This window comes from Periophthalmus magnuspinnatus, chromosome 20 (genome assembly GCF_009829125.3).
Source record: "Periophthalmus magnuspinnatus isolate fPerMag1 chromosome 20, fPerMag1.2.pri, whole genome shotgun sequence".
In the NCBI taxonomy this organism is placed as follows: domain Eukaryota; kingdom Metazoa; phylum Chordata; class Actinopteri; order Gobiiformes; family Gobiidae; genus Periophthalmus; species Periophthalmus magnuspinnatus.
The window spans coordinates 20,881,985-20,953,722 of record NC_047145.1 but is presented as its reverse complement, the minus strand read 5'-3'; the positions used below and the strand labels follow the sequence as shown (position 1 = coordinate 20,953,722).

At 40.8% G+C, this 71,738-nt stretch overlaps 3 protein-coding genes across 7 annotated transcripts; 1 reads left to right on the top strand and 2 right to left on the bottom strand.

Annotated features, from left to right (window-relative positions):
* Nucleotides 1–35,901: 35,901 nt before the first annotated feature.
* Nucleotides 35,902–47,738, bottom strand: tfap2a (transcription factor AP-2 alpha). 4 transcript variants are annotated; one of them, XM_033986017.2, is made up of 7 exons: nt 44,088–44,661; nt 43,315–43,734; nt 42,378–42,429; nt 40,931–41,153; nt 40,056–40,174; nt 38,484–38,625; nt 35,902–37,842 (listed from the first exon to the last, which is right to left on the bottom strand). In XM_033986017.2, exons 1-7 carry the CDS (start codon nt 44,112–44,114, stop codon nt 37,554–37,556), a joined length of 1,272 nt encoding a protein of 423 aa, XP_033841908.1. In that variant the 5' UTR covers nt 44,115–44,661; the 3' UTR covers nt 35,902–37,553. The 4 variants fall into 4 exon arrangements, with proteins under 4 accessions (XP_033841908.1, XP_055086203.1, XP_033841907.1 ...); XM_055230228.1 differs by lacking the exon at nt 44,088–44,661 and adding an exon at nt 47,558–47,738 and having other exon boundaries at nt 36,388–37,842; XM_033986016.2 differs by lacking the exon at nt 44,088–44,661 and adding an exon at nt 45,787–46,037 and having other exon boundaries at nt 36,388–37,842.
* A 1,487-nt stretch (nt 47,739–49,225) lies between these two features.
* On the top strand, nt 49,226–51,763 carry tmem14ca (transmembrane protein 14Ca). 2 transcript variants are annotated; one of them, XM_033985926.2, is made up of 5 exons: nt 49,226–49,294; nt 49,719–49,803; nt 51,272–51,373; nt 51,454–51,541; nt 51,615–51,763. In XM_033985926.2, the coding sequence occupies exons 2-5, from the start codon at nt 49,728–49,730 to the stop codon at nt 51,673–51,675; spliced, it is 327 nt and encodes a 108-aa protein (XP_033841817.1). In that variant the 5' UTR covers nt 49,226–49,294; nt 49,719–49,727; the 3' UTR covers nt 51,676–51,763. The 2 variants fall into 2 exon arrangements, with proteins under 2 accessions (XP_033841817.1, XP_033841816.1); XM_033985925.2 differs by lacking the exon at nt 49,226–49,294 and adding an exon at nt 49,459–49,650.
* Nucleotides 51,764–52,198: 435 nt separating this feature from the next.
* mak (male germ cell-associated kinase) lies at nt 52,199–70,624 on the bottom strand. The gene is made up of 15 exons (XM_055230233.1): nt 70,488–70,624; nt 67,916–67,970; nt 67,711–67,832; nt 66,263–66,345; nt 64,819–64,951; nt 63,432–63,603; nt 62,934–63,101; nt 60,502–60,735; nt 60,235–60,428; nt 59,342–59,481; nt 59,110–59,250; nt 56,813–56,893; nt 54,172–54,291; nt 53,837–53,929; nt 52,199–52,390 (listed from the first exon to the last, which is right to left on the bottom strand). Exons 1-15 carry the CDS (start codon nt 70,589–70,591, stop codon nt 52,230–52,232), a joined length of 2,001 nt encoding a protein of 666 aa, XP_055086208.1. The 5' UTR covers nt 70,592–70,624; the 3' UTR covers nt 52,199–52,229.
* Nucleotides 70,625–71,738: the final 1,114 nt, after the last annotated feature.

Here is a 71,738-nt window from a genome sequence, read left to right as displayed (position 1 = left end):
AAAGAACTGCTGATATAAACATATTTTTATTTGGTCTCGACAAAAATATTCCTCCTTCTCGTACTTTTTACTCTTTAATTGCATTTTAAACAGGTACTTTAATACCTAGTTTTTTTGATGTGATACTTTTACTTGAGTATTTCTTTGCTCCCGTATCTGTATTTTTACTTAAATGACAAAATTGAGCACTGCTTGTGTTAAGTCACGTGTATTTGTGTTAAGTTGATAAGTCGCACTTTGAGTTTTTAGTTTGAAAAGGCAGAAGGCTTATTATTAACACCTTCATTGTTTTAATAGAGAAAATTTTACAAAAAAATTAAAAAAAATTGTAGCTGTTTTTATTAGTATTTTTATTTATTTTATTTTGTTTTATTTTGTTTTATTTTATTTATTTGTATTTATTTTTTCCTCAAACTATGAAGATGTTAAAATAAACTTAATAGACTGAATACAAGCAGCTTATTTAAGTCAAAGTGCAGATACTGGAGCAAGAAAATACTGAAGTAAAAGTAAAAGTATCACATGAAAAATCTACTAAAGTAAAAGTGTTAAAGCACCTGTTTAAAAATTTACTTAAAGAGTAAAAAGTTAAAGTATTTCACGCTTCAAATATTTGATTTTGAACGTGTTAAAGATAAACCCTCAGCTTTTTCAAACTGTACATAACGAAAAGTACTTTTACTTTTCTGTCCCGTAGTGGAGTAGAAAGTACAGACACCTGCGCTCTGACTTAGGTGCAGTACTTTACTCCTTGTACTTCATTATGTTCCTCAAATTAATACAAAAATCTACTGAAGTAATAGTATCTGTTTATCTAATAGTACCTGTTTAAAAATGTACTTAAAGAGTAAAAAGTTAAAGTATTTCACGCTTCAAATGTTTGATTTTGATAAAGATTTGAGCAGAATTTTGTTCAATAGAAACTGTTTTTATTTGTATATTTTTGTATGAACATGTTAAGAATAAACCCTGAGCCTTTTCCAACTTTAAATAACGAAAAGTACTTTTACTTTTCTGTCCCGTAGTGGAGTAGAAAGTACAGACACCTGCGCTCAAATGTAGTATCTGCTTTAAAATGTACTTACTACTCCTTGTACTTCATTATTTTCCAGAATTTAATACAAAATTGAGTGTTATTCGTCATTTTCTCCTTCTTTGTGATATAATTCTGGACTCTACAACTATTTACGGACTTAAATCTTCGAGGTATGTGCGAATTCGTTGCGCGCTGTGTAAATCCGACCTACAGGTGTGAAAGTAGCGTCCCGGGGATCCACGTGAGCAGGCCTACATAATGCATTACTCAACACTATAGTGAAGTGCTTGGACTTCCTCTGTTTGCATTGTATTATGTGCCTCTCATTTAGTATTTATATCATTGTGTGCTCTGGCTTTGTGCAGCCACTTCATAATACTCTGCTTCTTTCCAATTAATCACAAAAGATTTGAGTTTCGCCTGCAGCGTTTTCAGGGCTTACAACAAGCACTCATACATCAAACACAACTTCTCCTTTATTTCTACCCCTCTTTTTTACATCCTCTGCTTCACGTTTTCTGCTTTATAAGCCTGTGAGCCCTTGATCTCTCTTTATCACTCTTTCTTTGTCCTGGAGTTACTGGAGTGTACCACTCCCAGCACTCCGTATTTTTACAGATTTTGACCCATGTTGTGGCCACCTTTCTGTATGCCTCCAAACCATCTCTCCATCCCTTTTCTCCTCCCTCCCTCCGTCCTGTCCCCCTCTCTCTCTCTCTCTCCTCATGGTAGCGACTGGGCAGGCCGGGCCCCGGGGCAGGAGAACCAGCCAGTGCCCAGTTCTGTGTCATGTGACTTGATATTTATAACTCAGGCCTCTTTTGAAAAACCACTTTGCTTTTTTATTCATACCTCCCCCTTCCAGTTCGCTGTGCGCTTTGAACAAACTCACATTAATAACTGTAATATTTAACCGTTTCTGCGTCTCGTAATGGTAACGGTACAGTAAAAAAAAAGCTGCTTGTGTGTTTAAACGTGAACATTTTAGTGTCATGCAGTCGCTATTTCCCGTGTAAAGCAGTGACGAGTCTGCAGAACTTTTAGATGCCACATTTAGAGCAGTAATTCAGATATATTTTTGGCAGAGCTCCGGTTTACTCATAGAACTGTTGAGTGGGTAGTGTTTTGGTGCGTGTTAGTTTAGCGTGTGTTTGTGTGTTTGTGTGTTGTAGGATGACTCAACTGGGGTTCTGTCATCGCTTTTATTGTGAATGGGTTCCTAAAAATCAGAGAGATAGAGATAAACAAGCAGATTTCATTATTTTATCACGCAAAAAGTTTGTAAAACCTATAAATAAATTGCATCAAATAGCAAAAAAGCGAAGTTTAAATCTGTCAACTGGACAAATGGACGTTGTAGGAGTGAAGACGTTTCACTGCTCATTCGTCAGTTCTGGTCCAAAAAGAACAATAGGAGGGCCATTAAAGGTTGAGTAGGGTCTTTGTGTAATTCCACAGACATTGAGGTCTGCAAAAGATGAAGTTTAAATCTGTAAACTGGACAAATCATTGTAGGAGTGAAGACGTTTCACTGCTCATTCTTCAGTTCTAGTCTGAAAAGAACAATAGGAGGGCCATTAAAGTTTGAGTAGGGTCTTTGTGTAATTCCACAGTCATTGAGGTCTGCAAAAGATGAAGTTTAAATCTGTAAACTGGACAAATTGTTGTAGGAGTGAAGACGTTTCACTGCTCATTCTTCAGTTCTGGTCTAAAAAGAACAATAGGAGGGCCATTAAAGGTTGAGTAGGGTCTTTGTGTAATTCCTCTGTCATTGAGGTCTGCAAAAGATGAAGTTTAAATCTGTAAACTGGACAAATTGTTGTAAGAGTGAAGACGTTTTGCTGCTCACCCAAGCCGCTTCTTCAGTTCTGGTCCAAAAAGAACAAAAAGGAGGGCCATTAAAGGTTGAGTAGGGTCTTTGTGCAATTCCTTAGTCATCGAGGTCTGCAAAAGATGAAATTTAAATCTGTCAAATGGAAAAAATTGTTGTAGGAGTGAAGATGTTTTGCTGCTCATCCAAGCCGCTTCTTCAGTTTTACATATACATCAATTTTTTTTATTTTTTTTTTATTTTATTCATTTTGAGCACACACATCAGGCTCACGCAAAGCACATCTAATTTTTTTTGTTTTTTTTCATACAAGCTCAAAAAGGAGTGGAAAGAATAAAACGTATTAAGTCCCACCGCTATCTTTCATTTGAACATAAATTAAACGCTTTGTTTAAACTTCCTATTCAGTTGAAGAAAGAAAAAAGGAAAACAATACAAATATACACGGATATACACAAATATACATAAATATTACATATACATATTCAATTAATATCCACGTAACTTTATTGGCAATAGAACGCAATAGGTTATGTACTAGCATAGACTGTTTATATAAATGGACATAGCTAACCTGCTAGCTGCTGCGTTCCAAATGGGAAGTTAGCATGTACGCTCTTCTGGCTTATCATTCTGGCTCCAAGTCACTTTCTATTGAAAAACTGTGTCTCCTCTCTCTGTACCTGCTGCTGTCAGACTCGTCATTTTGGTCTTAAATGTTCGTATTAACCCGCTCTATATGATCCTGGTGTTTTTATTTCGCTATTTTGTCCGGAAATCAAGATATGAACATTAATAACAGACAAATCAGAAGTCACTCCCGCTAGCGTTAACAACTGGTGTGATTGACAGTGTTGCTAGGCGTCCGCTCCCTGCTAAACCAGCGGTGCGAGCGGGAAGGGGCGTTACTTTCAAAAGCCTCGCTCTTGATTGGCTCTTTGGTTGCTATGATACTCACGGTCGGAATTCCAAATATGGAAATGTGCTCCAAATTCGCCGCTATAACTGCTAGCCTCGATTAGCTTCATTTGACTGGAGCTAAACGCTGTGAGTGACGTCGCATTCCCTTGGTCCAGTTCTTTCTCCAGTCTACGTTTACTATTCAGTGGTAGAGGAGCCAAATAAATGCAACTTTTTATGATAATTTAACATTTATTGAAAAAGTTACACAAGCAGAAACGGTCAAACCAACTAAATATAGCTTAATATAACCCATGTTTTGGAATTTACAAATTTCTCCAGACTTGTTTGCGCCAAAAAAAATAAAACTATTGTGGAGAATAACTTTTGCAGTAACTTCTCCGGGCAAATACCTCTGAGGATTCCCTTGTACTATGTGGTATTTAGAGTAAGATGTGTTGTTGTTGATGGGGGGAGAAGTTTAAATGCACATATGGTCTGGTGTTGAGGAGGAAGACCATTGTGCGGACGGGAGATCGATGAAGGGGTCAGGACGTGTCAGCAGAGGTAACGCTCGGACAAGTACGAGATTGTTTTCTCTGTCTCTATTCGGACGTCTGCTGCCAAGCGGTCTGTGCTTACGGTCTGAGAGGGCAAGCTGTTAGAGAAGCCTCGCTCTCACGATATAGAGGGGGAATTGTACTAGGAAATGATAGAGAGATGATTAAAAGACAAATATTGAACGATAAAACATAAATGTGCAAATGTTTGGCTTGTTCAGTGAGCGCGATGTCAAAATGCACGGCCAGAGTTAGTATCAAATGCCTCAGCAAAAAGATAATTATAACCTTGAGGTGCTAATCAATACATATTTCACAATTTTGGCAATATGCGAATCGCTATGGCAACCCCTGACCTACGCCAGACCGATCATTCGCTAAATCAATTTCATCCTAATTGCGTGTTGTAAGTAAGCTGCTAATTTTGTTTCGCTGACGGAAGTCTAAACACATTTTTAAATAGAATCAGCTGTTTATTAGGTTAATTACTTTGGTTAATTACTTATTTTGGTGTGTTTAATTTGAAAATGTGGCTGGAATAAAACTCCAAATATGACCGGAATGTGCGCTGTTAAAATTATGATCGGATTTGAAAAGAAACGTGGAACTTACGTGCGGTTAAAGTGAGAACATTTGCCTTCGTTTTACCCATAGACTGTAAAACGAAGAGTCAATCCAGAGCGAGGCTGTTGAAGGTAATGCCAAACTTGTTGCTAACGCTAACGGGAATGACCTCAGCACCTGATTTGTTTGTTATTAATGTTCATATCTTGAGTCATGGACACAAAAGCGAAATAAAAACACCAGGATCTATTCAGTGGTCCCTCGTTTATCGCGGGGGTCACGTTCTAAAAATAACCCGCGAAGTATCAGCGTCATTTTTTACAGTTATTCTGTATGTTTTTGTCTGTAAAACCCCTCACCACACACTTTATACACTTTTCTCACACAGGCGTTAACATTTTCTCACATTTCTCTCTCGTTTAAACTCTCTCAAAGTTCAAACCTTCGTCGGCGTCTTTGTCGGTGCAGAACGTTTCGTCGACATTGTGGGTTTTGTCGGGGAGAAAACAAATCGCAAACGTACAGCACTTCAGAGTCACACTGAGATCCAACGTTTATGTAAATTTGTCTGAACACATTCTGTACTGGACAGGAGACACGGCACGGAGGAGACTGATGGACAATGGTCTACAGTCCAACAGCCAATCAGGACGCACAACACAATGGTCTACAGTCCAACAGCCAATCAGGACGCAGAACAGAACGCACGTGTAGACGATGTAAAAAAGCATGTAAAATTGTAACGCCAAAGTTGTTGCTAACGCTAGCGGGAGCATCCTCAGGGAAAGAAGGCGCCTCATTTGTCTGTTATTAATGTTCACATCTTGATTTACGGACAGAATAGCGAAATAAATTAATGTTTTAATGTTTTAAGACCAAAATGATGAGTCTGACAGCAGCAGTTACGCAGAGAAGGACAGTTTTCTAATTTAAAGTTTTCCATTGATCCAGAAGCGCGTCCATGCTCACTTCCTATTTGCAACGTGGCGGCTAGCTCATTAGCTACGTCCATTTATATCTACAATCTATGGTTTTATCACAACTGTTCATCCTCGCTGTGCCGGCCCATTAATAGCCCATTAGCTGTTATTTTGTTATATTGGCCCCAACTGATAAGTGTGGGAACGAAGCATGTGGTTTTCCAATCTCGGACAATGCGTCGCTTTGTCCGGCTCACCTCCTCCTGCCTCCGTCCTGGTGCAGCTACATAGGGTCACCATTGTATTTAATATAGTTACAGTGGTCCTAAGACGTCTGACTTTCTAAAGCTGCGGTATCGATGTCAATACAAAAGGCCATGAATTCTAATTTGCCATAACCAAGTAAGAAGTGTCTCGCTGAACTGGGGCCAAAAAAATGCCCACCACGGCTATATCAGGCGATGAAATGGAATTAGCATTTGAAAAACGTAGCTGCATGGTGAATTTCGGATGTATTTAAAAAGAAAATTCTGTCTTTAGGGCAAATCAGTGACATGGCTAATGGGTTATACAAAGCGCTGGCACCAAACCAAGGTAATAATTCACTGGGGTTTTTTATGACCCTGGTCCTCACATGGCCCGTGTCATGCTTTTTAGGGTCAGGGCAGGGGGCAGCACGGAGGGGAGTCGAAAGGCCCTGTCAGTTACGCGGTTCACTGTTATAAAACTCAACGTGCTTCTATAGCTGGATGTCGAGACTATTGTTTGAATTAATGTAAGAACGGAGAATGAAATAAAACCGAAAATACAGAATACAATTTCAAAAGGCTGCAACCTGTTTTAATAATGAAAGAACTTTAGCCTTAACCGAGTAGTGAAGCGTCGAGGGCTGAAAGTAAAGTTAAGATGTAATTATTTAGAGTATTTGTCTGGAATATTGTCTACTCTCTCATTTTCGTGTTGTTTTTTTGCGAGTTTATTTCCTAACCGCACTGATGTCTCGCACGTGTGGCATTTGCAGCGTCCCCAGAGCGAGCCGTGGTCCCCTGGTCGCCTCATTCCCCCTGCAAAGGCTCTCCCCGAGGGTGTCACCGGCGGAGCGTGTGGAGCGTGTGGCGGCGGTATCTCCCCAGTGCAGGTGTGGGACTGTGACAGCTCAGTCCACAGGTAATAGTCAGGTGGAGCACCCATGGGACGACCCGCATCCAGGGGGGGACCCAAGGGAGCAGGCGAGCGCACACCAGGGGCGCACCGGGGTGGATAGGTCACACGGCGAGGGGCTTTATCGTTAAGGTGAGTGGTCCCCCATGACGTTTGCCTTATACATAAATAAAGATTTGCTTATTTGAGTTGTCCGAGTCCTAAGTGGCTAAAGACGCCGAGCAACATCTGCCAACGAACGGTAAAAGAGGTCAGGGTGTGACAAGTGTGTGATAAATGACTCCACGAGGCTCCATCTCCCACAAGCACTTGGGCTCGAGCTCTGGAGGCGAAATGTTCATGAATATTTGTGCGTGACCTGCTCTGTTGCGCATTGGGTAAAACATATATAAGAAACACGGCAATGTTTAAAATGCAAGAATCGATTTTTAATATAAGCAAAGTCCTGGGATTGGACAGGGGCCTTTTTTTAGTGGAGTTTGCATGTTCTATCTGTGTCAGTGTTCCATTTTCCCCATAGACTGTATAAAGAAGTAGATTAAGTAAGTTTGACGTCACCCACAGCGTTCAGCTCCAGTCAAATGCAGCTAATCGAGGCTAGCAGTTATACCGGCAAATTTGGAGCCGATTTCCATATTTGTAATTGCGACCGCGAGTATCATAGCAACCAAAGAGCCAATCCGGAGCGAGGCTGTGGAAGGTAACACCAGTTCCTGCCTGCATCGCTGTTTTAGCAGAGAGCAACGCTGTCAATCAAACCTGTTGCTAACGCTAACGGGAGCAAAGAAGAAGGCGCCGATTTGTCTGTGATTAAAGTTCATATCTTGATTTTACGGACAGAATAGCGAAATTAAAACACCAGGATCATGAAGAGCGGGTTAATACGAACATTTAAGACCAAAATGATGAGTCTGACAGCATTTTAAAAACAAAGTAAAAGCCAAAACGGAAGAAGCGGCTTGGATGAGAAGTGAAACATCTTTACTCCTACAACTATTTGTCCAGTTGACAGATTTTACTTTTGGCTTTTACTCTGGATCGGACCCGGACGACTGAGGGATTACACAGATATTTTAAAAACAGAATGACACGGCTCACTGCAGCAGTCACTTCCTGTTTGGAATGGCGCAGCTAGCAGGTTAGCTACGTCCATTTGAATTTGAATATACAGTCTATGGTTTTCCTCCACCTCTAAAATATCCTGGTCAGGTTGAACCACATCTCAACTAACCGCCTGATCTGATCTACATAACTGTGCATAACTGGATAATCAAAAAAAAAATAACTCCAAACTTAAATAGAGATGCGCGCTTGTGAAGTAAACATGATTTTTTTTCGCATTTTCAAGTCCCAGCAGCAAATAAAAGCCATCATTCTTCTTGGTAAAATGCAAAAAAAAAAGTTGCATTACCCTTGTCAAACCTGCTCCTATAGTGATTACACAGATAGTTCCTATGGTGCATACAGGTGGTGGTTTGATAGCCACAGTCATGCTTTATAGCAGGTGTTTGCAGGCTCCTCAAAGCTCTCATGTGCCCCAACACGCTTCCACTAAACTGACAGTAAGTGTGCATTCAAAGCACGGATCAAAGTGGATTTGCACGCATGTTCCTCAAGACTTTTTTCTTCCTAGACAGGCATATTTGGTGTGGATGTTGAAGGGAGAGGGAGGGGAAGGAGCTATTATGTTGTCTGTTCCTGTAGCCGACCACAAAATTTGAGTCAGACAGTTTACGCGGTCATGGAAACATTCCTTCTCATGTGTCACAAGATTTCTAAAGCTCCGCAATCCCCCGAACGGTATTAAGAAAACTCTCCAACAAGACAAGACTAACAAGCCTCCCCGTGCACAGATTGTTGGCCTTTATCACCCTCTTTAGTTTTTATGAAGGGAGGCCTATCTTTGGACCATCATTTGACATCATGTACACATTCCTCCTACCAGATGCTCCCTTGTGATATGCTGTGTGCGTTCCCCCCCTCGCTATGTGGCTCAATGGGCTGCTTTCTTCTCTGGCACCGTCAACACACAAACATATAGACCATGTCAGCCACAGAGACTATTCAGCTGATGGAGAGCGCTGGCTGAGGGGGAAACGGCATCCACATGATAGCGGGTCCGGCCTCTTGTAGAAACCACCTTTTTGGTCCTGGAGGGGGGAAACAGACAATGCTTTGTGGAGGGTATGGTGGGAGTGTACCCGTCTATTAAAGCCACTGACGCCCAGCTGCTTAAGCGCGTCAGCTCCACTATTCATCATTGTTCTGTGCGTGCCTGCTTTAGTCACATCTCCTTCCTCGATAGGAGACGGGCGATGATCAATGGATGAGGGTCTGGGGCACCCCACAGGTCTCCGTACTGGGGCCACTCATCTTGTGACGGATCGCTTGTCGTTCTCCTCCCTCTCCACGCCCCTGGTCTGGAGGAGTTCTCTCCCCTCAATTAAACCCACACAGCAGGACAGGGGCCGCTGCTGGTGTGGGTCAAAAAGTAACCTCTTCAGTTTATTGGCCTGTGGTCAGAGGAGGATGGGGAGGATTGAAGTGGTTCCAGATAATTACCGGGAATACAATGGGAAGGTGTTTTGAAATGTTTGGGTTCAAAAAGGTGAATCTATCCTAATAAATGCACAAGAAAACATTTAAAAATACACTTTATATCACTAATGGACATATAAAAGATACGTCGATACAGTGGTTCCTCGTTTACGTTCTAAAAATAACCCGCATCAGGCGAAATCCGCGAAGTATCAGCTTTATTTTTTACAATTATTCTCTATGTTTTTGGCTGTAAAACCCCTCACCACACACTTTATACACTTTTCTCACACAGGCATTAACATTTTCTCACATTTCTCTCTCGTTTAAACTCTCTCAAAGTTCAAACCTTCGTAGGCGTCTTTGTCGGTGCAGAACGTTTCATCGACATTGTGGGTTTTGTCGGGGAGAAAACAAATTGCAAACGTACAGCACTTCAGAGTCACACTGCGATCCAACAGAACAAAATTGTACTAAAAAAAAATCCACGAAACTGCGAGACCGCGAAAGGTGAGGGACAACTGTACACTACTCCCATTGAACATTATGGTACAAATCACTTTTATGAACTCATGTCATCACACTGCTCAGCGAAAACACACTACAGATAGACTTATTTTATTCACCCATTTTTTATTTTATCCAATTATGGCTCAAACTGTCATTGTTATCATTATCATTATGTCATTATGTCTCAAATAAAGTAAAACAAAAATGGTAAAATGGTAAATTGTCACATTTTTATACAGCGCTTTTTTCCACCTTTTGCATCACTCAAAGCTCTTTACGTCAAGGAAAAAACTCACATATTCATACAACGGTGTACGCAGACACTGGAGGTGAAGTGGGTTAAGTGTCTTTCCCAAGGACAAAACGACAGTATTCATCTGTGGGAGCTGGAATCGCACCGCCAACCCTCGGATCAGCGGACAAAAGCTCTACAAACTGAGCTTCTGAAGGTGAATATCGTCAAGAAATGAAGCAAAAGTAACTCATTTATTCACTACGACTCGAGTTGCACGTAATCCAGCCACAGAAGTTGACATTTCGCCCATCTTTGACTCAGTCCCAACCCTGGATAAACGTTTAAAACCAGTTTTCATTGTGTTTCAACGTAAACTAAACGACCGCAGAGCGAAGTTGTGCTGACCTCATAATAAAAACGCGCCGAGGAGGAAGCCTGAAATCGTCCTGCGCTGCAACGGAAACAAAACAATTCTTATATATTTTCCCCCGTCTACATTTTACGACAGCATTTAAAAAGCTAATGTCTGTCATCTCATCTGTTTGGTGCAATTAAATGCAGGTTTTAGCGGCGATGCGAGAAGGCCAAGTCTAAAGTGTCCGTCACGAGTGCAGGTGCGTATATAGGAGACATGCTCAGTTAGATAGTGCGGTCATAAAGGTAGTATTAATGGTTTATGTACCCCACTGCAGCATTGTTAATGGCAAATGGCATTTACTTGGTGCTGGCGAGGAAGCCCATTCAATCCACTGTATGGTTTATCTATCATGTCAAGCGCTCAATAAAAAGCCCTCAGTAATATCAAAGCAGACTCGCCACAAAGGCTGTACCCCTGGGCTAGGTTTAAACCTTTTCTTGTGTTTTCTGTGAAACAAAATGAATAGTTTATATTTTCAAAATCCGTCTGAAATTAATCAAATTTAATTCCTCGCCGTGGCTAAGTGCGTGCACGTGGACACAGAGAGACAAGGCAACAAAGCCACGAGCACACGGTGAAGCAAACCCTATTAAAATAATTTAAGGGTTCATTTCAAATCTTCTGTTCTGTGAAATAGCTCATGTCTGGACCAATGAGTGATTAAAATATTAACACATTTGCATCTGTAATTAGTCTAGAGGCTTAGGATCACTACGAAACATGACCCGTTCTTTTATGGGTTTCCAGGTGTCTGATATGTGCTGCAGATAAAGTCAAAGAATTTACACAACCTGGTGATTTTAGGCGTAATTATAAACTGTTCAACGTGTTTGTGTGATCTCGCAGTCGTCCAGATATGATAAGAAAAGAAACATTCAAATCTGTCAACAGGATAAAATACTTTCTCAGTTCTCATCTGTAATAATAAAAGCAAAATATAAGCGTTTAATGCCATATCTGTGTACCGTATTGTCCGAACTACAAGTCGCACTTTTATTTCTTTTCAAAGTTGGGCCATTTGTGCGACTTATACTCAGATGCGACTTATATTCCACATATAAGTCGCATCTGACCGCGTTTTTTTCTTCATTATTATGCATTTTTTGATTTATAGTCCAGAAAATACGATAATCCCTCAGTCGTCCAGGTCTGATTCATAAGAAAATCCAAAGTTTTAATGCCGTACTATTAGACATAGCATCAAAAAACTCAAAAAATGTTATGTTCAGTGACAGAATTTAACTTTGTTTTACTATATAACTGTTCAACATGTTTCAGAAATATGAAAAATGAATTGTTAAAGCCATATCTGTGTACCGTATTTTCCGAACTACAAGTTACACTTTTTTTTCTTTTCATAGTTTGGCAGAGGGTGTGACTTATATTCCACACATAAGTCGCATCTGACCACGTTTTTTTTTTCATTATTATGCATTTTTTTTACTTATAATACAGAAAATATGGCAATTCCTCAGTCATCCAGGTCTGATCCATAGTAAAACCCAACGTTTTAATGCCATACTATGAGATTTAGCATCAAAAAACTCAAAAAACGTTATGTTCAGTGACAGAATTCAAATTTCTTTTACTATATAACCATTCAGCATGTTTTAGAAATATCAAAAACTGATTGTTGCCATAGCGATTAATCATTTAAAACAAAATTATGTATCTGACAGCTGAATTATGTATCTGACAGCTGAAACCCACAAATAGCTCTCCTTAGTTTGCAAGAGAACTGTTCTTTTTAATAAGTTTAACCAAAGAATTTCACGTTTTTGATTTATAAATGTAAAAAATGCAAATGTAAAAGGCACAAACAAAATCCCAATGGATCAGATACAAAAAAAATCATCGTCCATTTCGCAGGTCTAGCAAAGTTTAGCTAAAATTGACTTCCCATCGACGCAACGTAATCATCCGCGAGCTCGTGTCCGAAGCCTAAACACGTGACACACATTTATTTTCATATTTATCGCTTTCTCGTTAAAACCTCCAGATTTCCCCTTGGTTTTGTTTGCTGCCTTCATCACCTCGGAGTGTCATCAGCGCGAACGTGTACGCGGCACCTCGCTAGCTACGCAGGAATGCTTAAATAGACGCGGGTGGGGATAATGATGATGGAGGTTATCATAGAGTAATTACTGAGCATGGCGGATTCCACGGTTAAGACAGGGAGATTGAGAGCAGAGAAGAAGAACAAGAAGAAGAAGAAGAAGCAGGGGGAATATGGGCCATAGGGGGGCGGGGGGGACGTACCTCCAAATGTGTCGCTTGATTGAAGTGCGTAAGGTTCTGAGCTAATTACATCCAGAACCGCAGCTACGAACAGATGCCTCACTTGTGCATCAGTAACTGCTTATAACTTACTTCTTTAGGGCTGCCTGCCATGCAACGAAATAGCATGACTTAGAGCACAAGCGCCTCAGGGTGATTCCCCGGCTCTTTGTCTTGTCATCCTGGATCTTTTAAATCTATTCACCGCTTCAAAACAACACAAGGAGACAGCAGGCCGAGCGAAAGAGAAAAAAGAAATAGGAATGAGGAAAAAAAAGATACAAACATTCACAGTTTGCAGACAGTATTATGTTTGCCGTGCGGGTTGTCTGCCTTCAAAATGCTGGATTTTGTCGAGGTACAGAAGTGATGGGAGCTTTGTTTTTAAGGCTAGATGTATGTTTGATGGAAGGCGGCTCGACTCGGAGTTTTAAGATAAATATGAAACGGTGACATATTACCCTGTCAAGTCTGCGCTGTATTTTATCGCTCTGTTTGTGCGATAAACAATGCCATTCCCGCGCGTCAGATGTTTCCAAATTTGCGTTAGCGTTTTAGCGCAGGTTCCGGAGAATGACATCTTGACACGTTATTATCCTTACTGATCATGGGGAACGGATCACAGACGGGCGCGCTGCTTTGAAAATAAAACAGTGGATTCGGCTGCGTTCCATAGATTCAACCGTATTTTGATTCTTTTTTCAGACCATGGTTTAGTTTGTTTTCATCTCTGACGGTTTCAGCTGCTCGCTAGCGCCGCATTTTATTTTTTGGCGTGTCCGGTCAGCTGATTTAAACAGGTTTTGACGCTGTTTTTCCAGCGATGGAGGCGGGACGACGGCGCCATCTGCGGTCTGACTTTTTCCCCCAGGTGTGCGAGAGTAGAAAGGCCCCCTCGTCCCGGTTTATCGTCACGTTAAAGCTTCATTACGTGACCGCTCTGAGGAGGAACGCTAGCGAGCAGGTACGAAAACAAATAAACGTTGGTCAGAATTAACAAAAGACCACGTGAACCTCGTTTGGCCCATAGATCAAACCTGTCCTGAAGTATTATATCATTAGGACACGCTAAAGGTTAAAGCATCAATGGGAATCATGAAAAGATGGATTATATATTTGCAGTTACAAAAAAATTCCAAGCAAAAAAATGAAAAACTGTAGGCTATCGCAGTTGCTAGACGTGTCACGATAACACGTTTTGCAGCTCGACGCATCGCTGCAGATAAATATCACAATAAACGATAATATTGGAACTACTTTATGCCACTAATTAAGGTGGAAATAATGTAAAATAATCACAGTGAACCATTTTAAATCGACTGTTTTGTTAAAAGACACGAGCTGCAGCAAATAAATACAGAATGTACCAATAATTAGCTAGAAAAGGGGTTTATTCACACTTTAACATCTCAAATCTCAATACCCCAAATCGTCCACTTTTGCAAAGAAAAAGTCCCAAAATGTATAGTTCCAGCTTTAATATACTGAACAATAGTGATTATAGTGACAGGTTTAGCCAGTTATAATGTGTTTTTGGTGGGATTTTAGTAAATAAACAGCAGAATGTACCAATAATTAGCGAGAAAAGGGGTTTATTGACACTTCTACAGCTCAAATCTTATTGTATTACAACAAAAATACACCAAATCTTCCACTTTTGCAAAGAAAAAGTCCCAGAATATATAGTTCCACCTTAAATAAACCATTTTAAATCGACTGTTTCATTAAAAGACATGAGCTGCAGAAAATACGCAGCAGAATGTACCAATAATTAGTCAGAAAAGGGGTTTATTCACACTTCCACAGCTCAAATCTTAATATATTACAACAAAAACACCACAAAATCTCCACTTTTGCAAAGAAAAAGTCCTAAAATACATAGTTCCAGCTTGAATATACTGAACAATAGTGATTATAGTGACAGGTTTAGCTGGTTATGATGTGTTTTTGGTGGGATTTTAGCAAATAAACAGCAGAATGTACCGATAATTAGCTAGAAAAGGGGTTTATTCACATTTTACAACAAAAACACCCAAAAATCTCTAACTTTTACAAAGAAAAAGTCCCAAAATACATTGTTCCGGCTTGAATATACTGAACAATACTGATTATAGTGACAGGTTTCGCCGGTTATGACGTGTTTTTGGGGGATATTTTAGTTCGTGGCCGTGCGCACGCCGCGCTCCAAACCCTGCAGGTACTGGACTCTATGATAATACACAGAGCTACTATTTCCCCCCTGAATTCTCCAAACGCAATGTAAAAATCTGTTTTGCAATTGATGCTTATCCCGGAGAATAATTAGACAGTTGTGCATTTTTCATGAGATTAATTCATGCCTTCCTAATGTTCATTTTGTATTCTCGCACTGCATATATTCACCGCCAGATTAACATATTTGAAATATGTATGATCTTTAAGGAATCGGCCATATGCTGGAAGACGCGTGTGTACACTGAGTTTAACCATGTGAAAACCCAATACAAATGGCCTTGTTTGTTTGGTAGAATTTACTGTTGTGTGTTTAGAAGCGCCTCCTCTCTCGTACAGACATGTCGGCTCTTGTTAATCATCGGCTCTGCAAATTCATGGGAGCATCTTGTGCCAAACTCACAGATGAGCACACACATAATAAAGCAGGAATGTAATGCCGTGTGCGCCGTCAGCTCTCCGCGAAAACGCCGAAGTTCATTAACCTTTACAAGCTCGCACAATCATGGAAGCCCTCTGTCATCCCTGTATCTCCGTAAGCCATAAACGACTACAGCCTGGCACATAAACATCCACTTTACATGATTTTCTGAAAGTCTTGTGTGGGCACGGATTGGTGGAAGCCGGGCTAACTTTTCCATGACATCAGCGGATTGGCATTAGCAGTCTCCGCCGCGCCGGTCTTGCCCTCTCCCCTCGCCACCCAAACACAAGGCGCGGCGAGTATGTTGGCGTTTGTGTTTTTTTTTTTATAAGGAGTCCGGCGGGCGCGTTGCCAGATCTGCTGCTTTACGTCGGGTCCCAGGGCTAATTCATCACATCCACGAGCTTTCCATCGCAATCTAGCCGTCGTGTAAACAAGCGGCGAATGAAAAGTGTAGCGTTCATAGTTTAAACATCATCAATTGAGTTTAGTAATCAGCCGAGGACATTTACACAGCTCCATATTAGTAATGAATCCAGGATGTACAGTCAAATGCAACAAGATTTGGATTTTAATTAACAGTCTATTAAGGGTATGAAATAAAAAGGCCTTATACGTGAAGCACTAAACTGTCATAGAGCCTAATTATACTCACAGCAGCTGGAGGAGACTTTCTCACAGTTTGGAGAGTCTTTAAAAGGCTCAGTGTGAGCTGAAAAAAATGTGATCCAAGGTGTCTGCTTTCTCCTCCAGGGCAAAGAGGTAGAGGAACGGAGGGAGGGGAGGAGAGGGAGGGAGGGGGAGAGGGGGAGAGGTAGAGGAGAGGGGGAGAGGGAGGGAGGAGAGGTAGAGGGGAGAGGTAGAGGAACAGAGGGAGGAAGAGAGAGGGAGAGGAAGGGAAGAGGGAGGTAGAGGAATGGAGGGAGGGAGAAGAACAGAGGGAGGGAAGGAGCGGGAGGAGAGGAAGGGAAGAGGGAGGTAGAAGAATGGAGGGAGGGAGGGGGAGGAGAGTGAGAGTGAGGGGAAGAGGGAGGGAGGAAGAGGTAGGAAGAAGGAGGAGGGAGAGGAAGAGGCAGGAAGAGAGAGGGAGGGAGAAGGAGGGAAGAGAGAAAGTGGGAAAAAGAGGGTGAAGGAGGGAAGAGAGGGGGAGAGAGAAGGAAGGAAGAGAGAGGGGAGAAGGAGGGAAAAGAGAGGGGGAGGGAGCGAGAGAGGGGGGGAGAGAGGGAGACAAAAAGGGAGGTAGAAAGGAGCAATAGAGAATGTTGGGGTGGAAAGAGAGGGACAAGAGTGCAGGAGGGAAGAGAGAGAGGAGGGGAGATGTAAAGAGAGGGAGAGAGAAGGAAAGAGAGAGCGGAAGGGAGGAGAAAGAGAGAGAGGGAGGAGAGATAGAAAGAGAAAGGAGGGAAGGGAAGATAAGAGAGAGGGAGAGAGACAGACAGAGAGAGAAAGAGAGAGAGGTGCCATAATTTAATGGCTTAAAATGACAGTTGAGTTTTTGGACTTGTTGGAGCAGAGACACACACACACACACCCACACACCCCCACACACCCCCCCTCACACACACACACACACACACACACACACAATCACAGGGTTTTAGAACATAAAGAACATCAAATCAAATATCTTTTAACAAACCAGGCCAGAAATTAAACAAAAATAAAACAAAACACAACCAAGTTTATCCAAAAACTGAGACAGAACTAAACATGGATTAAATCAGGATTAAATCGACAATGAACCGGACTAAATAAACTCCAAATGAAAACCAGGAAAACCTCCGAACGCAAAGAGTATTTCCAAAAGACAGGATTTAATCAGCTGAAGTCGGCCTATTACATGGGTAAATCAGACAGAACTAAACCGTGCTCTACTGGCAACTACGCGCACACGGGAATTTGAAAAGAAAATAACTTTATCGCACATTTCCGTGAACAAAATTAGCAAATCGGGCTTGAGATTTCAAAATAAAAGACTAAAACTCATGCATACCACTTCTCGTACCTGCACCTCTGTTTGAGAACCGCATAAACGTGTCCACCTCCACCACATCTGCACCTCCACCTCCTCCTCCTCCTCCTCCTCTCAATCGCTCTGATCTAATATCCCGTCTCCTTTCCCCTTCTTCCTTTACCTTTTCCTGAAATTGATTTGTGCTTGTTTGGTTTGGCAGTAATAAGATCAACAGTGGGATCATGTTTCAATGGCATACCACTTTGAACCCCAGGCAAATCATTTGTCCAAACTTAATAATGGAAATACTTAGGATGTATTGGGAGATGTAAACAGTAGTTGTAATAAAACAGCGCCGGAAGCTAAGGGGAGGGCTCCTTTAAGTTGCAGAGCCTTTCCACTTAGGGCCGTGCACACCTCGGGCTCAACGCTGTGAATAAAACGTTATCCCCGTTTAGCCTCGGCGCGAAAAAGTCACCCAATAAAAGCCACTTAGCAACAGAGCGCGGTCCGGGAGAGCGCTACTTCTTGTTGCTAACACGGCGGCGTTTGACCAGTAATGGCGGAGCTGCGGAGAGAGCAGGAAACAGAGCACGGTTCACCACACGCGTGATTAGATTATAAGCCACCAGCGCACAGATAGGCATTGTTAAACTCTCGCTTTGAACTTTGGGACACGGCGCTGCTATGCAAATTCAGACGGTCCCATCTGTTTACAATGGGACTTCTGCATTATGTTGGACACAGAAGTTACTGACTGCTTCAAACTAATTATGTTGATGTCTCTGTTTAATATATCGCGCTGGTATTTGGGCGTTTAATCTGGCGTTTCTAAATTCTCGTCAACATAACATCACAGATTGGTGAGTTTTATGAGGAGTAAAGGAGTAAGTGTGGGTTTATGTTTGGTTTAGACTCAAAGATACATGGAAAAGGTGTAAAAAAAAATTATAAATATACATAAATACTGGAAAAAAAAAGAAAGATCCTTGATGTAAAGCGTTTTTAGTGACTTGAAGATGGAAAACTGTTGTATAAAAATGTGACCGTTTGCTATTTCCTATTTATTGTGTAAGAAATGGTGTGTTTCTCTTTTGTGTGTGACTTATATTTTTTTCTGTTTTTCAATAAAAATAAAGATGTATTTTCTGACCGTTGTGGCACAACTACACAACGATGTGTGTGTGTAAACTGATCGCAAAGTTTTATTGTTTTATGGCTGTAAAAGTCGAAAATGTAGTAGTAGTAGTAGTAGTAGTAGTAGTAGTAGTGGTAGTAGTACTGTACTTACACATTTTAGGTATCTGTATTTAGTTAGGACTTAAGTAGATTTTTTCATGTGGTAGTTTTACTTTTACTGGAGTATTTTTTGCTCCGGTATCTGTACTTTTACTTAAGCAACACAATTTGAGTACTTCTTCCTCCACTGAGTAGTAGTAGCAGTAATTGCTGTAGCAGTAGTAGTAGTAGTAGTAGTAGTAATAGTACAATAGTTGTGGTAGTAGTAGTAGCAATATTAGTAGTTGTAGTAGCAGCAGAATTAGTAGTAGTAGCAGCAGCAGCAGTAGTAGTAGAAGTAGTAGTTGTAGTAATAGTAGTAAACAGTAGCAGTAGTAGCAGTGGTAATTATATACAGTACTACTCTATTACTCTCCCTGAACACATTCATTACTCTCTCAGAAGTGTCCGTGTGGAGTGATCGTCTCAGAGTGTGCTCCATGTGGAGTGATCGTCGCAGAGTGTGCTCCATGTGGAGTGATCGTCGCAGAGTGTGCTCCATGTGGAGTGATCATCTCAGAGTGTGCTCCATGTGGAGTGATCATCTCAGAGTGTGCTCCATGTGGAGTGATCTTCGTAGTGTGCTCCATGTGAAGTGATCTTCGCAGAGTGCTCCTGGAGCACTCTGTTTACCCGTCATGCTCTCACACCTTGTCTGCATTGGCCTCTTACATTCCTCACTCTATTAGATTAGTTTCAGTGGGTCCAGGATGGCAGAGTCTGCAGCCTCCAACTGAAAACGGATCCATACAGGAAACTCCTCACATCCTCCCTCCACTTTCCCAGGGATAACACCACCTTCACTAATCGGGCCATCTCAGGTGCCCAAACGAGACGTACATGTGAACAGGCCCAGAGTGAGTGAATGAAACTGGAGACGCACGTCAGAAACTGCACACGTTTTACCAGGAGATTATGTTAATGTTTTTTACTCCATCAAATTATTTCCTAAATGGTAAAGTTTTTTATAAAGTGGTTTTCCACTTTTACATCAAGGAACCCCCCCCCACACACACACACACACACCGCTCAACCAATGATGTTTATGATGAAAGAGGGATTCAAACCGCCAACCTTCACATCAGTGGACAAACGCTCTACCAACTGAGCCACTGTCGTAAAACTTAAAGTCCCTATTTTACGCATGTTTTAATCCATGTTATAATGTTGTTACCTCTTCAAAAACAGAACTGGAGTTGTGTTTTGTTTCATTCACACACGTTTGAGTAACTTCTCCAAAGCTCAAAACGCTCTGTTCCACCTTGTGATGTCATGAAGTGGTAGTTTTCAAGTTAACAGCTTCTTTTACCTTTAGTTCAGTGGAGAATGGCAATAATTCCAGCGCTGAAATGATCCAAATGATTCTATAAATGAAGGTGTGTGGAGTTTAAAAACACATTTGAGCACTTCCTGTTTTACCACATGATGACATCACAAGGTGGAATGGAGTGTTTGCAGTTTGAGACAAGAACACAGCCTAAATCTGCCGTGTTTGTGCGTTAAACATGTGAGAATGAAACAAAAAAAAAACACAACTCCAGGTCTGTTTGTGACGAGGAAACAATATTAGCACAGAACAGCGTTAAAGCGATTTGTATTTTTATGTTTTATTTGCAGCGGGGACTGTCCATGTTGAAGTAATTTGAAGTAAATACTACTTTTTCACATCATCGCAACATCTAGAATCCCCCGTAGTTTACCCGAGCTGATGGAGTTTCCTGTGTAACTGTCAGACACAGATGTGTTGACCTGGTTTATGGTTAATATCTCTGTAATTACTGGGCCTCGTTGTTTTATCCGCATAAAAACACATGAGAAAAACTGTTTCACAATCGCTTCAGAACACGCTGCCAGAATCCGACACCAGTGATATAATTATTTGTCAGTTGAAAGGACGTCGTTCCCATAAGATCGCGCAGTTTGTGGAGCCAATCCCTGAGAAATAATGACACGGTTCAACATGTGCGGATCCGACGCTCTGGTGTTTCCTTCATAAACAGAGAATCTCCCGTTTGATTTGATTATGTCATCGGTAATTATGACATCATCGAGTTCAATAGCACCTAAAGGCAGCCGAAAGTGCGTTTTAATAACATAACATCAAAGAAACGACCTATTTAAAATCTAATTAATGTATTTTTTTGAACTATAAGTTGCGCTTTTTTCATAGTTTGGCCAGGGGCGCGACTTATACATGAAATATATGGGGTTTTTTTTTGTTATTACGTATTTTTTTGGCTAGTGCAACTTATACTCAGATGCGACTTATACGTGAAATATATGATTTTTCTTCGTTATTATAGATTTTCTGGCTGGTGCGACTTATACTATATGTGAAATATATGTTTTTTTCTTCGTTATTACGCATTTTTTGGCTAGTGCGACTTATACTCAGATGCGACTTATACGTGAAATATATGATTTTTCTTCGTTATTATAGATTTTTTGGCTGGTGCGACTTATACTATACGTGAAATATATGTTTTTTCTTCGTTATTACGCATTTTTTGGCTGGTACGACTTATACTCCGGAAAATACTGTAATTAAAATAAAGACGACATGATTATTTTTGTACGTAGAATACTTCATCGAGACACAAACCTCTCTGTTGTGTCGTCTGCTGAAGTTTTCCTTTTATTTGTGTAGTGTTTAACATGTTTTCAGTGACGTCCGCCTGCAGCTTCCTGTCCACTCTCTGACCCTAACCCAGTAACCTCTGACCTCTGACCTCTAACCCACCTGCAGCTTCCTGTCCACTGCCTCATCTTTAAATATTTACTCATTTTAGCGTCTCTGCAAAAACCTCACGGAGATAAAACTAGACCATAGACTGCGTAAAGAAGTGGATTAAGGGAGTGCGACGTCACCCACGGCGTTCAGCTTCAGTCAAATGAAGCTAATCGAGGCTAGCAGTTATAGCGGCTAATTTGGAGCTGAGTTTCATGTTTGTAATTCTGAGTGCGAGTATCATAGCAACCAAAGAGCCAATCCGGAGCGAGGCTGTTAACGGTAACGCCCCTTCCTGCTCACACCGCTGGTTTAGCAGGGAGCGGGCTCTTAGCAACGCTGTCAATCAAACCTGTTGCTAACGCTAGCGGGAGTGACCTCGGGGAAAGAAGGCGCCTGATTTGTTTGTTATTAATGTTCATATCTTGATTTACAGACACAATAGTGAAATAAAAAACCCCAGGATCATGTAGAGCGGGTTAATACGAACATTTAAGACCAAAATGACGAGTCGAGGGGCCACAGTTTTTCAGTAGAAAGTGAATTGGAGCCAGAGTCGAAGCCGTTAGCGCGTCCGTGATCACTTCCTATTTAGAACACGGCGGTTAGCAGGTTAGCCATGTCCAGGTTTAAGACTAACTGTGTGAAAATGTGACGTTAAAGTAGCGGAGACAGGACGCCCTCATGACTGGACCACACTGCGTTAAAACAAACGCGCCTAATACGGTCCAAAGGAAACGCTCCGAGTTTGGAATGTAGCAGAAATCGGGATCTGAACGTGGAGAATGAGCCAAGAACATCACCGACGCGTTTCATCGTTTGTCAATACGCTGTCTCTGCTCAGACAAAGAAATCATTCCATCTCTCGTCACACATCCAGCTAATTTCATTTAGTCCTGTCTAAATCTAATTCCTTATCAGCTTTAGCTACGCCACTGGTAATGAGCACGTCTGACACACGTGAAACACAAACACAACAGCGAATACCGACGCACAACTTTGTATATTGTTATAAATTGATTAGGACAATTACGCCTGTGTGTTTATGTGTGGTTTGGGGCGATCATGTGATGCAGTGAGGAGGGGGGTCCGGTGCAGGGGGGTCCGGTTCAGGGGGGTTCGGTGCAGGGGGGTTCGGTGCAGGGCTTGTGCCAGTGTGAGGGCGGGCTCGTAAAACACCTGGGTTTGGGAGCCGGGCCTGAAAGCAGCAGTTGTTAATAGCGAGTCGTAAATCGCTCACGCCATTGTTCTGTCACCAACTGCATTTTTAAAGGGGAGGCGCAGGGAAAAGTTTGCTCACTGGTTTGCTTCTGTTGTCGTTGTTTTATACGTAAAAGAAACGGCTAAGACACAACGCCGGTGAAGCTGTACTCTGATGTGTTTAAAGAGGTCATTGGACGCTATTTTCTGAGCTGTGTTATAATGTTGTTTCCTCATAACAAAACTCACACCTGGAATTTCCACTAAAGGTGAAAAAGAGCTGTTAACGTGAAAACTACTGCTTCATGACATCACAAGGTGGAACAGAGCGTTTTGAGCTTTGGAGACAAGTTTACGTAATATAGGACCTTCAAAACTCCAAAACTCCTCCAAAAACCCTCCAAATCTTTGTTATCCTTCTTGCATAATTGTCATTTTTCAATTTTTATTTTTTATTTTTTTTATTTTTATGTTTTTTTGTTTGTTTGTTTGGTTGGTTGTTTTTTGTTTTGCTGTAAAGAGCTTTCTGATTGGTTGAAGGTGGAGCCAATGACATCCATACATACAGAGTCGGGATAATAGAGACAGAAAACTTGATTTGGGTAAACAATTACTACAAGGCAATGTCATGTTTTGTTAGCCTCCTAGTATAAACACAACTGAAAAATAACTTTAAAAAAAAATAAAATAATAACTGCCTATGTCAATAAGATGACTGTGCCATTCTTTGAAATTTATTTATTTATTTATTTTTATTTTATTTTATTTTATTTTATTATTTTTTATTATTATGATTTTATTTATTTTTATTTATTTACTTTTTTTTGTGCTGTTAAAATCTTTCTGATTGGCTGAGGGTGGAGCCAATGACACCCACACATACAAAGTCTTGAGAATAGAGACAGAAAACATGAGTTGGGTAAACAATCACGTACTACAAGACAAAAACATTCATTTACATGTCTATTTGTTAGCCTCCTAGTATCAACACAACTGGAAAATAACAAAAAAAACAAAACAAAAACCCAAAAACCTTCCTGTCAATAAGATGACTGGGCCATTTTTATTTATTTTTTATTTTATTTTTTTATGTATGTATGTATTTATTTATTTATTTTATTTTATTCTATTTTATTTATTTCTGTAAAATAAAAAATAAATATACATGTGTCAGTAAGATGACTTGGACATTTTTTATTAAATACATTTTTTTGCTTTGGCTGTAAAAATCTTTCTGATTGGCCGAGGGCAGAGCCAATGACACTTCCAGACAGAGCAGAGTCTGGAGATTAGACGCAGAAAACCGAAGTTGGGCAAATAATGACTTTAAATGTTAGACTTTTTTTGTGAAATATAAAAGTTTGGGATGGACCGATACACAATTCCTACAAGACGAGACAAGACGTGATATTATGTCCACGAGAACGAGACGGGACAAGATTCTCACGTCATTTATAATAGATAGTCTGTCGTCCAGTTAAAACAAACTTTGAACCTCGATATATCGCTACAGAGAAGTATTGCGATAAACGATAATATTGAAACTAATTTAGGCTATGAATTATGATTTAAATAATGCAAGATAATCCCAATAAACCATTTAAAAGACAAGTAAACAGCAGAATGCAGCAATAATTAGCCAGAAAAGTGACGTAAATTCTTTAAAATCTCTCACTTTTGCAAAGAAAAAGTCCTCATGATAAATACTAACCCCCAAAATACAAATTACAAATGTCAAACAAACTTCAAACTGGAATTTCTGCTCTAACTGGTGAGATAAATACTTTTACTTTTTAGATACAACACGTGAAAGTATTTGAATATTTGTATTACTGCGCTAGGAAAGGTAACTTGGGAGAATTATATGTTTTCCTTGTTTCTTGTGAACATCACGGACCAGGACCATCTCAATGACAACCCAAAATATCCACGAACAAAAGACAGGAGTCGGGAGATTGTTGCTGAAGAACAAAAAAAGGGTAGAGGCTGCAGACAAGTCCAGACGAGACAGAGGCCGACCCCAGCCCCTCCTCAGCCCCTCCTCGGCCCCCCTCAGGCCCCTCGTCCCACTCCCCCCTGAGCCCTCCTCACATGAGCCTGAATACTGTAACAAACCGCACAAAGGTGAATCCGACGGTCCCATCACTCACCTGCAGGGGCGCTGTTCTCTGTGTGACCTTTTGCGGTGGTCACGTGATCTACTTTGCTATTTCCTATTCATTTTCTTTTATAAATTTACATTTTTCAGTACATTTATTCAAGCTGGGACTGTTTTTGTTTGGGAGATGAGACTTTTTTTTTCCTATTAACAACCATTTTTCCATATTTCATCTTTATCTTCAATCTTTATTTCTACGTCAGACTTAAAATACAGAACAATACAAACAAAAACTAACTGCACAGGTCCATTTAAAACATTAAAACATTCAAAACAGGAGCAGATGTGAGTGTAAAAGTTTATCTCCACATTATTAAAGTGCATTAGTGGCACCAAAGTATCCAGTTTTGCTTGTCCTTGAAATGTTTTCCATTTTTTAAGTAAAATAACCTTTGTATTTCAATTTTTTATACAATTATGAGATGTATAAAAGTTCAACAAACAGGTGAGATACTGAGTTTATGAAATAGTCCCTTATAAATACACTTTAAAAACACATTTATACAGTGTTTTTCTTCTGGCAAATAGCGATGGCCGACCTACTTTTTTATTCTCGAGACTTACCTGAGCTGATTATGTTGTTACTTAATACATCAGTGACAATATGGCGTCTCAGGTAAGTCACAAAAAGTGCAATAGAGTAATAGCCTTAAGAACAAAACTTATACAATGAACAAATGAAAGGGTTAGTGTTATAGTTCGGGTATTAGTTAAGTAGTTTGTGTTTTCAGCCAAATTTACATAAACGTTGGATCTCAGTGTGACTCTGAAGTGCTGTACGTCTGCGATTTGTTTTCTCCCCGACAAAACCCACAATGTCGACGAAACGTTCCGCACCGACAAAGACGCCTACGAAGGTTTGAACTTTGAGAGAGTTTAAACGAGAGAGAAATGTGAGAAAATGTTAACGCCTGTGTGAGAAAAGTGTATAAAGTGTGTGGTGAGGAGTTTTACAGACAAAAACATAGAGAATAATCATAAAAAATAAAGCTGAGAGTTTGCGGATTTCGATTATCGCGGGTTATTTTTAGAACGTGACCCCCGCGATAAACGAGGGAACACTGTAGTTATAAAATAATATAAGTTTTCATTTAAAATCACAACATTCCGCATTAGAAAACTGCGGTGTCCAATAGGAGCTGACGTCGCCGTGTAGCTGTCGGCGCCCCCTATGGACAGCAGCACATCACAAAACTGTATCAAAATAACTACGCAAATAAAAGTGGAGAAGGAAGTGCGTACGTCACAGCGGGCGTGGACAGGTGGAGGTGAAAACGGGGATTTATCGGCAAAATGGCGTCTCGAAAATAAGCGATTAAAGATTACGCAAACATGAATCACTCTAAATGCAAGTTTGAGAGCGTAAACGAGAAGGAAACAACTAGAACATGGTTAAAAACTCTGAAAAGTCCATTTTGCAGAACAGGTTTGATTTAATTAAGTCTTTATTCTTGCTTTATTAAGGCTAATCACGGTGTAGTTGAGCACAATTATGAACAACAAAATTGGCATTTTTTTGTTCGTTTTCATCGTTTTTTGAGTGTAAAAACCAGGTCTGTGGCTTCATTTTAAAGTCTATAAACAATCCAAACAGCTGATCTCTCCTTGTCCTTTTTACGACCAAAAAAAGACAACCACGAGGCCCCAAAAAGCCGAGCGGAGCGGGGCCACACCAGCTTTTCACACCACAGCCTGGTTAATGTGGGTAGGCTCTAATAAAAAGCCACCGTGTGCCAATTGAGCGCCTACAATTAACAGATTAGAGTGATAAAGAGGTTGCATCGCTCCGAGGCACTTCTGGGTCCCGCCTCCACCCCCCGAACCCTCAGGCAGGGCTCGGTGCTGGGGCAAAAAAAAGCAGGAGCAGCGGTGTGGAGACAGGGGGGAGAGCGGGGTGGAGGGGCTGCACCGCTGATGAAGGGCCCAGATAATCCAAAAACCCCACCCCATCCTCTCACAATCCCTAACGCTGCGTGCCCCGGAGCACCTTTCCCAAATACCTGCTCAATATTCCGAGTCGGGGGGGTGTGTATCCGAGGCAGGAGTAGAAAGGAGAGGTGGTGAAGGGGTGGTGTCGGGGAGGGCCGGAGTGCTGTGTCTGCAGAGAAGAGATATAACAGCGCAACAAAAAAGCGTCTTGAAACAAAACGCGTAACATCTGCTAAAGCGATTCCGGGTTAAATATGTTTGACTATTATTGTGTACAGTGACAGTAGTAACAGTCCTCACGAGCCCCAGTCCTCGCGCTATTTGCAGAGAAACAGATGGGCCCTCAGTGATCCATTAGCGAACTGTCAAAGGCGTCATCCACAAACTTACTTTTATGTCTTCGCGCCGCTGCGATGAGGCTCAGCGCAGACGCCATCGCAATTAACTATTTGCCCGGCGATAAATCAGACACCTAGCGCCCCTTTAATTTCTCCTAATGTTCCGATGAGAACGCTCGTTTGTTATTATTGCGTTATTGATGCCGTTACGTTTCAACGGCGCACTTGAAAGAAAAGCGGGGTAACGATTTTCCATGGCGTCTTGTCTCTGTTGTTGTTTTTTTTATTTCGGCGAAGATCCGTCGAGGGCAAGTTTTTATTGTGTTCGTAACATTATTCAACGATAGGAATTATTAACGACGCACCTTTGTTTTCTCACGCTGCTTTGATTTAAAAAAAAAAAAACGGGGAAAAGTATCAATCTGAAACTGCAAAAATATGTGGAAAAAAAAACATGGACCTCTGCCAAGGCGCTGGAGCTATCTTGCAGTGGTGATCATGCTCTGGAGTGAGTGAAGTACGTGATTGTAAAAGTAAAAGTACAGATATGGAGTTAAAAAGTTACTCAAGTAAAAGTATCACATGAAAAAATCAACTTAAGTCGTGTTATAATGTTGTTTCCTCCTCAAAAACAGACCTAGAGTTGCGTTTTGTTGCATTTTTTATTAGTTTGTTTACATCTCCAAAGCTCAAAATGCTCTGTTCCACCTTGTGATGTCATCAAGTGGTAGTTTTCCAAGATAACGGCTCCTTTTACCTTTAGTTCAGTACAGTTTGGAAATTCCAGAGGCTGAAATGATCCAAATGATTATAGAAATGAAGGCGTGCGGAGTTTAAAAACACAGTAGAGCACTTCCTGTATTACCACACGATGACATCACAAGGTGGAACAGAGTGTTTTCTGTCTGAGAAAAGAACTCAGCGTAAATATGCAGGGTTTGTGTGTTAAACATGTGTGAATGAAACAAAAAACACAACTCCAGGTCAGTTTGTGATGAGGAAACAACATTAGAATAGATCAGAAAATAGAGTCATATGGGCCCTTTAAGTAAAAGTATTTAAGTACCCGTTTAAAAATGTACTTTAAGAGTAAAAAGGGAAAGTATTTCAAGCATTTCAGTGTTGTTAATTTGTTTGTGTTAAATGTAGTCATATTGATTTAAAAATGAGAGATATTTTGGTCAACAGAAACAATACGAATCAGTTTCTTAACTTTTCTGGTGGATTTTGGGCACCGTATTTTCAATATAAGTAAAAAAAAAAGCATAATAATGTAGAAAAAACGCGATTGTCAGGCTGTCAGCGTCACTGTAATGAAGATAACAAAGAAATAACGAAGAAATTATATACTTAGATGCGACTTATATTCCCCCAGACAAACTATGAAAAGTAAAAAAAGTGTGACTTGTACTCCGGAAAATACGATATTTATTTGTGTTTGCCCAAAGTTGAAGCTTGAAATCATCTGAAAAGTACTTTATACTTCCCAGTCCTGTTTAAAATGTAGTGGAGTAGAAAGTACAGATACTGCTCTCAAATGCAGTGAAGTAAAAGTAAAAAGTATCCACTGTAAAACGCACTTAAGTGAAGGACAGAAAGCTAACATTTTTACTTTAACGCAGTAATTTAATACTTGTATTCTTTACGTTCCACCATTAATAATACTATGTAACTCACAGTACATGTTGACTAATAAAAAACGCACATTACAGAGTTTGCGCGGGGCCCCCTCCCTGCAGCGGCCCCCGTGTAAACCCTGCCCTTTACCCCCCCCTCGTCCGACGCCCCTGGCCACGCTATCTCACCCCAAACCTGACAGTAACCGCAAACTTTTTTATTATCAGCATCTGAAACGCTCCACAATCCAAATCCAACCCAAAATAAATAACTCCCGTCCTTGGCATTTCCCTGTCCCTCACTCAAACGCTCGTGTCATGACAGCAAATATCCTCCAGGGGATGAAAATTGGGCTAAAAGTGAGTGAGCGCTCATCAGCTAAAGGTGTTATCTACTGTTAACCTTGTCACCATCTTTCCGTAGCAGTGCATCACTCTAAATACAATCAAATAATGTGTGGGGAATAATTAACCTCAGCGCCCCCCATTGCGTTTAATTGGCACCTATTAGAACACTGTATGATTCCTTGATAAACAGTGAGGAGCAGACAGGGGCGAGCGGCGGTGATGGTGGTGGTGGCGGCGGCGGCGGCGGTGGTGGTGGCAGTGGTGGGTGGATGTTTGATTGGTAAGCAAGGAGCGAGAGCTATGCATACCGGGGGTAACCAACATTTAATTATCAATGAGGTTTTCGCAACACTTTAGAGAGGCCCGGGGCGTCGTTTCCCTCAGTAGTAGTAATGGGCTCGTTTTAATGGAACTTGTGTTAAACACGGAGCTGCCACTGCAAAAGCCCCGGCGTTTCAGCCCCAGCCTTTAGTCGTAGCTGCTTTAATTTAGGTGACTACTGAAAGAAGACAGCGCTCATTTGGCGGCACGCTCCCAACGCAGGGCCAAGGACGCAGATAAAGAGGGATTCACATAGGCGCCATTTACATTTTTTCTCATTTGCATCTGCTTTGCAACTTCTTCAGAACAAGGGTTAGGAAAATGATTCATTTATTCAAGTTGCATGGAGAGGTTTAGAACTTTTCTTTGTGTGGCCGAGGAGACATTTGGGCTGATGGAAAAGCTGCCGTAATGGGGTTCCAATCATTTTAATAGCTTGTGGTTCACTGTTAAACCGAGGCTTTTTCAATAGCATCAGAATAATAGAAATACTGCAATGAAATAAGTGTACTCAAACTCGACTAGGCTAATACGGAAAGTACTGGTGTCTTTGGTTTTTGCGGTGGATGGGGCACAAATGCATCGATTTAATCCCTAAAGTGACTAAAAGCCCTGAGATAAAACGAGAAATGCTTCTTTTTATGGTTGCGTGTATAGGTCAAATCGCAAAAATACATGCAAAAAAACAATAAAAGTGAAGTATAATCTATAATTTGAAGTACATGGACCCTCTGCGTATGAGTTCATGTGTCCATTTTGGATTTGTTGCCACGTTTTACAGCTATTAGCAAAATCTGACCATAAAGTAAAGTTGATTTTATCAGGAAGGAATGGAAGAATATTTTGATATAAGTAAAATACGCTTGGCTTTTGAAAATAGTACTACACTACTACCAAAAGTACTGCACTACTACAAGCCTTTGATGACTTCTTCTTCTTCTTCAAATGGCACTTTTTAATTTCATTTTATTTTCAAAAGAACACGTCAAACATCAGAGTTTTTATACCTTGACTTACTTCTCCGAGTTGTTTTAAATTCCTTTTTCTTCATATTCGGAGTGATTTTTTTCGCCAGTCCCGTCCTATTACGTTCCTTAAATCAAAATAAAATCATGCGCGGTGTTGTTGTCATAAGAGAAGACATCTTTCCACCTTTTGTTTTTTGGTTTTTATCCAACACAGAACATGGAAGTGCATGTGTAACCCCAGATTTGTAATGTATGTGCAGGGTCTTATGTATTGTCTTGGGTGTTGGCCTTCATCCTAGAGGCCTCAGGCTGCGGGCTCCTCTTCCACCAGAAGTCCCCCCGTCCTGGGACCAGATCCTGAGCTGCTCCGGGCACCGCCAGGCCCTGCGTCTGACCCACTTTTTCGGAGGGGGTTCCTCTGCGGTCCCAGGTTGGTCCTCCATCAACTCCGGCTTCGGTAATCCGCCACAGCATCTGCCAATCAAGTCCGACGCGATGACACTCGATGACACGCACGGGCCTCGTCCTCTGTCCTCCTGTCCACCCCGCCCGGACCTCTCAAAGTCAACGAAACATCCCACTGATTATGGCGTTTCGGTGTCAACGGGCACGTCGGTTTTGGGTGGACTTCTCAGACTGATGAAGACGAGACAGCGTGTTTACCGGGTTTTTACGGAGTTATTGATGAAGACTGAGGTTTTTGGCACAGCTTTGGATCACACGATGGAAGTTGGGAAAGAAAAACATCAAGTTGTATCTGTCTGTGTCGCCGGAAATGTGATCAAAATAATGCGACGTGTCCGAAAAGGTAGAAGATACAGGATTGTCGAAGTTGCGCCTGAAAGATGATGGAAAACTGCACAAAATACACCCAAAAAAATGGACTCGGACCAAGAGGAAATGGTAAAAATCCATCAAATCAAACCGTTTTACACTTTGAAGATATATATATGTTTATAATCCTACAAATTTGTCAGAAAACATGTATATTTTTTTGCGAAGTGAAGTGTTTTAGCAAGGATTTGGACGAGATTTGGACACCACAAGTTCCGCTGTTATTGGATTTTCTTGGGCCCATCGCTGACCTCTCCTCAGACTGACAAGGCGATAAGTATCTCACACAAATATTTGACATGTGACCATATATTTGAGCTCGAGCCGAACACGTTCCGAGCCACTCACAAACACAAACGCAGCAGAGGGCGAGGATGGTGAGGGAGCAGCACATCTGACAGCCCACTGCATGAAAGTGAGGCCCTGGAGCATCACATTCTCAGAGAAAATTATAGTTTTGCACATTTGTGTCAATATGCATGTCAAAAGGTAATGGGGGGGAAATAGTGGTGTAGTGTCAGGTGGTGTTGGCCGTGTTTAGCCTGTGGTGAGATCAAAACCAGCTCGTCTCAGGGTCTGAAAAGGCCAGAGCGGCTCCACGACTCCTTCAAACGGCGCGCTCCCCTTTCACCTCATCATGGGCCGGTTTACTGCGAGAGTCATTGTCAAGTGTTCATGCCAAATAAACGGATTTATACAGTGCGCTTTTTAAAACATAGCCACTCTACATGCTAATTTAGGTATTTCTTAAAGTTATATTAATCCAGAAAGGCTGTATAGGAAATGGTTTCACTTTTGACTAAAGATTAAGTGCACTGGGCTGGTATTTTTACACAAACATGGCAGCACTTTGTCACATACGAGCATCACGGTTGCGCACGTTTAACATATTTTACCGCCCGGTTTATGCTGTGTTTCTCTTTTACAAAATGCAAATGGACAGTGAGAGTGTCCGACGCAAACACAACAGTTTCATGGCACTTTTGTACTTTGTTAGACGTGAAATGCAGAACAAACACTTGATTAGGGCGTCACAGAGGAAGGACAAAATAATGAGCGTTTAAAGAGTCACTGATCACATGCCTCTGCTTCAAGTGTGACTCCTGACCCCTGACACAGAGAGACAAGCACTGTCCACTACTGAGACACAAGCCAAGAGAGGAGTATTATTATTATTATTATTATTATTATTATTATTATTATTATTATTATTATTATTGCCATATTATTATTATTATTATTATTATTATTATTATTATTATTATTATTATTGGCATTATTATTAGTATTATTATTATTAGTATTATTATTGGTATTATTATTATTATTATTATTATTATTATTATTATTATTATTATTATTATTATTATTGCCATTATTATTATTATTGCCATTATTATTATTATTGCCATTATTATTACTGCTACTACTCCTATTATTACTACTATTATTACTACTATTTCTACTAGTACAGACTTTCCCCGTGCCAAAGTCAGGTTTGGGGGGAGAAGGGGATAAAATATGTGCTGAGGGAGGGGCTGTGTACCAATCGTTAAAGGGCCTGTGAGTTGATTAGGTTGTGGAGCTGCTGCCTCTGTGCACAGACACAGTCTAAGTCCTTTATCACGGGGAGGCACCGGCGTGGCCTGGAGCTATTGCTGGCCTCGAGCGAAGTACCAGAGAGAAGGAGAAAAGAGAGAGAGGGGGTCTGTCATCAAACTTCATAATAACGCTTGGGCTTTGCCACAGCTGCGCAGTGACCCTTTTATTTTGCTGTGATGGAACAGATAGCTCACTATGAAATAGTGTGAAATTATCATGTCTATTAATTCAGTCAGACATCCACGGTGCTGCACCCCGCCCCCACACCCCACTCTGCGTTTCTTTTATATCCCAACAGAAATATGTGACTTCATACAAATGCTCCATTTTACTAGAATCATTTTTTTATCATCTGTTCATAGAAAATCTGCTCAAGTGCCGCGTGCAACAAAAGTGAACCTGAAACCTGCTGTTATCAATGAGTAAGATAATACAGCACATTATTATTATTATTATTAATATTAGTGTTATTATTATCATTTATATTCACCAGAGGCAGATGTATTATTATTATTATTATTATTATTATTATTATTATTATTATTATTATTATTATTATTATTATTATTATTATTATTATTATTTAGAGTAAAGCGTTGCACATATCGCACATTCTCAGCCAAAACTCTTGCAGCTAAAGTCAGTAGATTTTAGTCATTGCTCATGGACCGTCCCTCCATGTGTCAGTATTAATGAAGCGCGTGCGCAGAGGCCTGGACAGAGACACCGGGGACAGACACCGGAGAAAAGACACGGGAAAAGGACGAGCCTCTGTTTGATAAAAGCCTCAGTTTGATACAGAAAGAGACTTGATTGAAATGGCGTGTGCCGGGCTGACGGGAGCCAGTGAGGGACAAAGCCTGTGCGAAGCCACGGCCACTCGAGCAATTATTCCTCCACGCTGCATTTGGATTAGTGCAATGGAAAGAAGCATATGTTTGGCCCGGGGCGACACTCCCCCCGGCGGACTGCAGAGGACGCAGCGAGAGACGCGAATGACTCAAACTCCAACACCAACTGAATCAAAGCAGCACAAAACACTGGGAGTTTCCTTTAAAAATAACACAGCTCAGGCTCAGGACAGGGCTGTGAGGCTGATTCTCTCCTGCACCAGGTTATCAGGGGCCTAATGCTCAAATATCCTTATTAAAATAGGATTAATCGCGTGAAATACGTTTTATAATGTTTGATAATTCAGTTTCCACATTGTGAGTTTTATTTGAGTCAGTCTTGTGTTTTGTGCTGCGCTCTGGACCTGCACAGGCCCAACACTGGACACACTGTTTATCTAAAGTCACTTAATGTTTTCTAATCGATTACCTAATGTCTGAAGTAATCAAGTCGACGTGGCGGAGGGTTTGACCTCTGTGGGCTTCTTGCAGAGTGGCCAAGGGGCCCGTACAGGGTCAGCCCTGGGCGGGGGGCCAACACACAGAAAGACCCAATTGACAGCTGAAGTCAGAGTTGAGGACAATTAGCCATTTTGCGCTTCACTGAAAACTTTTAAGTCCCATAATTCGATTTCACCAATAACCGTATCAAATGTCATTTTAGGAAAACTCGCCTCGTGTCCAAAGCAGTAAATATAAAATGATCTAATGTGACAGAGCTAAAACAATGCGCTCCAAGACAAAACAAAACATCAGCCACCGTGGTCCCTTTGAGTTTTCGTTTTTAAAGCAAATTCACTGATTAAACCTGAATATAAATGTTTTTAAAAGCTGAACTGAACTAAACTCCCCCCGCGCCACAAACAGCATCAGTGGAGGCGCAGAGTGTGGGCCTAACAGCGCTGCCCCAGATCTCCCGTTTCAGACAACAAGGCTGTGCCCTGCGCCTCTGCTGTTGGTGCTACGGGCTAATTAGGCCACGCAGACTTTCACCAGGACATGATCTGAGCATCAACCAAACCGCGTGTGACCACAAACAATGACGCACATGTGTGCGTAAAAGCGCGTGGATTACGCACTGATTCAAACTGTAAAATATAATAATAATAATAAGACCCAACATGTGATAAATAAAGAAAATCATCGATAGAAAATCTTAAAATGAAAAAGTGACACATTTTAGTGCGTAAAATGTTTTCTCCCCACGGGCCTCTCCAAATGGTCCAATAATGTTCCTCTGCATCACCTCAGAGTCTATGGAACCAGGCAGGTCTGAGAAAATTATTAAGTAAGATTCAAACCTGCAAAAAGGTGACGCCCATTTATTCAAATGTTACATTTTTTACAATAAAATGATATTTTTGTGCTGGTGAAACACGTAAATAAACAGAAGACAATTGGATTTTTAGCATCTCCAATTCCATTACGCACTGATTCCGCCCATTACGTCTTATTAATACGCACCACATTTTCACTATTGTCACAGAACACAACTATTTCAAATGCGTTCGTTTCACTCCCAGAATGCATTTCAAGCAACTCTCTGATACATTTATTAAACGACATTAGCATTAATGACACACGTGAGGGGCTTCCCTTTTGAATCCAGTTTTAATACGATTGTTTTGACTATTTATGCCCTCTCCCCATGCAGCTCGCATCCAAATAGAGCCGGAGCAGCCGGGTACTCTCCCCCTTTATAAGTGAGCTATTGTGCCCGAGGACAGGATCCCACACACAATCTGAGGACTAGAGCCAACAAAAACAGGGCCCTGACAGACAATGCCTCGCTTCACCTGCTCCGGCACCGTGCATCGCAATTATGACAAGGACATGTACAGTTGGGCTTCATTCACCCAACCTCCTGCGGGACAAACACAGACACACGTGCCTCTGAATTAAAGCCTGAAAAATGATCAGAATAAATATGGCTGCTGAGATTGGGAGAGATAAAGAGGATAGGACGATGTGAAATGAGGCAAAGGAGGAAAAAAACAATATAAAACCCCGCGCTCTGCATCAACACGGCCTCATCCAGACTGACGCACAGACCTCTACATGTGCACATATGACGCAAGTGCAGCTCCACGCTCCACCACAGAGCAAAGAAAAGGCCAGCTGTCATTTTTTTTTTTTTTTTTTTTTTTTTTTGCAAGGGCCAGACAAAGGCACGTTAGGAGAATATTCGTTATAATTGTAATTACACTCGGAACACACATAAACATCCACCAGAGTGAGACACGATGCTCATTGATTACACAGCCAGACAACAGCACAAATATTTGATGCGTGTCTTTGAATAAAGATCCAAATATAGTCTGTAACAAGCAAACACTGCACACCAGGCCCATATACATCTCAGAGGGTTTTAGCTGTAGGGTGGCGCTGCGCACTTCAAACGCGCATCTCACTATTATTGTTGTGCCATTTGGCCTGTGTTGGATCCTGCGCTCTGAACTACCAAGTTTAAAGTCAGATTTTTTTATTATACTTGAGGGAAACAATGAGTTCAGCTGCTTATTGCAAAGAGCAACTGTCAAGGGAGACTTAAACTCAATTACTGTAGCAGCTGAAACCGGGAAAAAACACAAGCACGACTCCCAAAGTTAAAGAAAACAGCCAGAGAATCAAAAATTAAATGATATGAATAAAATCGAGATGAAGCGTATCAAATATTTATTTTTTTCTGGGCAACAAAGGACTATAATACATTGACAGGCATGGGAACTATTGCCAGCACATGTGTCTATACAATACAGCTAAAACCGCCTCCAATTTTGGACACTTCGGACAGGACAAGAAGATAATCACGTGGTCCCATGAAAACGTGTTTCTTTTGAATCGAACATTTAAAAAAGACAAGCATTTATTGCTGTTATGGTGCTTTCGAGGAGAGAACAAGAGGTGAGTTCTGATTGGCACAACACACAAGCTTGTATAAAAATATAAACAAATCAACCTCTCGCGGTGTCAAATAAACGGGATGATATTCAGAGAGAGAGATACGAGTTTTATTTGTGGTCAATTTGTTCACTTTGCTTCAATGTCGCCTCAACATGCTACAAGAGGGCTGAAGTGAAATAGATCCCAGAGAAATAAAAAAAATACCCCAAAAACTTCAGGTTTTCTAAGAACAATAAAATCACATGAAGAACTAACCAAAGAGTCAAAACCCACTAAAACAAGGAGGCACCAGATAAATAAAAAAGAACAGACGCACCATATTTACAATTCCCATTAAATTACACATAAATAAATATATACATACATGAACACTGATTCCCTTATATAACTGCGAATCGTGTTGAAATTCAAAAAAAAAGTTCAAGTTGGTCACTTGGAGGAGAACAGCTGATGGAGACCTGTTGGAAAGTTCATTTTTATTCACAATACTGATAAGAATTCATCCGTGTTGAGCTTTTTTCTTGCGTGTTGAGTCCGTGTCACAATCAGCAAATTGAGAAGTAAATGATTTCAGTCTTTGTAGCTCATAAAAATAAAGAGGGGAGAGTTCATAAAAAAGTTCTCTCTGTCTGAGGCAACAACAAAATGTTTTCCTTCCTGGAGCTGTTCCTTTGCAGCGTTCTCTTTTTATTTTTTATAAGAAGAAGACGAGGATGGCCTCTTGTGATTCCAAACAAGTGGTGCGTAAAAAGGAAAGACGCAAAACAGGTGCGGAAGTGGCACGGTCAACTTTATCAATAGTATTTATATGGTATTTATAATATTTATACTGAGTGGACGTGGGTGGGAGCGGGAGCATGGAGCAGGTGAAAATGTGGGCCCTGGGAGCAGATGGTGGCGTCACTTTCTGTGCTTCTCGTCTTTGTCTCCGCCTTTAGTGCCGTTGTCTGAGTGACTGTTGGGGTTGTTGTTGAGGTACATTTTGTCCATGGCTTTGATTGCCTCGGTAAGATAGTTCTGCAGCGCCGTGACTGCCGCACACAAGGCCGGCGTGCCGAAGCCGTGTGAGATGAGACTGAAGTGGGTCAAGCAGCTCTGGATTCCCGGTTCGAGGATCGGCTGCGGCCGTGAGTTTCCCAAAGGCGAGCGGTCCTGCGACAACAGGTCTGTGAACTCTTTGCACACTTGCCTGGAGGCAGAGAGAAGCGCGTGTTAACAAACCAAGCATCAACCTTTCAGCACACACAGACGGACAGGCAAATGCATTTTTATCACAGAGAATCCGTTTGACATTTGCGCATCGAGGCTTGAAAAAAATTAGGCCGATGTAATAAAACGCACTTTACTGTTTTAAAGGGATTTCTCTGAGTGCAAAAAAACACAAAGGAAGCGTGAAATAAATTGCTCCAATAAATGCACGCAGATCCTTTCGTGATTACTTGTAAGTTGCCATAGCTACCAAGAGTTTGATAAAATGGCGCGCCATCAATACCGAAACAGGCCCGCGCCCGCGCGTGTGTCAGGAAGCCCGTGTTTCAGTTTGACGCGCAGTAAAAATAACCAATGGCAGCGTTGGAAAGGACCCAGCCATGTGTCAGCGCACTGAAATCACAGGCTAAACTAATTGCTCCTGGAAGAAAAAAAATGTGCCAAGTGAAGGCATAATATCTCCACACATCCAGCGCACGTGCAGGACTGGTGCGTCTTTACGCACGAAATGGGCCTTAAAAAAAAACTACTAAAAAGTGTTCACATAGATGACACCAAGAGGCTCAGAACAACACGGGATGAATGTGATGTGACAATATGGAATTGAATGTTAGCACTTACTTTGTGGCCAATAGCATGTTTTTTCTTTGGACTTGTTCATTTGGATCGGAATGCTGACGGTTTACATATTCAGCTACTGCCTTGGCTGGAAACTCAGTCTCACAGACATAACCAAAGTCTCTGGCAAGATGCACGGCTTCGCCTGGGAAATAGAGAGAGGAATTGGTGATTATTCATTGCGCTTCAGTCACACATTATGGATTTGATCTGATCTGTACAGAACAGTCAAACTACAATAACGCGAGGCTCACAGAGAAGTGTGAGCCTAAATAAGGAGAATAAAAGCTGCACATATGAATCACACTGTTCTGTTTAACACGGGGCCATTGATCACGAGAGCGCGCGGCACTGAGGGTCCACAGACATGGGAACAGATTACACAAGATGTGGCATTCTTGAGACATACTAAGACAATCTCTTCTCATTCTTGGTTTTTGGTTTTCATTTCCTGAAGCACTTGAGTTTTTACTGCGGGGCTTCCTGCTCCAAAGCCTCCGGAAGTGCGCATGCGCCAATTAGCATCAAAGCTCGAGTCCAGTAAACTCGATTCCATAAAAAGGAACGGATCATAAACAATGACAGTACTTAAAGAAAACGCACTGTCCCTTCACTAAGCAGCTGTCCTGACACAAACACGCACGTGCGCACACCCGCCCCCACGTGCCACCTCCTTATTACCTTCACTCCTACATTTCTCGGGGCTCATTACAATACACCACCAAATTTCTACGAAGCTCAATGAATATTGCATTTGGTCCTCCTGCAATAATGATTAACAAGGACCAATGAACCGGCGCGCGCTTTCACCTTTGGAAACCCACAGCTCCAAATACCACCGCACTGAAGAGGCCACTCAGTTCAACTGCGACGGAATGGATCCATCCAGTCACGAAAAGGCATCTTTTCAGTGCGCCATAATTGACTCATTTATTCTTTAATAGACTCAAAACATATAGCTCCAAATAGGTCAGTGCGATTTGCATGCAACACAAGATCTTCAGCACAAGCAACAGAAGCTATTAACGAAAGAATTAAGCGAACATTAAACCACAGCCCCGCCGCCACATCCACACTGTATGAATGTTTGAAACAATGCAGGGTTAATAAATCAATCGACTTCTCCTGCACGAGGTGAAGCGGCTCAGCGGTGCCTAATAAACAAGCAATAATTAACTGGACTTCAACACAAATTCATCCAGTGGGTAAACTAGGCCAGGCGCGGACCTGCGCTCCTCAAAGAGAAGGCCAAACGCTGCAAAGCCACTAGCAGCACACTCTCTCCAGCCCCGGCTCTGTCTGTGTGTGTCTGTGTGTGTCTGTGTGTCTCTGTGTGTCTCTGTGTGTGTCTCTGTGTGTCTGTGTCTGTGTGTGTGTGTCTGTGTGTGTCTCACACATCCTTCATGCTTTATTACTTGCGAGGCAAAGTCGGTCCACATTACACGGATGAGCGCATATGCTGATTTCCAACACAGAGAAAGAGAGTGAGGGAGAGACAAGAGGAGTGGAGGAAGGAGGGGGGCTCATCAGATATCGCGGGAATAACGACAGTGAAAACGAGATTTGAAAACTTACCTTCTACGAGTGACGTCAGCAAGGTGACGTTAGCTGCCTTGCGTCTGCCCGCAGGTAGATTCAAGCCGATTTTATCCAGCTTCTCCCTCAAGGATCTCCCACCGTTTTTAGACTTGGCCCTGCAGACGACGAGACAAAGCAGAAAGACACTGTAGAGGCGTGTGCGTGGAGGAATGTGAGATACATGTGGACAAAGAAACACCGAGGATATGAAAGAGTCTCCTGCAAATTCATCTGAACTGATGGAAGATCAGGAATATGATGAGGCTGAGTTAAACATGTGCCTTTTGCCACATTGTGGTTTGTTTTTGTGACCATCATCATCATCATTATTATCATTATTTTTTTATTATTATTATTATTATTGGTTTTATAACAAAATCTGCTCTGTTGTTTGTTTTGTTTGTTTAAATCCAGATTTTCTATCTCGGATTAGCACAGGATGAATTCTGTCTGTGTGATTAACATTATAAATACAGCTAAAGGAGAGGGAGCGTGTTTGCCAGACAACTACAGTACAAAATGAATAAATAAAGGCCTACTTAATAGGCAGCGCTATTACAGGCTGCGTGTGCGCAGCACTTCACAGGACTGTTCACTGGAGACCAATGTTTTCACGCGTAATGCCTTCACTGGGCCTATAGAGCGGCTCTGAAACGCACTAGGCCTACACTCATTTGAGATAGAGGGAGAGGGAAGTTAATATGGAATTTAACAGACCCCTTCTGCTTTAAATGCAGGAGCTGGGTGTCATGGTTGGTCGATTTTAATTATTCTTGGTACAGAGCAGAGAGAGGGGAGAGGGGGAGAAGCGGCTCACTACAAGAATCGAGGCTTGTATAAAAACGCAGGTAGATTGTGACATGGACACTCACCTCCGCAGCACCCCGCCCAGCAGCGACGCGTTCAGGCACTCAGGCGGTGAGAGGCGTCTCTGCACCTCGGCCACCGTGACCTTGTACTTTGATGTGGAGCTGAGCAGCGACAAACGACCCGGAACCGAGCAAAAAACCTCATTGGGGTTTACTACCCCACCGAAAAGACCATCCTTATTAACGGGGATGGACACGTTGTTGTTCTTGGATAAAGACACTGGACCTGTAGTAAAATGGAGAGGAAAGGAGGTCAGGGGAAAGAGGGATGGAATTGGGAGTCAGAGGAGAGAGAGACCGTGCTCAGTGAATTTCATGCAATGCAGAGCCTTAACTAAATGAGAAAGGAGGATTAAGTCCTGTACGCCTCCAACAGCCTCAATAAAACACACACTTTTAGATAATAATAATAATAATAATAATAATAATAATAATAATAATAATAATAATAATAATAATAATAATAATAATAATAATAATAATAATAATAATAATGACATTAGCCTGGAGTCATTTAAATGATTCTCATCGTTGCGCGTGACGTTATTAAACATGTTTCCTTCAGTGTTTGGACAGATCCTTTTGAGAACAAGTAAAACAGCGGGTGAAATGTGCAGCGGGGCAGAGGCTCCAGGCTCCAGGCTCCGGGCTCCAGGCTCCGGGCTCTGGCTCTGGGGTCTCGGTCTGGGCTCTGGCTCTGGCTCTACTCGGGGTTTGGTGCGAGCGCAGTAACCGGAGACAAAGGCGACCGCGCGCCTTTGGATAGATCACTTGTGACATTAATGGCTCAGGGGAGTCTAATAGAGACAATAGGAGTTAAACGAACTCTGGAGATTACTAATATAAGAGGACGATGATCAGGCTGATTTGCAGACGCGATTATTCAAAAAGGAAAAATGTTAAAACGGCAATAAAAAATGTGTAATTGTGTTTTATAGTAAACGTGGAACGAATAAGATCAAATGTGAGCCAAGCCCGCCATATTCTGCTCCAATAACCTACAACACTGAAAGGACACGAGCATGAACCGGATCCCCTCTTTAATGTCACCATCACCAGCTCCAACAGGCCTGTGCCACCAGCTCCATTTTAGACTCCAAAGCCCAAGAGCCGAAGAGCCGAAGAGCCGGCACATTATGTCCCTACTTAGGCCTGTATCTTTAATCATCAGCACCACGGGCCTATGCTCCAAACCCACCGCCTCACTCATCTCCCCGCTGCTTTCAAACGCTCTCAGTAAATTCCATCATCGCGCGGAAAAGGGTCGCAGCCCGTTTGATGCACTTGGAAAGCATGTAATGAAAAATAGGCTCGTGCGTATTAGGATCAGTCAGGCATCACGCGCCGCGCCGAGCTCCGTGGAGCAGAATGGGCGCGTGGTGTGTATGTGCGCGTGCGTGTGGAGCCTAGTGGTGGAAATATGCACGATATCTCAGAGGAAATTGCTTACCTTTTTTAATTACAGTCTGGTCGGGAATGTGGATTCCTTGATCCTCAACGGCCTGAGACACAAAACGGACCATTTTAGAACAAAGCGTCAAAATGTGTTTCACTTGTGCGGAACTGAGCGCTCCACACGGCGCTATAACAAAGAATCACGCAATTAGCGGCTACACTGAGCCAAACACACGGCTCCCGAGGCCCATACCTGTTATTATTTCTATTATGTTTTAGCAGGTTACACGGACAGATTCCTCAGACTTAAATAACGCAGCTGCGTCGTCCCATAATCCTGACCTCATTCTGCGTCAGATTGGCTTAGAAACTTGTCATCTATTGGTTAGTAATTAAGGCAGCGTAACCCATTAAAGCCCTATAAACTAATTAGAGGATTATTGTTTTTATTCTCAATTTAAAATCACAAAATACACCGGAAAAGAAAAAAAAAAAAGTCATTTCTGTATTTAGCCTCTTTATTGTGCAGCAGCTGCGCGCGTTCACTCCTGGATTTATTACTTGCCGGTGCAGAGCCACTATTCATATTGTTTCATTATGAGTTATTTCATAAAGACACGGGGTTCAAACAAAACCTCAAATAGTAAAATTGCATTTGACACGATTTTAATGTGTGAACGAGTGACTGTTACACAATAAATGCAAAGCCGAGGTCGATATCAACGCGTGCGTAAAAGTGGAAAATACGCACAGTAAATGTATTAGGCCCAGTGTTATTTAAGGAGCACAATTACACAGAAATATCTCATGTGATCTGTGACTAAATGTATTTGAACGATTCTCTGTCAAACCTAAAAAATAAAATACACATCTCTATATATTTTAGCAGATTGATTGCATCATTTTTGTGCCATAAATTCAGCAGAAATAAACAGTAAAAACGTCTCTTTCTTCTCAGACAATACGCGGTAAATTAAATGAACATTTCTCACCTGAACATCTTCTAATGAGTGAGGTATTCCATGGATAGGGATAGAGTCCGAGAGTCCCGTGTCGATGCCGTGTCCGGACGGCAGCAGCACCTCCCTGCGGTACTCCCGGCACAGCTGATGGGGCAAGCTGCGGTGCTGGTGCAGCAGGCCGCTTTCCTGACTCTGCCTCTGACCCGGCCATCCCGGGTGCTGCGGCTGCGGCTGTGCGTGTAGAGAGTTGAGTGAGTAGGGGTCGTTGACGTGTGAGTAAGGGTCCTGAGACTGCGGGTAGATAGGCTGGTAGGGCGGAGGGAAGTACGGAGGCTGGAAGTCCGAGTTGGGTGTGTGGGAGAGCGGAGGCGCGCTCGTGTAGGGGCTCTGGCCCACGCCGCCCAGCTGAGGTAGCCTGGCTGTCCCATTGCTGGTGCCGTCATGACGATCCTAAGACGCACAGAATGGAGCATTAGAAAAGAGAACCACAGATTTATTTACAACCAATGAAGAAGGCGCAGGGCTGGAGTTAAGTTCCACGGGCTGGTTTATTCTGTCAGGGTTTTGCATTGGCCAAATTAAATCCACATTCATTTATTATTATTATTATCTCTTTTTTTTCCTTTTTTTTTTTTTTTTTTTTACAAATACTTTTTTTTCTTGTTAAAAAAACAGGCCGACAATAAAATAAATGAATAATTTAAATATTCACAATTAAAACACAACTGATCGTGCGTTTTTCAGACTCACACAGAATTGTTTCGTAATAAAAGAGGATTTGATCGACTCAGGCTCAAACTTACCATCGCGGAAAAACTGTGCACTAACATGGTACTGATTTTTTTGGTGCTCTAAAGGGAAAGTTCTCTACACACTTGTGCGTGTTTCAGGGAGCTGGTGCGAGCGATGGCTTTGACCAACAGCAACAACGACCGAAATCTCCCACAAAAACAAAATGTGTCTTCTGCAAGATCGCGACGGCCCAGCGATCAGATGCGCGCCGCAGCAGGACAATAATCCATCAGAAACGAAAGGTAAAATCCCCACTGCCCTTCATCTGGCGCTGAACAACGAAGGTTTTTCGGATTTTCGCCTCAAAAAGTTTCTCTCGTCCCTCTGGCTTCTATCACAATGCAGCCGTCCTCCTGCTTGAGCTCATTATAGCACCAGAGCCGCTTCTTCGTCTCCCTCTCGCACTCCTAATCGGACGCACTCATGACTATTAATATTAGAGCAATACTAAATAACAACAAGAGGGAGGAAAAAGACTGGTTCGGAAATCAGGCGTGAAGCGGAGGACGCAACTCAAGGCAGGACTCTGCGCTTAAATGACGTCCATTGAAAGGAGGAATCAGTATATCTAATCAGAGCAGCGGAGAGGGAGAGAGAGAGAGACAAAAAAGAGGGACATTCACTCTGAGTCTGACGAATCAGGAGTGAGGAGGGAGGGAGGAGGGAGAGAGGGAGGGGGCACTTTAAAAGGGTCCCAGGGCCAAAGCGCAAAAAGTGAAAGAAATATATAGGAATAAAGGAGGTGGACCAGAGACAAAAAGAAGGCGCAATGGAAGGAAACAATGTGCACCTCTGAGCCGGGTGAGCGTCCCGCACGCGCCGCGACAGGCGCGTCCAGCACCGGCGCGTTTCGAGCGCTCGTCCCTTTGTTTTCCACGTCAGAGTCCGACTGTGAGCTGTCTTCCATCGGGTCAGCGAGTCCCACAGACCGCTGTCTGCCTCCACAAGCCCGTGTCGCACCTGCTGACTTTTAACTTTAACCCGGAAAGACGAAGCCAATAAAATGACGCCAAAATAAAGCCGCTTTACGCGCGTCCAAATGTGAAGAATCGTAATGTGGCACCGGGGATTCGTTCAGTCTTTCTGATAATTGGGACTTTACGCATAAATCTTCCAAACACAGAGCAGCATTTATTGCTTTCACTGCCACGTTTCCTCGTACGGCTCAAAAAAACACGTCGGACCAGCTTCTCCACTCCCTGACTCTGTCAAACTTCACCCGTAACAAACACGCGGCGCAGTGACCTGCAGCACACACTGAACACGTCCACAGCATTTACGAATAAAATACAGCAACAGACTCAGGGCTCTCAGCTAAATATTTAGCAAGAAAAAAAAAAAAGAAAAAAAAATACATAATTATTTTAATAAAAGCACCACACCAACAAGACACGTGTTTTTGTGATTAAAACAAATTATAATATTTGCTTTTAAATTAGGACAATATTTGACCGATATTACACTGTTATTATTATTATTATTATTATTATTATTATTATTATTATTATTATTATTATTATTATTATTATTATTATTATTAATTTATTGCGAATATAGCAATCATAAAAAAATTAAAAATAGTCTGTCTGGAGGAAGGACATTTATGTTACAGTCTGGTCTTAAACGGTGTAAAACAATGAAACTATATTTTTAAAAATATAATTTACAAATGTCATGATAAAAATGTAAAAATGCATAAAGCAGCCTTACCTCGCAGTCTTCATATTTAATGTTATCTGTTAGTTTCCAGAGCATTTTCATGGGTTGCAGAGGTGGCCTTTGAGTAGAACACAGGTATCGCCTTATGGTCTTGTTTTCACTCAGTGGATTGTGGCTCCCGCTCAGAAAAACTACTTTTTATTGCAGCGGTGCAGCTGTGTGTCTGTCTGGCGCTCTGAGGTCTCCCTCTAATGGTGGAAGTTGAAGCAGGCTGTGCAGTGTATAATAACACACAGAGCACTGGCCCTCATTAGCATATCAACAGCCGTTTTGATTCTCCCATCTGCCTCTCCTGCGCCCAATGGACAGCGCACAGGTACAAAAAAAAAAAAGTTTACGACACGCGCGTATTATTTGTACTGTGGAGTCAGGTGTGTGTGAGGGAGGGCGCGCACAGGGTCCCAGCGCGCACCTGGGACTGTTGGACTTACAATAAATGTATAGGAGTTTTGTGCAGATAAAACAGGCTGTGGTAAATATATTTGGACTTTAATAACTTTAAATAACTCTTGAAACATTTGCTGTAGAGCTGGACTCGTGGTGCCACTGACTGTTCAACGTCACAGGCTATAAAAAAATCACTCTGTCACCAAATTTGGAGTAACTGTGATTCTTCCTGTGTGTTTAATTTGTGCAGCTAAACCCCATGAAGCATAAACACAATTTTAACCTGTATTTTGTCATGTTTTTGTTGTGTTAATTCACATATATTTAGAGTTTGCTTCTGGTCACTTGCAGAATCAGATGCAAATAACATATCCGCAGTTTTTTGTTATTGTCAATGTCACTCCTGATTTTTTTTTTTTAACTGTTATTTTAATCCCAGTGAGATTCTGTAAACGTTATGTTAATAGTGTGGGTCATGTGGATCTACAGTGGGTCTACAGGTCCACAAAGACGCGCGTGGTCCTGGATTATAAAGGAGGGGGCAGTGTAAATGATTAACACAACAACATGGGCCTGATCCATGTGAATGAGCGGCTCCGGGAGTCGGCTCTGCTCTGTCGCCGGCCCGGCTCTCACCTCAGCGGGTCGTGGGGTCAGCAGACAGGTTACCAGCTATTTTAAGGCGTTGGCTTCATTTTCAAACCTTAAAAAACCTGTATTACCATTTGTGCTGCAGCCCCTCATTTACTAAACGAGGTGTTGTTGTTGTTATTAATGAGGAGTAAAGATGAAACCAGCGCGCAGTGACAGGCCGGACTGCTCCTCTGCTCCTGTTTTCTCCTGTGTTTAGAGGAGTTTTACGAAAGGAACGGGCTAAAACAGGCGCAGTGACAGGCCAGACTGCTCCTGTTTGCTCCTCTGCTCCTGTTTTTTGCTCCTCTGCTCCTGTGTTTTAGTGGAGTTTCATAAAAGGAACAGGCTAAAACAGGCGCAGTGATTTTACGCACACGCCTCCCATAAAAAGTTCCAAACGTGCCTCTTCTCCTGGTCTTCAACAAACATTTAAACACACAGACACACACATACACACACATTTGTTTATACATTAGACTCAGGACAGTCTGCACCAGGGACATATCACCGTTTGGGGAGTAATCAAAGCGCACAGCCATGTCCGCGCAGGAAACTTCAGCTCCACAAACAACGCGTAAAATAAAGTCATTTTAAAAGAAAACCCGCGCGTAAAGAGTCACAGGACAGGGCTTGGTTTGCGTGGATTTGACACAGAACTTACATGTTTCAAAGAGCTGCATTAAAGCCAACATGATGACAGCTTTAAACACGTCTCTTTGTCATAAAAAAAAGAAACACATACCTGCCATTCCCCCATTTTGCCCATCACTGACATCCTCTGTGCGCCGCTGCCTTTGGACTCTCCTCTTTATTTTCTTCTTTGCTGATCAATAAATCTCATGTACCTCTTCGATAGAAAAGTAAAAGTTTGTCTCTTTTTTTTTTTGGCCTGAAGTGGAGTTGTGTCACCTGGCCATAAAAGCGGTGCGCGGTGGATACCTGGTGACGCATGCGCAATGGTGCGGGCGTGGACTGGGAGGAATAACTCATCCTTCCCCTCCTGGCTTAAGTAAACACACACAGGACTGAAAACAGAGAGAAAACGTGGTGTTAGTTTAAGTTATTTAAAAAAAAAACTTTAAAAAAAACCCAAACTAATAGTGTTAAATCAGTTCAATGCGCAGAAATGATGCGAATGTGCAGAAATGGAAGAGTTAAGATGGTTCTAAAGCAGATTAATGTGTAAAAACTGGGATAAAACGCAAGTCTGTGCTCAGCCAAAACACACCAGTAAGGTTCATTTGAAATATATTTAAAACTTGCTTAATATTTGACTTAAAACACACCAGCAAACAGACATCTCCTGCAGCTGAGGCCTGTATGTTTCAGTGGATCACCAGGGTCACATTTACAGTTATATTTCTATTTTACGCACAGATCCTGCTCATAAATCTCACTCCAATCGACTCATGCAACAAGAACAGCTCACAGCCACACGCCCTACTAATGACATGATCCTGCTAAATAATAATATTGATATTTAAATACTGTTAAAAACTGATTTTTCAAAGAGCATTATTCAACAAAGTTTTGTGCAGATTCAAAAGTGCCACCAGCGCGCTCCAACTTGTTGCCTATTCCGCTTGAACTGCGTGGTCAAATCCAAAAGATTGCTCGCAGGGTTTTGAGACTGTTGAGAATTCACGTTGGGAGGCTGCATGGGTTGTGTTAGAGCGCCACGTAGCGGTACTTTAAGGAATATACAGGAGAAGAGTGACATGTGGAGCTGTGCTGGGAAAACTCTCTTCAAAAGGAAACTCTGAGGAAAAAGAAAATGCAAGGCTAATCTCATGTGTGTTTTTGTGTTAGTAAAATAAAATAAAATAAATGATTGTGAGTAAAATGCAAAGTTTATGAGCTTTGGAGTAAAACCACAAATACAAACGTAGAGTGAGGTTAGTTTTGTGTTAATGTGGGTTTACAGAGGGCGGAAATACTTTTACAGCCTGTCACAGAAGGAAAAAGGAAGCACTCCACTTGCTCTTATTATAACCAAATAAGATCATATCTGACCTTAACCATGTGCAGTCCTGTGGCGCCTCCTTGTGGCCGCATATGTCATGACTATCACGTGTTTACAGTCTGAGAGAAAGCCTAAAAGTAAACTAAAACGTATCAGCTCCAGGAACGCGTTTAATATAAGGCTAAATAATTAAACTGAAGTCTTTTTACAGCCTGAAATATAAAAATGGAGCTGAAAAACCTGCGCGTTTACGCACAAACACCAGGTTCATATCCAGCGCGCCTTTTACGCACGGGTCTCTTTGTCCAGTGTGGCACATTTCACTTCTAAGGTGATGAAAGTTTTCTGTGACTTAGATAATACTCTCATGCCAGATAAAACAAGCGTGCCTAAATGACTCCATATCCCATCAGCCACCGCGCAGTGTCATAACGCGTGTGCAACCTTGTTTTGTGCTCGGTGGGGAACACGCTTCTGGAGAACACGAAGGTCGAAGGAAAAGCCACGAGAAACAAGGTGCTACTTATGTTTTTGTTCTTTTATGCAGTTTGTTAAGACATGTCAGTGTGAGTAGAGTGTGGCCTTTTTCACACAGAGGCCTCAGTTTGGAGCTTTACGCACAGAAGCCTGGCCAGAGCGCGCTGTTTCTGTGCGTAAAGCTCTGGCCGATGCGTCACTTGGTCTTATCTGCCAAACCAGACGCGCAGTTCTAACGCTCAAAATGTTAAAACACCCAAAACCAGTCTGTTTGACCTGGTGGCGGAAGATTTGGGACACTTATAATGTTTCCTTATTTGCTGGTTGCTCAGATAGTGCTGTTCAATAGCTCTGTGCCTCAGACTACTCAGACTCCTTTGGCTAATAGCACCACAGTGAGTATGAAGCTACTCCATTTCTGCCTGTATTTGTTTGATTTAAATGTTGTTTTTGTGTCTTGCAGGTGTCTGACATGTCTGTGGACTGGGTGGGATATGGATATGCAGCTCTGGTTGCCACTGGGGGTATTGTGGGATATGTGAAAGCAGGTAAAGTGGTGTAGAAGTAGAAATGTTTTTGTTATTTACTGCTTATATAAATCAAAGAAGATGAGCAGCCCCTGTTTTTATAGCATTTATAAACTTGGATACTAAATTTGCCTCGCTGCATAACGTGATCCCAGTTTGTAGATGCCAGGTACAGCTGATAAAGGCTCAATATTACACTATTCTCTGATCTATAATGTTGTTTCCTCGTCACAAACAGACCTGGAGTTGTGTTTTGTTTCATTCACACATGTTTAACGCACAAACGCTGCAGATTTAGGCTCTTCTCTTAAACTGAAAGCACTCTGTTCCACCTTGTTATGTCATTTTATAATACAGGAAGTGCTCTAAGGCGGGGTATCATTAAGATTTTGCCAATATATATATATAAAAGAAGCATGTTATGGAGCTAAATTATTCCCTGATTGTGGGACAGATGGACTGATGTGAGCAGAGTTGTGTTTTAGTTTTAGTTTTTCCTCGAGTGATGCAGAAAAGAGGGAGCCACTGTCTGTGTGAATGGTCGTGTGTGTTAGTTTTAGCAGGTAAAGTACGACAACTCTGATACATACATCGATACAAATTGATTCGATACGATTCAGTGAAAAATCTAGGTTTTGGTGACCCCTAATGATCAGCTCCATTTTCACAATAAATGAACGTTAACGGTGCATTTATCTTCTGTTTTACTTAAGATGAATGAACATAAAGTGCATGTTGTTGCATTTTGCCGACTAGAACAACTCATGAAACTGTTCTATTGGTCAATATTCTTCATCCACAGTTTAAAACGAGCTCCACGTTTACATTTACAGAGACAAGTGCAGTTTAACAGCTCTAAAGCATCGCAACATATCGACTTAAACGACTGTGATACTAAAAGTTTTTGTCAAACCTCTGTCTGTGCAAACATAAGATGAAATACACCTGTTTTTAATCATCAAAACAGCGAATCAACTGTCAAATGTTCTGCATAAAAAAGCTTCTTTCCGCTAAACAAGCCACACAAATGTAGCGCCGTGACAGAAAAATATGGCAAAATATACAAAAAAATATATCGATACAGCAGCTCATGATATCGATACTGTATCATTGAATTAAACTATACGATATTCCGATATTTTTGCACACCCCTAAAGTGCTCCACTGCGTTTTTAATCTCCACAAACCCTCACTAGAATCATTTTGGATCATTTCAGCTTTGGAATTGACAATCTCTACTGAACTAAAAGGAAAAAGGAGCTGTTAACTTGAAAACTATATGCCACTTTATGACATCACAAGGTGGAACAGAGCATTTTGAGCTTATGTTACAGACACATAATAAAGTGTTACTCAAACATGTAAATGAAACAAAACTCAACTCCAGGTCTGTTTTTTGAGGAGGTAACATAATTATAACGTGGCTTAAAGCTACAGAAGAGTCAGTTTTGCGTCACGTAGCAGCTTTAAAGCGCGTGTTATTTTCCAGGTAGCGTCCCGTCTCTCGGCGCCGGGCTGCTCTTTGGAGGACTCGCGGGTTTGGGAGCCTATCAGATCTCCAACGACCCGAATAATATTTGGGTGTCACTTGGTAAGAAACGGCTGAACTCGACTCATTCCACCGCAAAAGAACGTTACTCGAAATTGACCTCGTTTTGTTTGGACTTTTAGGCACCGCTGGGACTTTATCTGCCGTCATGGGGAAGAGGTTTTATGGCTCTAGAAAACTGTTCCCCGCCGGCGTCATGGCTGGAGCAAGGTAACCGTCAGTACTACCTCTTCTCCTCCAAATCGTTTTCATGTTTTATAATGATTACGTTGTGTTTTTTTAGTCTTCTCATGGTCGGAAAACTCGGGTTAACGCTGCTCCAGAAACCCAACAAGTCTGTATAGATCCTACCAGTGTCTTTGTTGAAAATAGTTTTGTAAAATGCAACAATTCTGTGTAAATAAAACACAAAATCCAGTCTTTCTATTAAAAAAACACGCAGCCGTCTCATTTATTGCTTTTGTAAACTGAAAAAAGTCACGGTATAAAATGTAACAAAACATTAATTTATGCATTTAATAATACAAAGAACACATTTTACACGTTTAAAAAGTATAAAAACTCATTGTGCTTGTAGTTCTTGCTCAGCTAAAGGGAAGTACTGCTACGTTACATTTTTTTTTTAAGTTTTACATTTGACAAGAACAACGTAAAAGGAAGTTAAACATTGAAAAAAATAAATTATCCCAACATTGGCCTGTCCTAAAACCAAACAAAAGTACAATCTTTACAGTACAGATCGAGCGCGTGGCAAAGTTCAATACTAAACCTTGAAACGGGTGGAGGAAGCGTAGTAACAGTACGACAACTACTGCAGGTAAAGTACTAGAACTCTGAGATACCAAGTGCACTATTTTCAGCAAGATTCCAGCTTAAAGTTTACAGAATATTCCCGATACTACCGATTCCCTCCGTATTTGGACGTCCAGTCGATCCTCCCGTGCACCGGCTGTGCTGCAGGAGCTCTGGGCTGGAGGTTTCCGGAGGTTTTTCCCAAAGCGGAGTAGCTGTTCCCCTTCAGCTGAGTCCGGTCAGCTCTCTTTTTCCAGTCTTCGTAATCTAAAAATAAAACGCCATCGAGTTGAGTTGTACTGCGCTGTCTTAACTTTTCAGATTTTAACCATTTGTTTGTCTCCATGGAGATATTTTAATGCCTGGAATGCAATAAAGTGTATTTTTGTAAAGCCCTAAATCACAACGTCTTAGGGCTGAACATGAGATTTAACCAACAGAAAGTTAGAAAATCAATGAAACAGAAACAAGACGAGGAAATGAATCAACAGAAAACAAGCAAATGGAGAAGTGTCCCAGAGCAGAGCGCCCCCTGGCCTTAGATGACGACCTCGGCAAGAAAAAACACAAAAAAACCCAGTGGGAAAAAGAGAAACCTCGAGGAGAAGCACAGAGAAGGAGAGATTCACTCACATGGACCAAACCAGGACTAAACCGGGACTAAACTGGGACTAAACCAGGACTAAACTGGGACTAAACCAGGTCTAAACCAGGACAAAACCAGGACAAAACCGGGACTAGACCAGAACTATAACAGGACTAAACCGGGACTAAACCAGGACTAAACCAGGATTAAATCGGGACTAGACCGGGACAAAACCAGAACTAAACCAGGGCTAAACCAGGACTAAACCAGGACAAAACCAGGACAAAACCAGAACTAAACCAGGACTAAACAAAGGACCAAACCAGGACAAAACCAGGACAAAACCAGGACAAAACCAGGACAAAACCAGAACTAAACCAGGACTAAACCAGGACTAAACAAAGGACTAAACCAAGATTCAACCAGGTCTAAACCAGGACAAAACCAGGACGGACGGGCTGCAGATGTGTCCAGGACTAATGTGCATTCATTTGCAGATGGAGAATGTTACACTGTATAACATTAAACCCTGCAGATAAGCAGGTGATTCTACCAGGACAATTTACAGGTCAGGTCTGTGGAGAGCTTATCTCACTCACAGTAGAATGGAACAATGTTTAAATCAGACCTTTTCTCTTTTTTGTAGTTTAGTTTTCTTCTCATCGACTGTCGTAGACTCTAAGTTGTATTTAAAGTGTTTGTGTATGTTTTAATCGCTTATTATCAAGACCCCATTTTGCCAATAAATCCCCGTTTTCACCTCCACCTGTCCCCGCCCACTGTGACGTACATGCTTCATTTTTCAATTTTCTTTTCTTTTTGGTGACGTCGTTTTTGATCCAAATGAAAAATAAAATCCGCTGCTCATTATTGTGATGTGCAGCTATCCATAAGTCAGCAAACGTATCACTTTTTAAGTCGTTTTGGATGATTTTTGCAATTTAAAACAACAAAATTCTAACAATGATCCACGGATTGTTAGAGATTTTAACTATAGAACACACCAGACAAAGGACTAACAGTGACATCTCCATGGAAACAAGCAGGTGGCGCTCCGTCCATCTTTGACTAACGCACAAACACAAACTTCCAAATAAAAACCCCTAAAAAGAAAATCAATCTCTTACCTTCATTATTCTCACTCAAAGGGGAGTCAGACAGAGGTTTAGGTTTTGAACATTTAGATTTTTCTTTTTTAAGATCAGAACAGGACAGACTAGCTGGAAAAGAAAAGAAAGAAAGAGAAGTATTTGAAGGTTTTAGTTTTACACGAAAGAAAAAGAAAGGGAGGAACAGTCTGGAAAAAAAAGGTTTTAGTTGAAGAATTTTGGTAGATTGAGCCAAAATACCAGTAGCCGGAGCTAAATCTGGTACAAATCATCTTTTATTTTGTAAGATTATTGGATTTGGACATGTTTCCTGACAACGAAAGAAGAAAAAAAAGAGCAGAATCATGACTTACTCGAGTGCTGTCCAGCCAAAGGAGCAAGCTGTATTCGCTGTCCCACCGAACCCACTTCTTTCTTTTGGAACGAGGGGATGTATCCAGCGGAAACGTTGTACTTAGTGCTCACAAAATTGCCTTAAAACAGATCAGAGTCATGTTATATTTACCATTTTACTGACTTTTTTCCCACGCCTTGAACCCTGCGTCCTATACAACAGTGCGGCTTATTTAGAGAATTTTCCTGGATAACGGCCACCGGGGGGCGCTCTCTAGCTGTCAACGTAAAAGTGAAACAGACGTGGGGAAAGATTATGCTCTGAAGAATTTACTAGTTTTGATTTTGAATGGTCTTTTTGCGCATCATGGAAAACACACGAAGAAATGGATATGATGCAGTTTTTAAGATAAAGAAGGAAATAGAGCCACTGCACGTAAGTTTGACCAACAAAGAAGGAAATAGAGCCACTGCACGTAAGTTTGACCAACAAAGACGGACACAGATCCACTGCACGTAAGTTTGAAAAAAGCGTGCCTGTGTACTGTCTTTCTGTGTAAATATCTCACGTTACAATATAAAAACCTGCGGCTTTTATTCAGGTGCGGCTTATACATGTACAAAATCGATTTTCTTTTCAAATTTAGCTGGTGCGGCTCATATTAAGGTGCGCTCTATAGTCCCAAATTTACGGCACTTACAAACACGGATCAGATCTATGTTAGCTCAAATAAAACAGCGTTAGCCTCTTTTTTCTGTCCTTTAGTCCAGCGTGTGAAGTGGGTCTCGCATATTCAAAAGGCCGAGTCCTTGAAGTCTTTGAGTACTTCGCTCCGGCTGCAGTCTCAGATCGTTATCAGGGTAATTAGTGAAATGCCGTATTGTTCCTATTATGTCAGTTAAGGTTGTTCTTCAGTTTAGCGTCTTTAGAGCAGCGGCGGCTCTTTAGTTCACAATGTAAACTGTGGGTTTGTTAGTGGAGCTCCTGCCGGGACATTACCTGCCGAAGTCATTCACATGTTAAGTGTTTGTTAGTTTTTCCTCGTGTTTCCCTCCAGCTGTTTGGGTTCACTTTAATGTTTGTGCAAAAAGTCACTGACACTTTTAAATCTTCAGTCACTCCTATAATTCTTAAGTTAAACTCACCGAATTTTAGCAGGAAGTAAACTGAACCTTCTGAGATTTTTGCCAATATATACAGTTATAATTGTTCACTTAAACATGAACTTATTATTACTTAAACTAGGGGAAGTAATAATGTTTTTTAAGTGTCCCCCATTTTAGTTTCCGCCCTGAACAGCCCAATCCAAAACTTTGCATAACATTTAAAGCATTTACGCACTTATGGCTCTTATTTGATCCTCGATATCACGTTTTAAGTCGTTTATTGAGTCGTCTGAGGTTTATTCACAAACACCTTTTCTTTAAGATTGCCCCACAGAAAGAAATCAGGACGAGTCAGGTCTGTGGAGATCACATACTGCCCCCTGTCTTTGAAAAACACTTATTATTCCTTTAATGGCGTTTACGCTCGGGGCATCTCTGGTGTTAAACCCAGTATTTGACCCATGTGACTCAAAGTTCCACTGTACAATTAGGGTTCGTTCCTCGGTGCTGTATTTGCTCAGATTAATGTGGGAAGAGTCGTTCTAAATGCTCTGAGAAAATAAAAGAAAAATATTTAGAAATAAAAGAGTTATGCTTTTTTTTCAACCGTCAGTGACTTTTGTTAAATGTTATGTTAGACAGAAATGAAAAGAAAGGAGGATTATAAAAGAAACTGATAACTAGATGAATGAAAAAGTCTATTTCCAAACTTTACTGGTCTGCGCTGGTCAAAACGTCTGTCACGATAACACATTTTGAAGTTCGATACATCGCTGAACTAAATATAGACGATAAACGATAATACTGAAACTAATTTAAGAACCCAACATTTACACTTTAAGACTAAAAAGTAAAAGTATTTCACACAAGTGCTGTTTATTTCTAAAGTATAAATGTAGAGATATTGTTTAAAATGATGCATATTTTGGTCAATCTTAATCAATTTCTTCATTTTTCTTATGAATCTTGTGTTTTTATTTTTGTTTTGCTCAAAGCCGAAGCTTGAACTCGAAAACTTTAGTCAGGATTTTACCTCGAACATGGTCAAAATAACCCCTGAAATCATACAAAAAGTACTTTTTACTTTGTAGTCCAGTTCAAAAATGTAGTGGAGTAGAAAGTACAGATACTGCTCTCAAATGTACTGGAGTAAAAGTAAAAAGTATCAACTGTAAAATGTCCCTAAGTAAAGTACAGACACCTAAAATGTATCGTTTCTGCCGACCAAAATATGTCTAATTTTTAAGGAATATCTCTACATTTACAGTTTAAGAGTAAAAAGTAAAAGTATTTCACACAAGTGTTGTTCATTTGTTAAAGTTTATTTTAGTTTGAAGTTCATTTTTAAGCAGGAACTTCAGGTACTTCAATACTTTTACTCAAGTCGTTTTTTTTCATGTGATGCTTTTACTTTTATTTGAGTCACTTTTTAGCTCTGTATCTGTACTTTTACTTAAGTAACACTTCATCTAGCATTGGGTACGGGTACTATACTGCACTATAACATACTGTACTACATATATACGCACAACACAAACTACTCTACTGCAGTACCTTTGGACAGATCAACTTTCTCCAGCCTCTTTTCTTTAATAACTGCATTCTCTTGTGGGCTCTGTATCGTCTTTCTCTCTTCTAGCAAAAAAAAGCAGCGTGCGGCGGAGAGGAAAATGAAAAACAGAATATGCAAAGACAGAGATACAACACGAGATAATGCAATAATTGGGTAAATATAATACATTCCCGAAATGTCTTTTTGTTTTCCACATCTGAAGTTCTTTTGTAGTCTTAAAACAAACATTAGCAGTCGCCCGGGGGTGGGACCAGTGAGCAGGGGGCACATTTAAGGCCCATTTAAGGAGCACTTGATCTTTTGCTGAAAGTCTGAATCTCATGAATAAAAAATGAAGATGGAGAGACAAGGTGAAAGAGAGAGACAGAAAAGAGGGCTGGGGAATGATGCCGGCACAGTAGGGAGGGATACTGTGTGAGTGTCTACATAACAAATGATTTCTGCAGGTCTCAGTCGAAGTGTCTGCGGCTTAAGTCCTACTGGTCCTAAAAACTCTGGGTTTGCGAGGACAAATGAGCGCGTTAGCCAAAAAACGTTAGCATTTAGCGTGGTCTTATGTAACGTTTGGTGTCTGGAGTCGTTCAGTTCAGTTTAAACATGTTTTATTAACCTCCTGAGACCCGGTGTCCTCATCTGTGGACAACACATTTTGGATTGTTTAGGCCACAGTGCAAATTTTTAGAAGAACAGCAACAAGAACATGTTCAATTTGGAATATTTCTAAGAGTTTAGAATATTTATTTATTTTGTTTATTTTTTTATTTAATTATTTTTATTTAATTATTTTATTTTTATTTGTTTTTATTATTTTTTTTGTATTTTTATTTTTTTATTTTATTTTATTTACTTATTTATTTGATTAAAGATCGGGTCTCAGGAGGTTAACACAGAGCAGCAGGGGAAAAGTAAAGTAAAAGTAGTAATGCGCTGTACTTAAGTTTAAACGTTAGGTATCTGTACTTTCTACTACGTTTTTGAACAGGACTGAAAAGTAAAAGTGTTTTTTTTATTATTGTCTCGCTTATTTAGGTCGTTTGCTAAGCCTGAGTTATGTTTTATTGAGGTTTTTTCGGTGGAGTGATCTCGTCAGGGGCTGGTTAGGACTCGGAGACGCTGCTGCTGTGACTACCAGGTGCCACAGTGGGGCGCTAGTGGACAAATCTGATGTTGTGTCTTTAGGTAAGACACTTCACTCACATTGTCTAAGAGTCTAAATTCTAAAGTTGGTGGTGGACAGAGGGGCCGATGCTGCAGATAGAGACATATTTTGCATTTGTGGGCAAAATGTGGAGGGTTTGGGTATAAAATGTAAATAATGGGGTCAGTGCAATGAATTTAATGTGCATCTATGGGAACTGTGAAGTGAGTGTAATGTGTAATATTTTAGATGGTGCAATGAGTGGAATGTGCAAATATGAGAATTGTGCAATTTTTATTTTGACCCTTCTGTGACCCCAGCCCTCGGGACAATAGGTGGAAATGATCCTTTGACTATAACCCGTGTGTGTGTTTACGTTCATGTCTGTCATGTCATGGCTGTTCAGTAATATGCACTGTCCCAACCAAATAAATAAATAAATACAAAAATAAATTGGCAGTCTCGCTTCCATCAGTCTGTCCCAAGGCAGCTGTGGCTATAATAACAGCTGACCCCCACCGAGTGTGGAGGGAATGAAAAATGCTCTGTAAAGCATCTCTGAGTGTCCAAAAAAGCACTGTATAAATCTGTATTATTATTATTATTATTATTATTATTATTATTATTATTATTATTATTATTATTATTTATGTATTTCTATTTATTTTTTACTCTGGGTTGAGCAATGTGAAATCAAGAATACATATTATTTATTATTATTATTATTATTATTATTATTATTATTATTATTATTATTATTTTCATTTTATTTATGTATTTTTTAATTATTTATTATGAAGTAGTAGTGGTAGTGGCAGTGGTAGTAGTAGTATCAAGAAATGTATTTATTGATAAAATTGATTAAAACCAAATAAGTAAAATATTTTAGTTTAATTTAATTTAATTTGTTTTGTTTTTTTTATATTATGTGTTTTTCTGTATAACGTATAAACTCACAGTCCTTCTATATACTATAACGTGGCTTTATTATACCTGCGTTACGTTGCACTGACATGTGTTTTTACTTGACAATTATCTCCTAACATTTCCGCCCGACTTTCCCTGGTGTTATGTGGTGTCCGGTTGAGTCGGGACACCGCGGCTCACTGTAGTACAGCATCACGGGACATGAGCGTTTACCTGCGTTGGCTCTGGTGACAGATAATCCTCCTCCAATGGGCGCCAGCGGTTTATTTACAGCGTTTGACGAATTCTCCCACAAGTCTCTCAACGTCATGGCTCCGAGCTCTTTATCTGCAGACTGGCCTTTTCCAATGAGTCCTGAGAACAAAAAAAAAAAGGACAACAAAAAGGCTTAAATACAGACATGAAACAGGTAATATAACAATAATAAAAAATACTGTGCTGTTACCGGGCAGATATCGGGACTGGCTGAGATAGTGTTGGCGTGCAGCAGATCCGGGAAGGTTGGGGTCCGTTTGGCTCACCTTCACGTTGCCAGGTAGCTTGGTAACAGAGCTGAAGGAGTACAAAGGTTTTTGATCCTTCACCCTAAAAAGAAAAAAAAGAAACAGTCTTTTTATTAATATTTCTTTGATATTTCTCATCTCAAACTGAAATTGCCTTAGACAGCAGAAACAAAACTGAACTCTGAAAACTCTTGTGAGGTTTAATCCCTGTTATAATGTTGTTCCCTCCTCAAAAACAGACCTGGAGTTGTGTTTTGTTTCATTCACACATGTTTGAGTCACACTTTATTATTAGTCTGTACATCTCCAAAGCTCAAACGCTCTGTTCCACCTTGTGATGAAGAGGTAGTTTAAGTTAACAGCTATGTTTTACCTTTTGTTCAGTAAAGATTGGTAATTCTAGGTCTCAAATTATCCAAATGATTCTAGTGAAGGTGTGCGGAATTTAAAAACACAGCGGAGCACTTCCTCTATCACCACTTAATGACATCACAAGGTGCAACAGAGTGTTTTAGGAGAACTCAGCCTAAATATGCAGGTTTGTTTTTTATTTATTATTTTTTTTGTGTGTGTGTGTGTTTTTTATTATTTTGTTATTGTACAAATATATATTTTTTTTAATCGCAAAAAAAAAAAAAAAAAAAAAATAGCGTAATATGTGCCCTTTAATAGTTTTGATTAGCAGGACGACCTGCAGAACTAAGATATTCAGAAGTGGAAACAAAAACATGGACCTTATGCAGCCACTTGAATATTAAAAATGTGATTATATTTATAACATTTGTACATTTGTACTATCATATCATCATAATTGACAGTGTTTATAGTAACGTACTGTGTTTGTTGTTTCGTCTTCTCCTCCTCAGACTGCACCAGACTGGGCTTTTTGGAGATGGAAGCTGCCGTTTCAGACACATCCGACTCCCAGCTGTCGGACGTCTTGGCCACGGTCTGACCCCAGCGTCGGCGTCCGTTTTTCACCATCCCGACCCCACCGACCCCATTCTCACTGCCCAGGGACCCTGACTTCTGCACGAAAGACTCCATCAACACACAAATATCTCATAAGTGATACTAAAAAGCGTAAAAACAGGACACGTACAGTTTGGTGGAGGTGTTTGGTGTTGTCGGTGTGTTGTATGGAGATGGGCTGCAGAGGCTGTTGTTGTGGTGGTTTGGTGTTTGTTGGTGATTCTTTGGACTCGGTGGACGTCTGTTGGAGTTTGGGTTTGGGCTCTTTTGGCTGGTTTGGAGCCTGGGGTCTGGCCTGGATCTTCTTCACTTCCTGAGTTGGACCTAAGATTTGACCCACTTGGAAGTATGGATACCGCAGAGCCTTAAAACACAGAAAATATGTACTTTATTACTCTTTTTAATGTACCCTGACCCAGTCTGGTTGGATCATAGACTGTATTTATAAATGGACAGAGCTAACAACATGCGTAACGATGTGTTTTGGGCGAACCGCTGACGCACACATCCCAAAAACGGACTATTATTTAATCGAGATGTTATTGGCAGCATAAAAAAAAAGCCATTACACGTATATGGCATAAGGAAGACGCCCCCTACGCTTCGCAACTGGAATGACATCGTGGAAGAAATTCGCGTTATGGAGAAACTAAGGTTATAAATAGAAAAATATGACAAAAAGAACACTGGGAAAAATGGAAATTGTATTTAAATGACAGCTGATTGTTCATTGTTCTATTGTTGTGTCTTTTGAAAACAATAAAATATAAGACAAAACAGAACAATTACAACCAAAAAAGATACAGATAATACAGTCACAGGACAAAATCCATTTATTAAATCTCTTAAACACAGACGTCTTGACTCATATAAATCTTCAGCAATGTATATGTATGAGTGAATTTATGTTTTAAAGTTTATTTTTTTTATTTAGACAGAGTTTTAATTCACTTAAATACATCACTGAGATCATTCCAAAGTCTTATTCCTCAAACAGACACATCTTTGCCTCACGTTAGCTCTTATTTTACTAGATTCAAACTGAAGCAAACCTCTTAAGTTACAGCACGTGTCAAACTCAAGGCCCGCGGGTCAAATGTGGCCCTCCCGATCATTTTATGTGGCCCTCGACAGGGTAAATTAAAAGGTACGATGGTCTTAAAAAGTCATTTTATCAGGAGATACACAGTTACACAGACATATTTTTACATCTTGGCAAATTCATATGTAATATTTGTAACTTTAATAAGTAATAAATACAGAAACAGTTAATTAACAAGTTAAAAAAGTAGTTAGATTTATTCTTTATATATCTGGCCCTATGAGAACAGACATTTTGCTGATGTGGCCCTCGGTGAAAATGTGTTCGACACCTCTGAGTTACAGCGACTTCTTCATTTAAAGAAGAACTGATGTCTACGGGAAAATCCTCGTTCACAACACGGAACAGAATTGTCAAAATGTTTAACTTAACTATGTTTCTTAATTTTAATATATTGGATTTTATAAATAGTTCATTAGTCAGATCATGGACTCCTGCTTTATTAATGATTGTTATTGTGCTTTTGTGTAGTTTAATTATAGGATCTACATTTGTTTTACAGCATTTCCCCAAATTTCCGAACAATTACATAAACAGGGGAAGTGATGAATATAATATACTCAGGCGTTTCTTATTCAAAACAGATTTGGCTTTGGTTTACACTGAAAAAAGATGACCCCTGTTACGGGCTAGTCTTGTTTTGGCCTTCGCTTACGCACATCCACCCACCGGTCGAGCCCAGTGGGTCCAGTGGGTCCTCTGCGGCAGCATCTTTTAGTTATTTGTATTTTATTTTTCTATTACCCAGTTATTTAATTTGTACCCCTCTGATTTATCATTTTTTGACTACGCCTCCACGCTCCCGGTTTTAACACCTTTTCGTTGCGCGCCACCACTGGACCATCGTTATTTTGGTCTTAAATGTTCGTATTAACCCTCTACATGATCCTGGGGTTTTTATTTCACTTTTGTGTCTGTAAATCGAGATATGAACATTAATAACAGATAAATCAGGCGCCTTGTTTCCCCAAAGATCACTCCCGCTAGCCTTAGCAACAGGTTTGATTGACAGCGTTGCTATGCACCCGCTCTGTGCTAAACCAGCATTGGGACGCACTCTGGACTCTGGACTTTAGCGGGATAGTGCAATATAAAACAATTAATAATAATAGAAAGTATAAATATAATAAAATAAACATAAGGGCCTGCATCAAAAAGGTAAATAAAATGGACTCGTTTCATAAAATGTGAAATTTCGACTCACTTCCTGTCAGCGAGAAAACACCTGGGGCACAAGAAGACGCTCCCATTAGCGAGGAGTTTCCTAGTTATTCCCTCATCCCCTCAGAGCGTAAATGAAGCCTAACGAGTTAATTCCCGTGAGCGCGGCGCAGATCACAATAATAATCCACGTCACGCATGGGGCTCGGTGGAAAAACACGACGCGAAACAGGTCAAATGAGGCGAGGAGTTTGATCCGGTCGCATTAGACGCAGGTTTTCACGTGGATCTGGACGTACCTGTACCGCTGTGGGTCTCTTCTTGGGGTCCCATTGCAGCAGGTCTCTCATTAGCGTGATAGCTTCGTTGCTAGCGTTCGGGATCAGGGTCTTCAGATGGGTCGGGACGCACTGGGGAAAGCGGAAGTTCATGGCGGTGGCTAGCTGGTATCCTTCTGGCCAGTCCCCCTACATAAAAAAAAAAACAAGAGTGTCCATTTACGGGTAGAAAAATTAGATTAATATGTGTACAAAGTTCTCCAGCGCAGGACAGATTCATCTAAACTTTCATGACCGTGACCCCTTCATCGAACTTTGAGGACCCCCGTACTTAATGAAGAAACACAACACCAACACCAACAATGAATCTGATGAGTATCTTTAATGCTTTTGTACAATACTTCATAAAATATTCATAAGTATTTGTAAGAACTCGCCCCTCTGGTATAGTTGTGTTTATGAATTATTAAACGGTTGAACTGGGGTCAAGCAGGACCTCCACCTTAAGACTCCTCTCACCTTCTTCACGGTGCCCAGGACTTGGCAGATCTTAAAAATTTCATCAACTTCACTGTTCCCCGGGAAGAGCGGCCGCAGAGTGTAGAGTTCGGCCATGATGCAGCCCACTGCCCACAGGTCGATGGGGGAGCTGTACATGGACGACCGCAGTAGGACCTCAGGAGCGCGGTACCTGCAGACGTACGACAAATATGTAACGATGAGACGCCACGACTTAGACTGAAGGATTAAAGGGCTGATGTTATGAAGATGTTACTTCAAAAACAGACCTGGAGTTGTGTTTTGTTTCATTCACATGTTTGAGGAACTTTGACAAACCTCAAAACGCTCTGTTCCACTTTGTGATGTCATGAAGTTTTCAAGTTAACAGCTCCTTTTACCTTCTGTTTGGCAAAGAGTACACAGGAGTACACGGGAGTACACGGGAGTACATAGGAGTATACGGGAGTACATAGGAGTACACAGGAGTACATGGGAGTACACAGGAGTACACGGGAGTACACAGGAGTACATAGGAGTATACGGGAGTACATAGGAGTACAGGGGATTACATACAAGTACACAGGGAGTACACAGGAGTATGCAAGAGTGCACAGGAGTACAAAGGAGTATATACAGGAGTACACAGGGAGTACACAGGGAGTACACAGGGAGTACACAGGGAGTACACAGGGAGTACACAGATGTACACAGGAGTATACAGGAGTACACAGGGAGTACAGAAGAGTACACAGGAGTAGACTGGAGTACACAGGAGTACACAAGAGTACACAAGAGTACACAGGGAGTACACAGGGAGTATACTCCATACAGGGAGTACACAGATGTACACAGGAGTATACAGGAGTACACAGGGAGTACAGAAGAGTACACAGGAGTAGACTGGAGTACACAGGAGTACACAAGAGTACACAAGAGTACACAGGGAGTACACAGGGAGTACTCCAGAGCTGAAATGATCCAAATGGCTGTAGTGAAGGTGTGTGGAGTTTAAAAACACAGTGGAGCACTTCCTGTATCACCACACGATGACATCACAAGGTGGAACGGAGCGTTTTCTGTCAGTTTATGCAGGGTTTGTGTGTTAAACGTGTGAATGAAACAAAACACAACTCTAGGTCTGTTTGCGATGAGGAAACAACATTATAAATCAGAAAACAGCGTAATATCAAGACAACAAACGCCGCTGTATGGAAAATATATGAAACTGTTTTGAATGCAATTTGTGAATGTTTACAATACTAAAAAAGTAATATCCGTACTATTCTTATATGAAAATTGGATTTGGTAAAACTAGTTAGATATGGAAATCTTGCAATCTTAAAATTTTACACTTTGACATAAAAAAAATCTCTGAAAGTTCCTGTACGACAGAGTGTGATCTCACCATCTGGTCGACACATAGTCAGTGTACGGCGGCTTGGAGCGGATTTCTCTGGCCAGTCCAAAGTCGGCGATTTTCACCAGCTCTGGGCCCATACACAGCAGGTTTTCTGGTTTCATATCACGATGGAAGAACCCTGGAAAAAGTGTTTATCATTTAAACCGAGCAACGTTTGGAGAGAAGGTGAAAACCAGGTCCAGACAATATCGCAATATCATTTTGTTTTATTTTGTTTGTTGTGGGGGTTTACATTGTACTTTGCCATTAAATATCCAAACTGTAAATTCACAAATGTTGAATGTGATTATTTCTATGAGCGATTAGCCTGATCAACTTCCTGTATTACAACAAAGAACTGCATTTTAACCGTTCATTTTATCTGCTCTCGTCTGTATTAAATATTATTGGCCCTGAACGTTGTGAAATCATCTGAAATCAGCAAAATCAGTAAAAATATTTATACAAAATTACTAAAATTCTACAAGACAAGATGGAGGAGGTTTAAAGGTTTGATCATTTATATTAATTAAATCAATTAAGTTCATTCTTAAATTTCCTTTGTATTGAACATTGATATAATATAATCTATTTTTTTATTTTTTTATTTTCAGTAAAAACAGTGGCTGCACCAAACTACTATTATTATTATTATTATTATTATTATTATTATTATTATTATTATTATTATTATTATTATTATTATTATTATTATTATTATTAATTAATTAATTTATTTATTTATTTATTTATTTATTTATTTATTTATTTATTATTACCAAATTGGGGACTGATTGGTCAATTTAAAGAGCTGATATTACTCTATTTTGTGATTCATCCATGTTCTAATGTTGTTTCCTCATCACAAACAGACCTGGAGTTGAGTTTTGTTTCATTCACACATGTTTAACACAAAAACCCTGCACATTTAGTCTCTGAAAACGCTCCGTTCCACCGTGTGATGTCATCATGTGGTGATACAGGAAGCGCTCCACGGTGTTTTTAACTCCACACACCTTCATTTAAATTATTTCAGCCCTGGAATTTCAACTAAATTAAAGGTAAAAGGAGCTGTTAACTTGAAAACAACCACTCTATGACATCACAAGGTGGAACAGAGCGTTTTGAGCTTTGCAGATGTTACTCAAACATGTGTGAGTGAAGCAAAACACAACTCCAGCTTGTTTGTGATGAGGTAACAGCATTATAACACGGCGTAAACCTCGTAAGAGTCACTTTTGTGTAATATATGACCTTTAAAACAACAGTAATTACATCGTGTGACATTTTGAACGTGCGGAGATCTCGTTCCTTCCTCATTCTGTTTGTGCTTTACATATTAATCACAACGGCACGCAATCATCATGACACGCAAATATACTCGACAGCACAACACAAACACAAAACTACCAAAGGTTTTCTGACGACAGAGCGACAGTGCAGCTCTTACCGTGTTTGTGAACAAAAGCCAAGCCAGAAAGCACCTGAAACATGATGTTCCTGATTTCATTCTCAGAGAACATCTTATTCTCCCTAACGGCGAAAAGAGACGAGACAGAGGGAAGGAGAGAGACAAGAAAGAAGAAAAAAAGAGGTTAAAAAGAGCGGATAGAGATAGTGATGAGTGCGTTTACAGATGCAACTACAGTAACGCCGCTTTAGACGAATTTGAAAACTTTTAGACAAAGCTGAAAGTTAAACGACTGCAAGATTCTCAGCGTTTTATATTTCGTGCACACGCCATAATAGACTGTATAAAGAAATGGACTAAGTGAGTGTGACGTCGCCCACAGCGTTCCACTCCGGTCAAATGAAGCTAATCGAGGCTAGCAGTTATAAGTTTGTTAGTAGGAATTCCGACTGCGAGTATCATAGCAACCAAAGAGCCAATCCGGAGTGAGGTTGTTGAAAGTAACGCCTCTTCCTGCCTGCGACGCTGGTTTGGCTTGGCAGGAGGCGGACGCTTAGCAACGCTGTCAATCAAACCTGTTGCTAACGCTAGCGAGCAACCTCAAGGAAAGAAGGCGCCTGATTTGCTTCTTATTAATGTTCAAATTTGGCCCTTGATATGAATATATTTGGCTTTGAGATCACATCAAATATGTATTCGAGCTGCCCGCCGACCGCCGCGCCAGTATAGCACGTGCACCGCTAATACTACGAATCCCAGAATGCTTTGCAAATACGTTGACGCCGGCTCTCACCACTTCTGTTGACACTTATTAGCATCTGCTACCTGCCGCCACACTCAAATTTAATCCATCTTTTTTGAAAAACATGTCAAATTTTCCATAAATATTTAGTTTGGTCCACGACGTCACGGTTTTTAATTTTGTTCCTCTGTGAATTTGAGTTTGAGCGGGTTAATACGAACATTTAAGACCAAAATGACGAGTCTGACAGCAGCAGTTACGGAGAGAAAGCGACGTTTTTCTAATGTAAAGTGAACTGGAGCCAGAGTCGATGAAGCTAGGAAGCGCGCACATGCTCACGTCTTATCTCGAACGCGGCGGCTAGCGGGTTAGCTACGTCCATTTACATACACAGTCCGTGGCGCGTACTGACACACGACATAAAACGCTCGTAGAATCTTGCAGCGTGGCCCAGTCTCATGCAAAGACCATGCACGAAGGGGAACACAGTGCAGAGCTACCTACCATTTTTATGAATATAAGACAAGCCTTGTAAAATTTGAAAGCTTATGTTTCGTATCACTGATTCTGGAAACAATTTTCTTCTGTAAAATAAAATCAGTGCAGCGTCAGTGTCATGGAGTTAGTTTTTTTGAATGCACATCACATATAAATGCATGTATTGTGGGATTAAATACAGTTAAATTGGTTCAAATATTGTAATTATAGAGTGGAGATGTGACGCTGCAGATGCTGGAGTCCTCACCTGTCCTTCATGAGCTGGTACAGGTTTTCCTTCATATACTCGAACACAAAATACAGCTGGTCATTCTCTCGGATTACTTCTTTTAACTTCACGACATTGGCATGGTTCAGTTTTTTTAGAGACTGCAAAAAAAACAGACAAAAGTAACAATTTAATGTGTTTTTCGTGAGCGATTAACACGGGTCTCAGCAGCAGCGGTTCTTACCTTCACCTCTCGTAAGTTCATACACTCGTCCCAAGAATAAAACTTTCTTTTCATTCTAGGACACAAAAAAAAACATTTGATTTGAATGTGAAAGCTGCAGTGTTTCAGGTGACACAGTCAAACGTGAGGCTGCATCTTCTACTTAGGTCCAGTGTTCATTTTTTTCAACTTTTGCAGTAGTATTGTCTGGATTTTGCATATTTTCTAGAAGTACTGTACACATTTTGCCCATTTTTCCAGTAGTATTTTACACATTTTGCACATTTTCCCATAGTATTGTCTGTATTTTGCACATTTTCCCATACTACTGTCTGTATTTTGCACATTTTCCCATACTACTGTCTGTATTTTGCACATTTTCCCATACTACTGTCTGTATTTTGCACATTTTCCCATACTATTGTCTGTATTTTGCACATTTTCCAGCAGTATTGTATACATTTTGCTCATTTTCCAGTAGTGTATTTTGCATTTTGCCTGTTATTTTCCAGTAGTATTGTCTGTATTTTGCACATTTTCCCATACTATTGTCTGTATTTTGCACATTTTCCAGCAGTTTTGTATACATTTTGCTCATTTTCCAGTAGTATTCTATTGATTTTGCTCATTTTCCCATAGTATTGTCTGTATTTTGCACATTTTCCAGTAGTATTGTTTGGATTTTGCACATGTATTTATAATAAGTTTGTCTCCTGATAACTTGACTTTCATTTAAATAGACTGTGCATTATTATTTTATTTAATCCAGTCGATCAGCAGGTAAATTCTATGTAACTGCTCATCTCAGGTGTTACAGCTTTGCGAGGAATGTTCCACAGTACGGCATTAAACTTATTTATTGTTATGGAGATGAGCCGACGTCACTGGGTTAAGCTTGTTTAAAAAAACACAGTAAAAATGCATGTTTTTGAAGATATTTTTGAGTAAAAACACCCATAATTAAATAAAATAGGACTGACATATTTTACTGCGAATGTTAATGATGAACTAAGTCAGTTTTATAATGTAATTTTAATGAAATCTGGGTTTTTAATGTATTTTCACCTGCACAAGAACTGCACCTGCACAAGAACTGCACCTGCACAAGTAGCCGTAGCTAAATCTGGTACAAATCTTCTTTTTTCTTCTGTACGATTAATGAATTCGTCCATAACAAAACAAACATTCCACGTAAACAATCAAAAGCTACACAGTGTACCTTTAAGTACCCATGCAGTGATCTGACTGGGGTGTCCTAAACGTCCAGAATTATGTAAGAGTTTCAGCTGGTGACGATAGTGATCCGAGTCTGGGCCGAGGCCAGTTACTGTCGGCCCTTGCACAGCGTCGGGAACCTGACCCGGCCTCTACTTTCACCTCCTTTCACCAGCCTCACTTGTATTATCTTCCATGGTAACCGAATGATCCACGCGTCCACCCACGTCCCCATTCATTATTAAAGTACGCTGCTGCCATGAAGACAACAGCGTGTAATCTGGTTTGTTTGCTTCGCATGGTGACAGGTACAAAGGCCAGAAATGAACTGGAAGCTATAAATAAAATGGTTTTCTTTCCACGTTTAATTATAATCGACATCGCGGCAGCTTTTTCATAATCAAAACTTATTATGTCTCTCTAAATTCTCAGCAAATGGAATCTAATTTGCATCTTTTGCCAATATTAAATCCTTAATTAATCATAAATTTGTACATTTTTCATCTTTATCTAACCACAAAGTATTTTATTTATTGCAAACTTCACTACAACACGTCGCTTTGGGATGAAAGTCGGCGTGGTCCAACCTGCTACACTTTTCTGTCTGCCTTTTTAATGCTAGACCCCAGGGCCGTAGACAGGAGGGGGACAAAGGGGCCCCCGGGTTTTAGAGGCGCAGAATTGGACCTTCATCCTATTCATTTATATAAGAGGAGCTAGAGGTGCCGAGAGTTTGTTAATTACTTTGGTATTTGATACGTCTGCCACAATAACGACTATATCGACATATCGTTCAATATATTCAAGCTAAAACGATATTTTTTACGGTCAATATTTATCATGTGTACCATTTCTTTGCACTACTGGGACATTTTTGGTTATTTTTTGGCTAAATGATGAGATTTAAGATGTCCAAACTACGGTCCAGGGGCCAAATGCGGCCCTCAGAACAATTTTTGTCGGCCCTCACGCCTGACCCAAATGATCAGGAGATATTTTTTACAACAAATTGAAGTTATTCTACCTCTTTAACCTGAATAAAATCACATTTCATTGTGACACAGACCTAAAAATAATCTTCCAAGTTTTATTAACGGTACAAATATGTTTCATTTTATAACTTCTATGACTCATTACAGATGCAAACTAGCGGCTAAAGTGTTTAAATCTGCTGTTTATTTATTGCAGCTCATGATTTTCTAACAATATTTTAGATTTTGAATAGTTTTGTGGTTTAAATCTGCACGAATCGGCTGAAATTTAATCGTTTATCGTGTATATTTACCTCAGCGACGTATAAAAATTCAAAATGTATTCGTAACACTTGATCAGACTGCAGCGAATTACCAATCTGCACATTAACGTCTGTCATTCTCACCTCTTGATGGCCACCAGTTCTCCAGATTCGTTGCTCTTCCCCATCATCACGCTCCCGTAGGTGCCGTCACCCAGCTGCTTCAGGGTGGTGTAGCGATTCATCATCTCAAAACGATGTCAATACTCATTCCTTATGCCCAAAAAACCTTCTCCCTTCGAGGTTAACGCGGCTCGCTCTCGTCTTGGCATTCAAAATTACAAAAGTAGATCCACTCGTGAAAGCCTTGAACTGTCCCGAATCCAGTTCATTTCCTCGTTTCGTCTTCAACACCTGCAACGAAATGAAACTGGTGAAGATCTTTGGAGTGATTGGCAGTGACCTACAGAAAGAGCTTAAGTCTGCTGTTGATCCTGTCTGAGTGAAGAGGCTTAGAGTCGTGCAGTAGTGGGACGGTCCTGTGTCCACCTGAGGGAGATGACTCCGCAGCCCTGAGAGGATTAGGCCAGCGGGGTGTAAATAGGATGGGTTACGTCACTTGTTGCTTATTGGTGCTGAAAAGCGTCGCATCTGACAACACGTTTGAGTCATTTCACAAGACAGATCTGTTTTTGTGTTATTTCTGTAGTTCGGTTTAATAAGGACAGTGTTTGGGAATTAACTGAATGCATGTGGCCAAAATACATGTTCTGAATATTAGTTTTGAGTAGCTATATCCTGGTACAGTTACTTAAATGCAGTGATGTTGATTAAAAATTGATTCATATTTTGGTCAACGGGAACCAAACAAATCAATTTCGTAATTTTACTCGTGAATTTTGTGTTTTTATTTTTGTTTTGCTCAAAGGTGAAGCTTGAACTCGAAAAGTTTAGTCAGGATTTTACCTCGAACGTGGAAAAAAATAACTACTTAACTACATTTGAGAGCAGTATCTGTATTTTCTACTCATTTTTGGACAGGACTGAAAAGTAAAAAGTACTTATTTATAGTTTAAGTAAAAGTAAAAAGTATAAAAATGTCCCTAAGTAAACTACAGATATCTAAAATGTATACTTAAGTACAGTACTTTACTACTTTTACTTCATTATGTTCCACCACTGAACTGTTCTTTGTGTTGTGTTGATTGGGGAAATATAAAATCTCTTTAAGATGTGTTTTTGTGTTATTTCTGTAGTTCGGTTTAATAAGGACAGTGTTTGGGAAGTAACTGAATCCATGTGGCCAAAATACATGTTCTGAATACTTACTTACTTAAATGTAGTGATGTTGATTAAAAATCGATTCATATTTTGGTCAACGGGAACAAAACAAAT

Coding starts and splice junctions, on each gene's coding strand:
- tfap2a (XM_033986015.2), bottom strand. CDS start 44,983: ATGGAAGACAGCTCACAGTCGGACTCTGACGTGGAAAACAAAGGGACG. Junction 42,430..43,314: donor ACTCATTAGAAGATGTTCAG/GTGAGAAATGTT, acceptor TTTGTGTCTCAG/GCCGTTGAGGATCAAGGAAT. Junction 38,626..40,055: donor GCTGACGTCACTCGTAGAAG/GTAAGTTTTCAA, acceptor TCTATTTCCCAG/GCGAAGCCGTGCATCTTGCC.
- tmem14ca (XM_033985925.2), top strand. CDS start 49,561: ATGTTTCCTTATTTGCTGGTTGCTCAGATAGTGCTGTTCAATAGCTCT. Junction 49,804..51,271: donor TGTGGGATATGTGAAAGCAG/GTAAAGTGGTGT, acceptor GTTATTTTCCAG/GTAGCGTCCCGTCTCTCGGC. Junction 51,542..51,614: donor GGCGTCATGGCTGGAGCAAG/GTAACCGTCAGT, acceptor GTGTTTTTTTAG/TCTTCTCATGGTCGGAAAAC.
- mak (XM_055230233.1), bottom strand. CDS start 70,591: ATGATGAATCGCTACACCACCCTGAAGCAGCTGGGTGACGGCACCTAC. Junction 63,604..64,818: donor GACTATGTGTCGACCAGATG/GTGAGATCACAC, acceptor GTACGTCTGCAG/GTACCGCGCTCCTGAGGTCC. Junction 60,429..60,501: donor CCAAACACCTCCACCAAACT/GTACGTGTCCTG, acceptor TCTTTCGTGCAG/AAGTCAGGGTCCCTGGGCAG.